General features: G+C 34.9%; 2 protein-coding genes and 1 pseudogene across 2 annotated transcripts; 2 read left to right on the top strand and 1 right to left on the bottom strand.

Moving 5' to 3' along the window:
- The first annotated feature begins 2,949 nt into the window (after nt 1-2,949).
- Nucleotides 2,950-4,371, top strand: LOC149571050 (F-box/kelch-repeat protein At1g22040-like). Its single transcript, XM_089812622.1, has one exon. The coding sequence runs from the start codon at nt 3,006-3,008 to the stop codon at nt 4,158-4,160; it is 1,155 nt and encodes a 384-aa protein (XP_089668748.1). The 5' UTR covers nt 2,950-3,005; the 3' UTR covers nt 4,161-4,371.
- A 6,502-nt stretch (nt 4,372-10,873) lies between these two features.
- On the bottom strand, nt 10,874-11,869 carry LOC149571049 (uncharacterized). The gene is made up of 3 exons (XM_089815674.1): nt 11,866-11,869; nt 11,130-11,593; nt 10,874-10,999 (listed from the first exon to the last, which is right to left on the bottom strand). Exons 1-3 carry the CDS (start codon nt 11,867-11,869, stop codon nt 10,874-10,876), a joined length of 594 nt encoding a protein of 197 aa, XP_089671800.1.
- Nucleotides 11,870-15,031: 3,162 nt separating this feature from the next.
- Nucleotides 15,032-53,015, top strand: LOC149571048 (uncharacterized; annotated as a pseudogene).
- Nucleotides 53,016-72,089: the final 19,074 nt, after the last annotated feature.

The following is a 72,089-nucleotide window of genomic DNA, read 5'->3' as shown; positions in this document are numbered from 1 at the left end:
CATCTACTAATTGTAGCTAGACTACTTTTATTAGATTTGGTTAGTGCAACTAAGAAAATTGTAGACCATTGCATGCTTTCAATATTGATCCCTATTAGAAAGGAAGTTGGATCGATTTGAGGAAATTGAAGGAGTTTTCCCCGTGACTTTCTTGGAGTGCTTCCCTACAACTTCTTCATTCATCTTACTAAATTGGACCTCTTCATGGCTGTCTTTCCACTAGTATTGATCTCTTTCTTATGGTTTGATTCTATTTTTTTGCAGAGTTGTGTTTATTTTTCTTATTGTTTGTGCTCCAATTATTTGTCTTTTTTTAAAATAAATTGTTTCCCTTCGCCTCACATTTACTAGGCCAAGAGCTCAACCTTTAATGCCTTTTAGTTTAAGGAGTTTTCTTTGCCCTAAGTGATAGGTGGTCAATATTAATGAAGACCCTAGTAGACAATGTTATTTTATCTAAGATAATATTTTTCCAAAGTGATTTTGATTTCCATAATGTTAAGACCTAGAGGATACTCTATAGAGTCGTCTTTGTTGTAAATGATTCTTCTACTCTCTTATCACTATCTATAACCTTCAATAGAAGATTCATGAAAACTAAGGCAATTGGATCCAAAGAATTATTGGGGGCTACAAGTGACAGAAGTGAAGATGGAATCATCCTCCAAAATAGAGACCATTGATACAAATCATAGGGTAAGATTCTAGGAGAGTGTGAAATTGGACTCATTAATCAAAGGGGTGCAATTTACTATACTACATTTTATACTTCATTAGAACACATGGGTTTTATTCAAAACTTGCAAGTGAAATCCAAATTAGGATTGACTATAAAATCACCATGAGGCATGATAGTAAAGTATAAACAAGACTCCTTTTGTCATACCAAATTAGACATTCTTCTTTTGATTATGAATATCAACAAAGGCACAATAGAAGCATCCATAGCCAAACTACAATAAACACCAAACAATGTTGAATTCATCCTTAACATGAACAAATCATGTCTAGAGAAAGTGATCTAATAGAAAATTATCTATATTTTAAAACTTATTTATTTATTATATGATGATCCTTCTACTAAAAATGTCAACATTTCTTATTTATATAGCTATCAATCATCAATGTTTTTAATACCCTTTTTTATATTTAAATCTCGTAACTAGTAATAAATAAAATGTTGTATTTCATATTAAGATATTATTAAAAATAAACTTATTAATATATTTGATTATAGAATATCATTTCAGATATATTGATATTATCTTTTATATAAACTAATGATTTTTTATAATACTTTGAAATTTAAAAAATACTATGAATTTTTTAAAATTATATATGTAAATAAATAAATATATTTATATTTTAAAATTAGATAATTTAAATTCATAATAATTTATGCCTTTATTCTAAATCTATGTCTAATAAAAACAGATTTAATTATACTAACTTCACTAAAATTTAATTCCTTATATATTAACCTTGATCGTAACTTGAGTTTTAGATCCTAAATTACTTTCAAAAACAGTTTTTCTTCAACTTAAATAACCAACTCTTATCACATTATATAATAATGTATTCCATGGATATATATTTACAGATTAATAAGGCCATTAGAAAGAACATTATGCTGATTACTGTGATACCATACTGTACAGTTGAAAATAAACATTATTTTAACATGTGAATACGTTGCCATCTGAGAATCTAATGAGACAGATTTCTTGGAGGCATTTTGTCAAATAACTGGCCGGCCTTTCTCTCTGTCCACATTTGTATCTGCAACATCTAGCAAATGAGTTTATCTTTAACAGGCATGGAGAATGATCTAATAACCTCTATTTTTAACAGGCATGGAGAATGTTTATCTTTGCAGTTTGAGGTGGTTTATCTTTACTCCCGCATATTGCATTTTGCCGAAAATTCTAAAGCCTTTTCAAAAATATCGGTTTTGCTCAAACAAAATGAATAAATAACGTAGGCTCTTACATTTTACCAGGCAGGGCCTAGGCAGTTTGGAACTCTCTTCTCTCTGTGCAACCATCTCACAAGAATACCCGCGTCTTCTACATTACATATGTTTATTTTAAGTTTTATACCGATGGGCGGTAATGAAAATTCAAATTTCAAATTTGGCACGCACGGACAGTTAAGGGCAAACGGAAGAGGGATGTATTACGGAGTTCTATTGGGAGATGTGGGCCCGAGAACCCAACCTGTCAGCTTTGAGTGTGCCGGTTAAGCCCGGCGCCGTTGGCTTTGACTTATGTTAAATTATAAGTAAATCATGTTTGCTTGTTATCTTCTTTTTTCACTTGATCTCCCAGTCCAATTGGATAAACCACCATCCAACGTGTTGGTTATGTATTCCGTAGATAAAAAATATTAGTTCGTATGTTGCTTTCTAAATCACGAGGAGTCCAACTGTACATCTTATACAATGAATATTTTGTACAGCTAAAAAGAATATAGAATCAATACAAGATGCGGACGGGTACGAATCCTACCTTCTCTGTCTTATCTTAACGCCCAATTATGACAATCACTTTTCTGACCCCATCTTCAATTATATGTTGCGCAACAAGGTTTCTGAATTTGAAGATTTCAAACAATCTTTTTTATTATTTTAATAATAACCTTTATTTGCGAATAATGGCAAAACAATCAAAACTATTAACACCACGATCAGTCTTCCTCTCAAAGCCTCCCCTCATCTTCAGGCTTGGGAATTTGTCGAAAGGCCGTATATGAACAAAAAGAGATAATTGTGACCTATTTTTCAAACAAAGACGGTGATATTCCCATATTGAAATCCTCGTCCTATGACCCACTTGCAATATCGAACTGTCTAAACTACCATTCCGGAACATGATAAAGTTATTATTATTTTTTATAATAAAACGAGGATAGCATGCTATAAGCCTGTACCTAGCTACCTATACTTTATTTGTTCTTCTCCTCACAAATATAAATGTGGAGGCTGAGGCGGCCTTCCCAAGAACACAATGATGGATGAATCTGCAAGCTGTTTCCTCCTCCCGTCTCTGGCAGAGGATGTCGCATGGCAGTGTCTTGTCAGACTGCCTCGTCGAAACAGAGCAATCGCCTCCTGCGCTTCCCGAGCGTGGGCGAATGCTTGCAAAAACGCATCTTTCATCACATCTCTCCGCCGCTCTCTCAATCTCCCAACGGAATTCTGTGTCTTCATTGGAGTCTTTGACAGCAGATTCGACGGAGATGAGTACGTGCGTGCAAATGAGCGCATCACGAAATGGCTGCTTATTGACCCTCTCAGCCTCAAGCCCACTATTTTACCCAATCCCCTCTCTTCTCCTTCAATTTCCATGGAAATTATGAATCTGTGCAGCGCAGCCGCCAATGATGAGCTCTTTCTACCACAAGTGATCAATCGGACAGAAGAAGAAGGAGGGTTTTGTTCATACGATATCCGAACGGGCCGCTGGCAATCGGTAAAATTGCCCCCGGGAAAACGCTGCAGGAAATTTTGCTGTGCCGGAATGGATGGATTCGTTTACCTTTGCGGCGGGGTGATAAATTTCAGCGGAGAAGCTTCTAGAAGCGCTTTTCGGTACGACAGCCGAAACAATGAATGGGAGAAGCTGCCAGACATGATCATGCCGAGAATTAATTGTGCAGGTGTGTGTCTGGATGACAAATTCTACGCCATTGGAGGATATTGTCATTCACCTGGAGGTTTTCCCGAGATTCATGTTTCCGCGGAGAGATTCGATCCCGAGACCGGTCAGTGGACGCTGCTTCCCAATTTCTGCGCAAACGGGTTAAGATATGCGGAGGATTCGGCCCTCACTACAGGATTTGATTTTGCTACTGTGGATAAAAAAAGGCTTTTTGCAATTAAATCGGAGTCGAATGAGGTGATGGAGTTTGACGGTGAGGAGGAGGAATGGAGGCATTTGGGATTCATTGGAGGCGTTTGCGAGATGCGTGGTTGTGGGACTGATTACAAAATCCTGGGCGTTGGAAGTGAGCTGTGGGCGATCCATCTTACGGCGGGGAAATCAATGAGGATTTACTCGTGCAAGCCGGGAGAATCGGATGGCTTAGAATGGAGGCAGATTGAAGTTTCAGGATTGGAGAGATTCGATCATGTTTTAACCGGCACCATATTGGAAGTATAGGTAATAACGATCGAGTTGCAGGTTTTAATGCAATTGAGAGTTGTAATATAACTCTCTTCTACCTGCTTAGTTTGTCCAATGTTGCTTGGATATGATTATTATAGTCGTAGGGAAACTTCCGTTTGGGAGGATTTTATATTTCCAAAGATGTAAAATAATATCACTTTGTAATATGTACTTGTCGATCAATCCAATTAGACGTTTGGTGTTATTTGAAGTAGAAACTCAACCAATAATTATGTTATACATTGGGCCGCGCCTGAAATGAATGAATCAATCTACGTATTTAGTACCTCGTGGAAAAGGCGCTTCGGGAGTGTGATGATCTCGGAGAGTTGCGTGAAAGTATAAAAGGGAGGCCACCATGCTCAATGGATAATGTTTAATGATTGAGTCATGGATATATTAAATTGCTGGGGGACATTCGATTTCGTGTCAAGTGAGGCCACCATGCTCATTGTTGGTTTTGTATTTTCTTTCTATCTTCCTTTCTTTCGCGTCGCAACAGACCTCGTCCTTCCGTTGCATTCTTATTCCAATCACAACTAAATGACGGATTGACGGGTTGACGGGAGGGCTAATTATAAAAAAATGGCTTTCCAAAAAAAACAATACGAAACATACATAATTATAGTATGGGCGTTGGCTTATCTCTAATAAAATGCACCAAAAATAAGAAAAGTCAAACATGATTCTTTTGCAGATTCATAAAAATATAGCAAAATTTTCTCAAAAAATTTGTTGTTTTCGATCACAAAATATACATATCATGAAGATCAAATGTTGAAAATTTCATTGTGTTTTCATTTAAAAAAAATTTAGTCAATGGTGCAATTTGTAAGGAGTATAGCCACGCTCATTTAAAAATTTTAATTTTGATATTATTTGTAAATATAATAATGGGCATGCCTCTATGTTAATTTATGAGATGAAGATGGCTTCGAGCTAGCTAGTATTGCTGATGATCAAATGACTTTTGATGATGCGCTTGGAAAACTTATGCATGATATCAAAGATGAAAATGGTCTAAGCGCTGAGAACCTACATATCTACTCTCAGATTTTGGACTTGAAAAAAGTAGTTTGGATGGAAGGCCCACTTGGATGGACTACATGGATAGATAAAGTTGATGATATTCTGCCCTAGTGGGCTTTTGCTCTTCCATACTTGTTTTTACCTTATTTTCACGTTTTAACCCCATGCGGTTTGTTACTTGATACTCTCCAATTGGTAGGTCAAGGCTAAGCCTCCCTTCTTTTTGGTGCTCTCTTTTAGAACTCTCAATTATTAATACAAAAAAATATAATAATAGTACTAATTTTTTAAATAAAAAATATTAAAAAAACTAATAGTACTAATTTTTTTAAATATATATTTTACTATATATGTTTAATATTATTTTTGATTAGAAGAGGCAGTTAAAGGCTCTAAATCTGAGTAACAAAAAAGTAAACAACATTCAAGTCTATCTTGGGCCACTATAGCCAAGCAATAGAGAAGACATGACCAACCCAAACAACCAATGCCCTACTATTCAACAAAAATAATAAAAAACTAGCATAAGTCCAAAGTAAACAATAACATTTATTTTAATGCTTTTGGTTTTCGATTGTCTCAACGTTTTGGATCACACTTTATGATCCATCCTAGTGTGATCCAAAACATTGACATGATTGAAAACTAGAAGCATTAAAATAAATCAAGTTGGATTGTGGAAAACTGATATTCTTAAACAGTAACATCCCAAACAACTAAACTACTACTACTTAAAACACATTAAAGTTTTCTAGCCAAATCTGAGCTAAAACCCCAAGTTCTAAAAAGAGATACCATAATTTTTTCTCAAGATAAACATAGAAGAGAAAATGGAAACTAAGTAAAACCAAAAAACATTAAAAGTTCTAAACATAGTATCCAAAATCAAGACATACACAAAATAGATATAGCCCAAACAACTAGGCTTTCTTGATATTTTCTCAGTCATTAACGAGGATTTTGAGATCCTTTGGCTAGTTCACAACATCATCAAGGCCTTTCTCTTCTTCCTTCTTGTCCTCAATTAGTAGACAAGACTTGCTTAGCTTCCTTCTTTTTGTGATAGGTCCAAAGACCACCCTCTTCATTGATAGGGAGGTTGGATGAGTCACTTACTGACTCATGCTCTTAGCCTTCTCACAAGACTTCTAGGGTGATTCTTCCTCACCACTTTCCACCTATAGGACGTTGACTTGCCTAAGGATCCCTTGGTCTCACTAGCCAACCCAACTATAAAGAAAGATCATTCTATCAAGCCAAAACATGATGCATTCATACTCCTTCACCCTAGCCCTTAAAGCAAACAATAGGGCTCACAACCCCAAAATCTTGAACTAGGCGTTGCATTGGAGGTATTCAAAAAACACTTTTACTCAACCAATTAGGTATACTAGACATTCCACCAAGTTCACTTTCCCATCTGATCTGTTACTTTCTTCACAAATAGGCCTAATAGACTAGGAGCCTCAATTAGGTCTTCTATAGTGAGAAAACATGATTTTTCTGCTATGCCTTCCAAAGTAACCCTGCAATATTTTTTAGGTTTCTTGGTCCATTTGGCATCCCCTTAAATATTTTTGGGGTTTTGATGTCGTACTCTTCTATCCATTACCCTAACCCAAATTAGGTGAAAATAGGGCTTTTTAGGTTTAACTGGCTAGTCCACCAAGAAAGTTTTTTTTGGGATTGTTATTAGATTGGTGTGGACCTCTCTCCTTCATGGAATGATGGCAAGACCTTCTCCTTTGATATCTAAAAGGAATTTGGACTCTAGCTTTACTCCTCTACAAGCAATGCACACTTCAATGTGGTCTTCCGTAGCCTAACTCACCCTAGGCCAAGACCTTAAAAATGTTTGCTCTACATTTAAGGGCCCTTGCTTCTATCTCCAAGAGGTTGTATAGATTAAAGAGTGGGGAAGTGAGTTAGAGATCCATCTTCAAGAACTGCCTAGACAAAACCAATGACAATGTGGAATCAAAGTAATTTAAAAGGTAATAAAACTATTCAAAACTCTTATCTACCAGCACACAGATTCAAGAAAACATGCAAACCAAAATATTTTCAAGTGATAGTATGTATCTTTCACACCTAATTACCTACTACCATACAAAACTCAAAAAATGCTCACAAAATGCTTTAGTATGATATTTGCAAAAACACACCATTCGTACAATGGACTTCCAACACTGCACATAGGTCTTCTCCAGCCTTATATAGGGTGGTTGGGTAGTTATAGACTCTTTAGGACTCCTTCCCAATAATTTGAAACTCTTTTGCAAAAAGTTTCTCAAGCAAATTTTGAAAGTTGCATAGTTACACAATGCAACTTTTACAACTTTATGCAATTTTTTACCAATTTGGTCAAATGACCTTTCCATCTCCTCAAACTTAACCACAAATCCCAAGTATGGTAAAAACCTCACCCTAGCTCTTCCTATGCCCTATTGGCCTCATGATGACATCATCATCATGCCTTGTGCCAATTAGAGGGCATTACAACTTCCTAGCCCCTAACTAGCACTTGCACCAGAAAGAGGTGCAAGGGGTACGCCGATAGGTTTTATTAAAAAATAAAATTGAAGATATGTCAAATTCAAGAAAAGAATTTAAATTGTTAGCATATAATTAATATTTTATATAGGATAGAAGCATATATACATTTTTTGAAATATTTTTTCAATTGTAAATACAAAAGGATTGAAAATCATAAATGAAGCTTCATATTGCATAAGGAAGTGTATACAAGGAAGATTTTGATTGTTGATATAGTTGGAAATTTATGTAAAAGAGAAGCATGTGACATATAATGAATTTTATATAATAAGTTTATTTATGCTCTTCCAACATGACCCAATTGGAAAATAGCTAAATAGCATCTTAAATAAGAAATTAATTACAAATTAGAATGTGGCACTTATTTTCTTAAATTGTACAAAATGATTGACTAAATATAAAATAAAATAAATTGTACTTAGTCAATGTGTAAATTTTTTTATCTCCACAAATCAATGAAAAATGTCAAAACTTGTGTGAATAAATTAAAATCTCAATATGTAACAGGATTGAGGATTGATATGATTGTCATAGGATAACTAGAAATATATAGTAGAATTGATTTATTTAAGAAAAACAATGATGCACAAGACCACAGTAGAGAATAATTGGGTTCTTGCCAACTTGGATTTGAATTTGATCAAAATTGAATAAGTGAAGAATAAGTGAATTGACAATAGTATACATTTCTATTCACTTACAAGTGACCTCTGTCCAAAAATGATGTCGCTTTTCCAGCTCTATCAAGCATATTAAATAAAATAAGGAAAATGTATCACTTAATAATGGCATTGCTATTATAGATGATATAGCTCAAAATAGTCTACAAGTCAAGGTTGCCAAAGAAATCTATTCTGTATGTTCAAGAGTTTGAAAATTAATATAATAAATAGTTTACAAGTCAAGCTTGTGATGTAAAATAGTTTGCATCTACCTACCAATGAAGTCTAGTTGATGAGATATAAAATAAGTTTAGCTTTATACCTACAACTGGTTAATTATCAACTTTTTTTTTTGTTGCCATCTACTTTTGAATGAACAGAGTGTCATTCTCATTTTTATGCATGATTGCTTCATAACATGTCAATGGAAGAGGAATAATAATTTTTTTTTCTTAGACTGCAATGGGAATGACCTAGGAAATTGAACATCAGATATAGAAGTTTAATAATTGTTTTATTTTTTAGAAAATAAAGTTTTTATAATTTATTTGTCAAAAATATTATTCTAAAAGATTTATATCTACCTCTTAAGCATTGAAAACATAAATTTCAGAGCATTGTCAACCACATCCTCTAGCACAAGCATCGTTTATTTTAATTTATGCTACAATGACTTTAGATAGAATGCGGCATGTCCATTAGCCAGTTCCCACTGATATTGTGCAATATCCTATGGCCATGTCTCTTATGGTGGCATATAACAGGAAAGGACAAATGGCAGGTGGCTCTCCAAGCGTTATCTACATGCAACACTTCAACAAGCCATGCGTTTAAGACTGATCAATGGTTTTATATTATTGTGATTTCCATTCATTTTTGCCTACAAATTTTAGAGTATTTTTTGTTGTTTCTCTGTGTTATGCTTTTTATGTTAGAAATGCCAATGCTGTAAGTTATAAGGAAATGAGTATGCGCTTGATTATGCTCATATAGCCTATGCATATATTGATTGGAGGATGAATGCATTTATGTTATGTTTAATTTGATTTTAGAAATTACTATTGTGATTTACAGAGTTAGTTGCACGGGTATATTTTAGCCTAGATCCCATCTACAAGCACTTTTTCACATGTAGGAAATTGGGACCATGTCATTACACAAATATTGAGTTTTTTTGCAGGTTGTTTCCCTCCCATCTCTGTATTTTGTATCTGCCCAATCTTCTTACTTCATAATTAAGTAGTATTTCATTGTTATAATATTATCATTTTGCCTTGGTACTACGGATGAACCCTTTGATTAGATTCCTCTTTGATTTCCTTCTCTTAGGTGCCTTTGATGACATTGAAGATTCCTTTTCCTCTACCTCTTCAAATGGACCTCTCTATGAAATGGATTCTCTCACAGTCCACCATCCATTCAAGTAAGTTTTGTCTTTCTATCTTTCTTTTGTGCTCTCTTATTTTGATGATAGATCAGGGATACAAAAATTACATACACAATCTAATACAAAAGAACTCAAATGTAAGTTCCATCTGCTTGCAAATATAAACAAATCAAGATGGTATACTGTTTATTTGGGGATTTTTTTTGGTACTAGTTTCTTGGTAAATATGCAATTAGTCATTGGGTATCCTGTTTTAACTTCAATTTTTTGTCCTATCATGAGAATGTGGTTTCAACTTTCTATCATTTTTTTTTCTCTTAACTGCAATTTTTGTTGGGTTTGATAAATCTACAATAGCATTTCTTTTGGTTTTAATTGTGCATATTTTCAATTTATGTCTTTTTCCCTAAACTAATTTCTTTCCTTACCTCATTTTTTAGATTAATTTTACAGTGCTATCTAGACTCTGTGGTTTTCCATGAGATTGTTGATGACTAAATATGATTGAAAAACATATCATAATCAAAACTAAAAATAATCATACAATTCTTCACTAGGCTTATCTGTTATGTTTGTTTTGGGGCTTTGTTCTTGTACTAGTTTCTTGTTTTATCTGCAACTATTCACTATGCTTCCAAGGTTTGTCAAGTCATGTTAATTTGGTTTTGTATAATTTATTATTTCATCTATCATTCCTTTTTTGGAAAGAACCTTTTTTTGTTGGGTTTTGCTGAATCTGCAATTCAATTGCTTCTTTTGCTTATAATTGTTAATATTTTTCCCCATATTTGTTTGTCTGCACCGAATAAATTTTCTTAGCCATTTAATAGTACAATCTAAGGATCTTTTCATGTTACATTTTTCTACAATCCAATCTTTATCTCCCTCATTTCCATCATAGATACAAAAATTAAACTTAGGTTGAAATCTCAAGATTAACTATACGTCTTTATTTTCAATCCCACAATAATTTAACAAATTACAATAATTTTACAACTTGATTTTAAAGAAAAATACCAAAAGAAAAATAAAGAAATAAAATTCCAGAACCAAAGTTTACAAGCTAAATATTGTCACACAAGCTTCAGTGACAACCTCTCTGTAATTAAGTTTACCTTGCCCGACATAGCAAGCTTAGCTCCAAAAACATCGTTCAACACAGTTGTGGAAAGCAAAGATGCTTCCAGAATCTCTAATGCCTGAAAATAAAATGTTCACATCTTACCATAATCAAATCGAAGGAAACAAAAATCTTAAAAATCTAGTAATAGTTAGTACACCCATTAATTTGCCCCATAAACAATTCAAATAAAACAAAGTAAACCTCACCGTGTTGCGATCAACAATTGCAATATGCTCTTCAAGTTCTGTCAAATCTTTAATATTGAGCTGATTGAGGAGTGCTATACTTGTGATAGTTGAGCTCCCCTTTATCTTCAAGTCATCGGTTATGATAAACATAAGCATCTCCTTCACATAACCGATAGTTTGGCCGCTGCTGCTTTCGCTAGCTTGATTGACAATACTAGTATTCTGGCGCAGCTGAATGAGGCAGTTGATTGGATTTCCACAGATACACATATATGTGATGCTGGTGCCTATATTGTGAGTTGTGCTATCACGTGAATTATAACGCCCCATATTAGAGCAAACGTAATAATTTGCGCCTCCAATCCTGAGAGAGGTATTAAAGTAGGAGGTTATAAAATTGGGGTCCAACAGTTGGGATTTATCAATGCCCATAAATTCAGAGGGAATTTTTTCCATGCTCTCATACAGTTTGGAGACTGACCCTTATTCTTGTCTACCATTTTTAAAGCAGAGGTGTGATTCTAGAATTTTATGGTAGATAGTAATGGAATGATGGCAGTTTCTAAAACAATAGATAGATTATTAGCTCTCAAGGATCGAGCGAGAACAAAGACAGCCAATTGAAATTGTAGTCAAGCAAAGGAGGGAGGTGATGCATAGTAGATAGATCAAGAAATGCTCTAGCGATTCGAACTCTAAGTTTCTCTAAGCAAAGACTGAAGCGGACATCCATTCGCAACTGCCTTTCACATACGCATTAGTAGAAAACCTTCCACTTCACATCTACACCATTTTCACCGCTTAGACACAAAAGGCATGAATAGACAAAGCTTTAGCATTAAATGAAACATTTAATCTGAACAAACATCAAATCTTCGTTCACAGTAAAAGCTTTCTTAAATAGACAATCCAGTGAATCTGCTGATCTATAAAATGCTTGCAAAATGTGAAGAAGCTCTGAAAAAACTCATTTACTTTAAAGCTTTAGACATTCAACAAACTTTAAAGTGCATCGAAAATGAGAAGCAGCCAAATTTACCTCGAAGCAATTTGCAGATGCATGAAGGTTCATTCAGCTTTAAGAACTCTGATAAAAAGGCACAGTAAAAAGTATTTCAGCTCTATTTGTTCTATCTATCAAGATACAGATATGGTTCTCAAGGATCGGGCGAGAACAAAGAAAACTTGTTAATGGTCACATCATACCATCATATCTGCATAAGATTTCTCTAAGATTTTCCCCATTATGAGGGTAGATGTAGAAGCTAGAAGTCATTTATCTCAGTTGTTCTTTACAGCTAATTTGATGTGTTTTGAATCAGGCTTACGTTGACGTGCCTTATCCACATCGAGCCTTTGTCATTTTATATGCATTGGAGTTAGAAAATTTTTGGCAAATTCCAACCGATGTGAGACAAGTTCCGGTTGGAGTGAACTCCAATGAGAAAGCCTATCGGCTAATTACACCTAGTAAAAAGGCTTAAGAACCTAAAAAACTCTCCAAAGTACTCAAAATATGGTCAAAATGACCTTATCCTTCACATCCAAAATTCCCTAAGGCTTACACTTACATAAAACATGATGAAACTTAGATTGCGCAGGAAACCCTTAGGTGCTCCTACACCACTCATCATCTAAACCCTATAGATAGTGGAAATCACAACCCTAAGCTCAATACCAGTAATGGCTTCAATTTATTTATTTATTGAAGATCTCGACCATGTCTTGAAGATCCTTAATCTAGCCTTAAAAATTATTGTCCATTTGATCCATCTAGCTCCATAATTTAACAGAAGGATCCTCTAGGTTTCTATTATCCTCCTCGACTTGCTATTTAGTGATTAGAATGTCCTCATCAAGTCCCAAGTCAAATTTAATTTTAGACTCTTACACGTCCTTCTCCTCTTCTTCCATCTCCTCCACTTCCTCAGCTTCGTAGTCTTCATCCTCACTAGCATTGTCTTCAACCTTTTTAAGGGTTTCCTCAATTTTAGTCTCATAAATTGTTTCCTCATTTTGAGTTTCTTGGGTACTGTCCTTGCCTTCTTCCTTGTAATTCTTTGCTTTCTTATCCTTGATTCTAGAAGACCTCTCCCCCGAGCTAGTATCAAGTCTATAGTTTGGAGCCATAGTTTTGGCATCGCCCTCATCACCTTCAGAATTACCCTCAAAGTTTTTCTTACTAACTTCTAAAATATCTTTTATGACCCTACCACACTTTAGAGTACCCACCTGATTGGATTTAACAAAAGCATTTTTGTTCTTAGAAGAGGTTTCATTTAATAATGATTCTTTTATAGACTAGTTTTGAATGATTATGCATAGTTTCTTTCTAGCATTTTTTTCCTCCAGAGGAGGGAGGGACATTTTCTAATAGAGGGATGGGTACTAGCTCTTTAGTTTTCATTAAGGACCTAGGGTTAGGTAGGAAATTATCATGATTAATAAGACAGTGACCTAACTGGGGTGTTGGGAACAAAAATAATGGTAGAAAACAAAGATTAATCCTTGGGGGAGCAACGAGTTATCACCATTATCTATACTAATAACCAAGGGAGAGTATAGAAAAAAGGGAACATTTATATCTTCACCATGCCTTGATATATTTAATAGGGGAAAGTGATAACCATGATAAGTAGTAAATCTCCCTTCCAATGTAAAGTATTTCATAACCCACATGCACCAAACAACAAAAGGACAATGGAGAGAGAGAGAGAGACACTCATACCCATAACTAGATTTCACCTTCACAGGCTCTTCAAAAAATTTATGCTTGAATTTGTTGTAGTCTCCAAAAACTTTTCTTTCCACCTTAACTCAGTCACAGAACAGATTAATAGCTTCTCCAATAAAATCTAGGGTTACCAAAAATTTGATGCTTCCTATAGAAACTTGGTTCTTATGCCAAGAGTTTGCATGTTTAGAAAACAAAAGACTATTGTAGGCACACACAACCTCACCCTTTTAAAATACTTTCAAAGTTCCTTGTTTTGAAGCAATTCTATGCAATTTTTTCTTTCAACACACTTCAGAGGGCTACATATTATGTAAGCTTTGTCAAAAGTCTATTTTTACGCCACTAAAGTCGTGTTAATCCTAACATCATTCAATTGTTCAACGACATTCTGCATCATAACTTCCATAAAACCTCCACTAGCAAAAATTCCTATTTGTCTTTAAAGGTTTACAGAGAATCAAAGAACGACTTGACAAGAATTTAATGAAAATTGTAAAATAAAAATGAAAACACTCATAAGAATGACATCCTGACATAAGCGAACTTCCTCTATTCTTGAGGTATACTCTACGTCCTTACTGATAACTTTTTAGCCCTTGTTGGTACTATTAAAATAAATAAAAAAGAAAAGATGATACTTCAAAATAATTATATAGTACTTCCACTTTTCTCCAAGATTTCATTAAATTTGTAATAATTGACCATAATAAATGCGTGAAAGTTGGGTTTCATAACAAACCACAAAAAATGTTGGGATAACTAAACATGAGGTAATCTTTCTAAATTTAGAAATCTTGACAATAGCCCAATTGAAGGAAAACTAGTCTTTGTTAGTAAGGAAATCATCACCAAAATCAATCAGGGATTTTAAAAGACTTTTACATAAAGACTGTTGCATTAAATAATAAACCATTTTGAAATACCAATATAAACTCTAAGGAAATATTTAGAATCTCTTAAAGATTTCCATGATCTTCTCTTACTATAACCCTTGATAGTATTTCCTATCATTTTCCACAATTTCCTTAAGATCCTAAGTACAGTCCATCACACTAACATGTTTCCAACCCTTGAAGGACAGATTCTACTTAGCTAGATAGTGAGGAGCATGGTTTGACTCTCCCAAAGTGTGAACAATTTTGAATTCATTGAAGGATAGGAGGTTTCTCCCACAATATTCCATATGGGGAATCAATCTCCACAGGTATTTAGCCTTGCTCTATAGAATGCCAATTATGAGTTAGAGTCTCCTTCCACTATTATGTTAGTGGCTCCATAGTCTTGCAACATTCCATACCACATTACCATCCCCTCAACAAAGTTATCGGTGTTAGTTCTATTGGCTTGGGTTTTCACCTTGCATTAATGTTGTTATATTCCATAGTGAAATAACCATTGGTTTTATGTTTAAAGGTAAGATATGGTAAAAATCTTAGATGAAATTATTAAATTTTCATGAGACCCTTGTTGTTGTACCTCAGTCTTCAAACATTCCAAAAAGTAAGAAAATAACGTGGGAAGCTTTTCACTTTAAGGTTTTATCTTTACCTTTTCCCATATTTATTTTAAAATTACTTTCCCTACAAACTATGTATTTTTCCATAAACCTTTGTTTTTAACCATGGTTTCAATCCCTATTAATTCCTTAATATTATTTGAAGTGTTTTAACCATTGTAGGGTTTAAATTTACTAACTATTGATCTTAGAAAGATCAATAATGAGCACTTTCCCGCATTACAAACTTGCTTGACCTTTAGCAAATGTGATGAAGCACCTACATGATAAGTAGCCCTTGGTGATGTTAACTTCCTAATGCGTTGCAAAAGGTGGATGTGTTAGAATGGGTTTATAAGTGTCAGGTGTTGTCAGTACATGTTGGAAAAGTAGGGCTATTTCATTTGTCATTTTTGCTGATTGGATTATGAAAAGGTGAGTTGTATGGGACCATTGATCATTTGAAGATTGATAGAGGGTGCTTTACTGCTTTATGAAAGTGTTTGATGTTAACGAAAGTGGGGAAGCATTTGAGTGCCATGTGGACAAGTGGGGCCAGTCACTCAAAGGGTTGCCTAGTCACATTGATTTGTTGGAATGGTTTACATGTTTTTGTGGTGGAGGGTGACTGTATTAGTGGGACCAAGATATCAAAAATGGATTTATAAAGTTCTAAAGGTTTTAATGATCGTCGATCTTGTAAAGATCAATGATCAATGTTTTCTCACAATATGAAAGTGGCCGAATTTTAGCAAATGTGGGGAAGCATCTTGTTGACACCTAGCCATTTCTAAAAATGGTTAATGCATTCTTTTTGGTTTCAAGCTAAGTCGTTCGATTCTTGAAGATTGATAGTGGAATTTCAAATTTCATGGCACAACATAGATATCACTATTGAAGCATTACTTTTGATCAATGCTATTTCGTGCAAGCTTAATATTGTAGTAAAATTTTCAATTTTCTATTATTAAATAGTAAGGTTGCAAAATATTCATAGCGCAAAGATTTTTAGAGCTAAGGGCAAAATTTTCCAAGGGTTTCGATTCACTGTGTATCGATTTTCAGAGGAGAGAAGCATGTAAAATCGGATGAGTCTTCCAAACCTCTAGAAAAATTGAGAAGTTATATTTGCCATAAGATAATATTCAAACATGCCTCCATGATAATTGTTTGAAGATTTCAAACAATTTAATTTTTTTTAATAATAACCTTTATTTGCCAATAATGACAAAACAATCCAAATTATTAACACCACGGTCAGTCTTCCTCTCAATCCTCCCCTCATCTTCAGGCTTGGGAATTTGTTAAAAGGCCGTATTTGAATAAATAGAGATAATTGTGAGCTATTTTTCAAATAAAGATAGTGATATTCCCACTACAAATAATTTTCTCCGAGACGAGGGAAGTGAACGTTAAACGTCATCATCAAGTGCCATTTCATCGCATTGATCGTTTCCTAGCCATTTTGAAATCCTCGTCCTATGACCCACTTGCAATATCGAACTGTGTAAACTACCATTCCAGAACATGAAAAAGTTATTATTATTTTTTATAATAAAATGAGTATAGCATGCTATAAGCCTGGTACCTAGCTACCTATACTTTATTTGTTCTTCTCCTCACAAATATATATGTGGAGGCTGAGGCAGCCTTCCCAAGAACACAATTATGGATGAATCTGCAAGCTACTGCCTCGTCAAAATAGAGCAATCACCTCCTGCACTTCCCGAGCGTGGGCGAATGCTTGCAAAAATGCATCTTTCATTACATCTCTTCACTGCTCTCTCAATCTCCCAACGAAATTCTGTGTCTTCATTGGAGTCTTTGACAGCAAATTCAACGGAGATGAGTATGTGCGTGCAAATGAGTGCAACACAAGATGGCTGCTTGTTGACCCTCCCAGCCTCAGGCCCATTATTTTGCCGAATCCCCTCTCTTCTCTTTCAATTTCCATGGAAATTATGAATCTGTGCAGCGCAACCATCAATTATGAGCTCTTTCTACCGTAAGTGATTGATCGGACAGAAGAAGAAGGAGAGTTTTGTTCATATGATATCCGAACGAGCCGTTGGAAATCAGTAAAATTGCCCATGGGAAAACGCTGTAGGAAATTTTGCTGCACCGGAATGGATGGATTCGTTTACCTTTGCGGCGGGCTGATAAATTTCAGCAGGGAAGCTTCTAAAAGTGCTTTTCAGTACAACAGCCGAAACAATGAATGGGATGAAGATTGATGCATGCACGATATTAACTTCAACTTTACTGTTTTCCTCCACTCCAGTTTCACCTTTTTTTTAGATTGCATATAGTTTTTCTATTAAGTTCAATGCATGATCGTTGGCATGAAAAAAACATTATAAATTTCCTATGATCATGCATTTCTTTATGTTAGATATAATCAAACGTTATGTTACAAACAATCCATCTCTGGCATAGGTTTTAAATAGATTTTTTGCATTCAGTAAAGTGCAGATTATGTGCCATCTAACTACAGTAGCAAGCAGTTATGCCTAGGATAGCCATTGTAGGTTTCACCAAAAGATATTCTCTTTGCATGTGTATTTTTTTTTTTTCGCTAATAAATACAGAATGCTGTAATACGTTTATGTAATAAGGAAAAAAGGTGCAATACAAATTTAGTTCTTTGCTGTGCTAAAAAAAGAGCATACCCTGTTTCTTCATACAAATTGTATTTGAGAAGGCTTGTTTTATTTGTTTTTTTTTTTTTTTTTTTGGTCTTCTTTGCTGTTATAAATCTGCTTGTCTAGGTTTTCATATTCTACGTTTGGTATTAGAGCTGAAGGTGTTTGGAAGATAGTAGCATGGCAAACAATTTGCAAATTCTAGAGTTTGATGGTGTTGATTACCAATAGTGGTCAATCAAGATGAAAACATTTTTGATTGGGAAAGATTTTTGAGAGATTGTTGAATCTGGATATGAAGAGCTTGCAGATTGGAATACTCTCCAACCTAATGATACGAGATTGAAGAAAGAAGCTAAAAAGAAGAATGCAATGGCATTGTTTCACATTCAGATGCCTCTTGATAAGAGCTTGTTTCTCTGAATTGTTGATGCACAAAAAAAAGAGGCCTGAAAGACTTAAAAGATGCTTACCATGGCAATGATCAAATCAAGGTTGTGAAGCTACAAACTTTGAAAAGAGAATATGAGAACTTGAAGATGAAAGGGACAGAGAATGTGAGAGATTTTTGTGTGAGAGTGAAAGATGTGACTCATAAAATGGCCACTTTGGGTGAACCTATGACTCAAGAGCATGTAATATAGAAGGTATTAAGATCTCTAACCCCAAGCTAGAATATTGTAGCAATTGTCATGGAAGAAAGCAACAAATTTAGCTACTATGGAGTATGATGAATTGGTTGGATCTCTCATATCACATGAGGATAGAATAAGGGACACATCTACTAGTGTTAATGATAAGGCTTTTGCTTCCCAATTGCAACTTTCAAAGAATGATGGTGCTAGCAGCATCAGTAACAACAACAAAGGCTTAGGAAGGGGTCAAAATTAGAATTTTTCAAAAGGATCTAGAGAAAGAGGAGGTGCTCAAGGAGGAAGAGGTAGAGGCAGATTTGATAAAAGGAACATCCAGGGTATGTGCAGGATCATGGTGTACTAAACTATGGCCTTAAGTGGCAGTGAAAAATCAGTAAATCAGGTTTATGTCAACTTGACACATAATTTTGAAGTGGTTATGGAATTTATATCAAAAAGTTGTAAAACAATAATTTGTAAGAAATTGAATGTAGTTTCTAAACTACTAGGCCTTATCAAGAGAAAAAAATAATTGATTGGTCAAAAGTTTGAACTTTAATGCAGTACTAAGAAAATTTCAGTGCAAAAATAAAAATGTGTATGTCTAACCACCTTAATCAAAATCAATTCATAATATTTTTTTAATATAATTATAGATATGAAAAGTAGACTCATGCTCGGATGTGACGCATATTTTTCAGTATTTTTATTCCAAATAAATAATTAAATATGAATTTTCTACCAAAATTTTTTCGAAAACAAAAAAGTCCCATGTCTGACCACCCTAACTAATAAATTTTTTTACCAAATTTAATTTAATTTTTTTTTCCTATACTAGGCAAAGTATAGAATGTGACACAACTTTTAGATTTAAAAAATGTTATTCCATTTGAAAGTTATAGCTATTTTTCAGTCAGTATGTCAATCAGCACTTTACAATAATCTTCATTGATAATTAACTAATAAATACTTATCGAACTCAGAATTTGATAGAAATTATATTGATGGAATCTAGAGAGCGATATTAAAAAACCCTTTTTGTTTCATTCAATTTTGATCAAAATAACATTGTCAGACGGCTACCCGAAGTCTGAGTATCACTAAAACCCTCTTTAAATACATATTTTGGGTTGACCGGGTAGGCTTGGTAAATACCAAGCCTAATCGGATACCCAATCCAGAATCAGTTGTCCGATCTCAAATCGGATATCTGATCCAGAATTGGTTATCTGATCTCAAATCGGATATCCGATTTATAATTAGATATCCGATATGCTCCGGGTGAGAAATTTCAAATCCCAACCCATTTTGGAGAAAAAATTAGGTTTAAACGTTATAACTTATGATTTATAAATTATTTCACTTATATTACTATGTAAAGACGTATTTCAATATATATATATATATAATGTAAAGATATAAGATATAATCTAGTAATATATAATAATATATTATGTTAATCTTATTACAATCTATAAATATAATTTATATTAGTATTATTTTTATTAAATATAATAACGTAATTTATATATATATAAAATACTTATTATATATTATTATATTAATATGTATGTTATTAATATATATATAATAACGTAATATTTTTATTAAATATAATATGTATTATATATTATTATATTAATATGTATAATAATATAATATATATATATAATAACGTAATATATTAAATATAAATATATAATATGTATTATTATATTAATATGTATGTTATTAATATATATATAATAACTTAATATTTTCATTAATATAATATGTATTATATATTATTATATTAATATGTATGTTATTAATATATATAATAACATAATATTTTCATTAAATATAATAACGTGATACATATATATATATGTTATTAATATATATAATAACGTAATATTTTTATTAAATATAATAACGTAATATATATATATATATATATATATATATATGTATGTTATTAATATATATGTATATTATTAATATATATGAGTCAAAGGGGGTCATAGGTCAACCATTGACCCCCTTTGATGCATTAAACGATGACATATGTTCCTAGGGGTCCGACCCCTAGGGACATATTACAATGGTTAATATGGGTCAAAGGGGGTCATAGGGTGACCTATGACCCCTTTTGACCCATTAAATGAAAACATATGTTCCTACCGGTCCTAGGACCCCAAGGGACATATTTGAATCGTTCATATGGGTCAAAGGGGGTCATAGGGTGACCTATGACCCCCTTTGACCCATTAAACGATGACATATGTCTCTAGGGGTCCTAGGACCCGTAAGGACATATTCGAATGGGTAATATGGGTCAAAGGGGGTCATAGGTCCCTTTGACCCATTAAATGACGACATATGTCCCTAGGGGTCCTACGACCCCTAGGTGTTAGATTGTGGTGACTAATCAGAAAAGTACTCTACATACTTCATAAATAGTGGGGTAATATTTTTTTTGGGCCGTGGCCGACATGGTAGCCAACATATTATGGCCAACATATGTATAACCCTAAAGTGGTTTAATACTTGTATAAAAAGAGCTTAGGGTTGGGTATTTTTCATTATGTTGTGATGCAAAATTGGTTCTTGCAGCGGTATTGAGCTATAAGGGATTACATATTGTAATCAGGTTGTAATCATTGGATTGTAATAAGATCAGACTTGTTGTTTGGTGGACGTAGCCGAGGGATTGGGTGAACGACGTTAAATCTTGGTGCTTTGTGTTCATTTCTGTGTGATCTATTATTTTTCTATTATTGGTTATATTTGCATGTAAATTTTTTATTTCTGTCCGTGGTTTATCCTAACAAGTAGTATCAGAGCGAGGTTGTTTTTCAGTTATCCTCTGCAGGAAAGTCTCACGGTTAAGTGGGAGTCTCACGGTTGAGTGGGTGTGATGGCAGATGAGGGTAAGCTGAGGGTTGATAGGTTTATTGGGCAGAACTTCTAGTTATGAAAGATGCAAATGGAAGACTATCTATATCAGAAGGATTTATGGAAGCCGTTGGAAGGCAAAGCCAAGAATTAGGGAACTATGTCAGAGGCTGAATGGGATCTTTTGGACAGAAAGGCACTTGGAAGCATTCGGTTATGCTTGGCACCATCGGTGGCATTTAATATTAAAAAAGCAAAGACAATAGAAGATTTGATGAAAACTCTAGCAACACTGTATGAAAAGCCCTCCACTTCAAACAAGGTATTTCTCATGAAGCGTTTATTTAATATGAAAATTGCAGAAGGTGGATCTGTTGTAGATCATTTAAATGAGTTTAATACTATTACTAATCAGTTATCTTCTGTGGGTATCAATTTTGATGAAGAAATTAGGGCTCTCTTGATTTTGTGTTCTTTGCCTGAAAGCTGGAATGGCTTGGTAAAGGCAGTGAGTAATTTTGTTCCTGGATCTAGTACCCTAAAATATGATGATGTGATCGGTGTTGTTTTGAGTGAGGAAACTCGTAGGAAATCCTCAGGTGGATCTGCATTAGGAAGTGCTTTGAATGCACAAAGTAGGGGCAGAACGACTGAAAGATGAAGTAACTCTGGAAATCGTGGGAAATCAAGAGGAAAGTCAAAGGGGAGGAGGTCTCAATCGAGAGGACCAAATGATTGCTGGTACTATGAGAAACTAGGGCACAAAAAGAAAGATTGTTGGAATCGAAAGAAAAATGAAGGAGATAAATTAGATGGAGACAAGGAGGCAAATGTGGTAACTAACAAATCCGAAGAGGATGCTTTGCTTCTGTCTTTAGAGAGTGTTGATGATTCATGGGTTTTAGATTCTGGCACTTCATTTCATGCTACACCTCATAGAGGTTATTTCATTGATTATGTCCAAGGAGATTTTGGGCTTGTTTATTTGGGGGATAATGAACCCTGTCAAATTGTTGGAAAGGAAAAAATTAAGATTAAGTTGCAGAATGGGAATCATTGGCTACTACATGAGGTAAGACATGTTCCAAAGCTGAGTAAGAATTTAATTTCAGCAAGGCAACTCGGTGATGAGGGTTGTGTAGTTACTTTTAATGATAAAAATTGGAAGGTTTCAAAAGGTTCCCTTGTAGTAGCAAAAGGTTTGAAAGTAGGCACCTTATATCTTTGTACAAGTCATATTGTTCCTTCTACTTTGATTGTTTCAGAGAAAAATGAATGTTCAGGAACAATTGCTGCAATTGAGCAGAGAGAACAAATAGCTGCTATAGATTCTGATACAGCACTGTGGCACAATAGACTTGGGCACATGAGTGAGAAAGGTATGAAAGTACTTCATTCAAAGAAATTTTTACCAGGTCTAAAATGTGTGAATATGGATTTCTGTGAAAGTTGTGTGTATGGAAGAAAAAAGAGAGTGAGTTTTGTAAAGACTGGAAAGGAAAACAAAAAGGAAAAATTAAAGCTTGTGCATACAGATGTATGGGGACCAGCTCAAGTATCTTCCCTTGGTGGCTCTCATTATTATGTTACATTTATTGATGACGCAACTAGAAAAGTATGGGTTTATTTCCTTAGACAGAAATATGATGTATTTATAACTTTTAAGAAATGGAAATGCTTGGTTGAAAATGAGACTAGTAAGAAATTAAAATGTCTCAGATCTGATAATGGTGGTGAGTATTGCAGTCATGAATTTGAAGATTATTGCTCCACTAATGGTATTCGTAGACAGAAAACTGTTCCAAGGACTCCATAGGAAAATGGAGTGGCTGAACGCATGAACAGGACTATAATGGAGCGCGCAAGGAGCATGAGGTTGCATGTTGGGTTGCCCTTACACATGTGGGTGGAGGCTGTCAATACTGCAATATATTTGATTAATAGAGGTCCCTCTACTCCTTTGGGCTATGGTATTCCAGAGGAAGCATGGACTGGTAAGAAGGTGAGTTATTCTTTTCTCAAGACCTTTGGTTGTGAAGCTTTTGTTCATATAGACTTTGAAAATAGAACCAAGCTAGAAGCTAAATCAAAGAAATGTGTCTTTGTTGGATATGGCATCAATGAATTTAGTTATAGGCTTTGGGATTTTGAAAATCTTAAAATTGTTAAAAGTTGGGATGTCATATTCAATGAGAAATTATTGTACAAAGATCTGTTGCAGCAACATGAAAAGAAAGAAGATGATTATGTAGTGCTGGATGATACTCTAAAAGCTAATGTTCCATCCATTCCTCATGATGTGCAACAACTGCAACAACAAATACCACACACACCAGTAAATGTTAGACAATCAACGAGGCAAATTAGACCTCCACAAAGGTTTTCTCCCTCTTTGTATTCTATTTTACTTACTGATGCTGGTGAACCTGAAAGTTATGATGAAGCTGTGCAGGTGGATACTAAGATTCAGTGCAAGTCTGCAATGAACGATGAAATGGACTCTTTGTTGGAAAATAAGACATGGGATTTGTGCAAGTTCCTGTAGGTAAAAAGGCTTTACAGAATAAGTGGGTTTACAGGTTGAAAGAAGAGGAAGGAGGTAAGAAAAGATTTAAGGCCAGGTTAGTTGTAAAAGGATTTGTAGAGAAAAAGGGAATTGATTTTGATGAGATATTTTCTCTTGTTGTTAAAATGACTTCTATTCGTACTATTTCAAGTCTTGTGGCTACTGAAGATTTGCATTTAGAGCAGATGGATGTTAAAACAACCTTTCTTCATGGTGATTTGGATGAAGAAATATATATGGCTTAGCCACAAGGTTTTGAGGTCAAAGGTAAGGAGAACTTAGTGTGCAAATTGAAGAAAAGTTTATATGGCTTGAAGCAAGCACCTCGGAAATGGTATCTAAAATTTGATAGTTTTATGCATGAGCATGGATATAACAGGTGTCATTCAGATTACTATGTTTATTTTAAGAGGTTGGATGATGATAGCTACATTATTTTATGTTTATATGTTGATGATATGCTTGTAGCTGGGTCTAACATGGATCATATTAAGGGGCTAAAACGCCAGTTAGCACATGCATTTTCCATGAAGGATTTGGGGGCAGCAAAACAAATCCTTGGTATGAAGATTTGCAGAGATAGGAAGAATAGAACATTGATGCTATCTCAAGCTGATTATGTTGAGAAGGTCTTGCAACGTTTCTCTATGGAGAATGCTAAAGTTGTCAGCACACCTTTACCCAATCATTTGAAATTGACTAAGGAAATGTGTCCCATGACACAGGAAGAGGAGGATAAGATGTCCAAGGTACCCTATGCTTTAGCTGTAGGAAGCTTGATGTATGCTATGGTATGCAGTAGGCTAGATATTGCACATGCAGTGGGAGTTGTTAGCAGGTATATGAGTCATCCAGGATTTAAGCATTGGAATGCTGTCAAGTGGATTCTCAGATATTTGAGAGGAACATCCAATAGGTGTTTACACTTTGGGGGCTCTACTACTGATTTACAAGGCTACGTTGACTCAAATTTGGCTAGGGATATTGATACTAGCAGAGTACTATAGGTTATGTCTTTACTGTTGGTGGGGCAGCCGTGAGCTGGGTTTCTAGGTTACAGAAGATTAATGCTCTATCCACTATAGAGGCAGAGTATGTTGCTACAACAGAGGTAGCCAAGGAGATGATATGGTTTCAGTTCTTCTTGGAAGGATTGGGACATCCTCAGAAGGATAGTTATTTGTTCATAGATAGTCAGAGTGCCATTCATCTTGCTAAGAATTCAACTCTGCATTCTAAGACCAAACACATACAGTTGCGGTACCATTTCATTCATTCAGTTTTGGAGGATGGACAGTTAAAGCTAGAGAAGATACATACCAATGAAAATCCAGCAGATATGTTGACAAAGGTTGTAACAAGGGAAAGCTAAACTCCTCTTTAGCTTTGGTTGGTCTTTTAGACTGAACATGAATAAAAGAACAGTAGAGTCCAGGGTGGTTTGATCCAGTGGGAGCCCCATGTGGTAGTGGTATTGCTATAGGATCAGTCTCCAAGTGGGAGATTGTTGTTTAGTGTGGAGCCTGATCAGTCCCCAAGTGGGAGAATGTTAGATTGTGGTGACTGATCAGGAAAGTACTGTACATACTTCATAAATAGTGGGGTTAGAATTTTTTTTTTGGGCCGTGGCCGATATGGTATCCGACATATTATGGCCGACATATGTATAACCCTAAAGTTGTTTAATACTTGTATAAAAAGAGCTTAGGGTTGGGTATTTTTCATTATGTTGTGCTGCAAAATTGGTTCTTGCAGCGGTATTGAGCTGTAAGGGATTACGGATTGTAATAAGGTTGTAATCACTAGATTGTAATAAGATTAGACTTGCTGTATGGTGGACGTAGCCCAGGGATTGGGTGAACTACGTTAAATCTTGGTGCCTTGTGTTCATTTCTGTGTGATCTATTATTTTTCTGTTATTGGTTATATTTGCATGTAGTTTTTTAATTTCTGTTCATGGTTTATCCTAACACTAGGGACATATTTGAATGTGTACTATGGGTCAAAGGGGGTCATAGGGTGACATATCACCCTCTTTGACCCATTAAACGACAACATATGTCTCTAGGGATCCTAGAACCCCTAAGGACATATTCGAATGGGTAATATGGGTCAAAAGGGGTCATATGGTGACCTATGACCCCCTTTGACCCATTAAATGATGACATATGTCCTTAGAAGTCCTAGGACCCCTAAGGACATATTCGAATCGTTCATATGGGTCAAAGGGGGCCATAGGGTGACCTATGACCCCTTTTGACCCATTAAAGGACAACATATGTCTCTAGGGGTCCTAAGACCCCTAGGGATATATTTGAATCGTTCATATGGGTCAAAAGAGGTCATAGGTCACCTTATGACCTCCTTTAACCCATTAAATGATGACATATGTCCCTAGGGGTCCTAGGACCCTTACAGACATATTCAAATCGGTAATATGGGTCAAAGGGGGTCATAGGGTGACCTATGATCGTCTTTGACCCATTAAATGACGACATATGTCCCTAGAGGTTCTAAGACCCCTAGGGACATATTCGAATGGGTCATATAGGTCAAAGGGGGTCATAGGTCACCCTATGACCCCCTTTGACTCATTAAATGACGACATATGTCACTAGGGATCCTAGGACCCCTAGGGACATATTCGAATCATTCATATGGGTCAAAGGGGGTCATAGGTGACCTATGACCCCCTTTGACCCATTAAACGACGACATATGTCTCTAGGGGTTCTAGAACCCCCAGGGACATAATCGAATCGTTCATATGTGTCAAAGGGGCCCATTAAATGATGACATATGTCTCTAGGGGTTATAGAACCCCTAAGGACATATTCGAATCATTCATATGGGTCAAAGGGGGTCATAAGGTGACCTATGACCCCCTTTGACCAATTAAATGATGACATATGTCTCTAGGGGTCCTAGGACCCCTAGGGACATATTCAAATCGTTCATATGTGTCAAAGGGGGTCATAGTGTAACCTATGACCCTCTTTGACCCATTAAACAATGACATATGTCTCTAGGGGTCCTCGGACCCCCAGGGACATATTCAAATAGGTAATATGGGTCAAAGGGGGTCATAGGTCCCTTTGACCCATTAAATGACGACATATGTCCCTAGGGGTCCTACGACCCCTAGGCACATATTCGAATGGGTACTATGGGTCAAAGGGAGTCATAGGGTGACCTATGACCCTCTTTGACCCATTAAATGATGACATATGTCTCTGAGGGTCTTAGAACCCTTATGGACATATTCGAATGGGTAATATGGGTCAAAGGCGGTCATAGGGTGACCTATGAACCCCTTTGACCCATTAAACAATGACATATGTCTCTAGGAGTCCTAGGACGCCTAAGAACATATTCGAATCATTCATATGGGTCAAAGGAGGCCATAGGGTGACCTATGACCCCCTTTGACCCATTAAAGGATGACATATGTCCCTAGGGGTACTAGGACCCCTAGGGACATATTCAAATCATTTATATAGGTCAAAGGCCCTTTCACCTATTAAATGACGACATATGTCCCTAGGGGTCCTAGAACCCCTACGAACATATTCAAATGGGTAATATGGGTCAAAGGGGGTCATAGGGTGACCTATGACCTGCTTTTACCCATTAAATGATGACTAGGGACATATTTGAATGTGTCATATGGGTCAAAGGGGGTCATAGGGTGACCTATGACCCCCTTTGACCCATTAAATGATGACATATGTCTCTAGGAGTTCTAGGACCCCTAGGGACATATTCAAATCGTTCATATGGGTCAAAGGGGGTCATAGGTGACCTATGACCCCATTTGACCCATTAAATAATGACATATGTCTCTAGGGGTCCTAGAACCCCTAGGGACATATTCGAATCGTTCATATGGGTCAAAGGAGGTCATAGGTGACGTATGACCCCCTTTGACCCATTAAATGACGACATATGTCGCTAGGGGTCTTAGAACCCCTAAGGACATATTCAAATAGTTCATATGGGTCAAAGGGGGTCATAGGGTGACTTATGATCCCCTTTGACCCATTAAATGATGACATATGTCTGTAGGGGTCCTAGGGCCCCTAGGGACATATTTGAATCATTCATATGGGTCAAAAGGTCTTTGACGCATTAAACAGTGACAAATGTCTCTAAGGGTCCTCACACCCCTAAGGACATATTTGAATGGGTAATATGGGTCAAAGGGGGTCATAGGGTGACCTATGACCTCCTTTGACCCATTAAACGATGACATATTCGAATGAGTAATATGGGTCAAAGGGGGTTACAGGGTGACCTATGACCCCCTTTGACCCACTAAATGATGACAGATGTCTCTAGGGGTCCTAAAACCCCTAGGGACATATTCAAATCGTTCATATGACCCTCTTTGACCCATAAAACGATGACATATGTCCCTAGGGGTCCTAGCACCCCTAGTGACATATTCGAATGGGTAATATGGGTCAAAGGAGGTGACAGGGTGATCTATGACCTCCTTTGACCCATTAAACGATGACATATGTCTCTAAGGGTCTTAGGACCCCTAAGGACATATTCAAATCATTCATATGGGTTAAAGGGGGTCATAGGGTGACCTATGACCCTTTTTGACCCATTAAATGATGACATATGTCTCTAGGGGTCCTCAAACCCCTAGGGACAAATTCAAATGGCTAATATGGGTGAAAGGGGGTCATAGGGTGACCAATGACCCCCTTTGACACATTAAATGATGACATATATCCCTAGGGGTCCTAGGACCCCTAGGGACATATTCAAATGAGTAATATGGTTCAAAGGGGGTCACAGAGTGACCTATGACCCCCTTTGACCCATTAAACGATGACATATGTCCCTAGGGGTCCTAGGACCCCTAGAGACATATTTGAATGGTTCATATTGGCCAAAGGGGGTCAGAGGTGACCCATTAAAGGACGACATATGTCCCTAGGGGTCCTAGGAGGACCCCTAGAGACATATTCAAATCATTCATATCAGTCAAAGGGGGTCATAGGTCACCCTATGATCCCCTTTAACCTATTAAAAGATGACATATGTCCCTTGGGGTCCTAGGACCCCTAGGGTCATATTCGAATCGTTCATATGGGTCAAAGGGCGTCATAGGGTGACCTATGACCCCCTTTGACCCATTAAATGATGACATATGTCCCTTGGGGTCCTAGGACCCCTAGGGATATATTCGAATCGTTCAAATGGTCAAAAGGGGTCATAGGGTGCCCTATGATTCCCTTTGATCCATTAAACGACGACATATGTCTCTAGGGGTCCGAGGACCCCTAGGGACATATTTGAATGGGTAATATGGGTCAAAGGTGGTCATAGGTCATCCTATGACTCTCTTTGACCCATTAAACGATGACATATGCCCCTAGGGGTCCTAGGACCCCTAGGGACATATTTGAATTGTTGATATGGCTCAAAGGGGGTCATAGGGTGACCTATGACACCCTTTGACCCATTAAATAATGACATATGTCTCTAGGGGTCCTAGGACCCCTAGGGACATATTTGAATAAGTAATATGGGTCAAAGCCGGTCATAGGTCACCCTATGATCCCCTTTGACTGATTAAATGATGACATATGTCCGTAGGGGTCCTAGGACACTTAGGAACATATTCGAATCGTTCATATAGGTCAAAGGTGGTCATAGGGTGACCTATGACCCCCTTTGACCCATTAAACAAGGACATATGTCCCTATGGGTCCTAAGACCCTTAGGGACATATTCGAATGGGTCATATGGGTCAAAGGGGGTCATAAGGTGACCTATGACCCCCTTTGACCCATTTAACGATGACATATGTCTCTAGGGGTCCTAGGACCCTTAGGGACATATTCAAATCATTCATATGGGTCAAAAGGGGTCATAGGGTGACCTATGACCCTCTTTGACCCATTAAACGATGACATATGTCGCTAGGGGTTCTCGTACCCCTAGGGACATATTTGAATGGTTCATATGGGTCAATAAATGATGACATATGTCCTTAGGAGTCCTAGGACCACTAGGGACATATTCTAATTGGTAATATGGATCAAAGGGGGTCACAAGCCTCTTTGACCCATTAAACGATGACATATTTCTTTTGGGGTCCTAAGACCCTTAGGGACATATTCGAATAGGTAATATGAGTCAAAGGGGGTCATAGGTCCCTTTGACCCATTAAACGACAACATATGTCCCTAGGAGTCCTAAGACGCCTAGTGACATATTAAAATCATTCATATGGGTCAAAGGGGGCCATAGGGTGACCTATGACCCCCTTTGATCTATTAAACGATAACATATGTCTCTAGGGGTCGTAGAACCCCTAGGGACATATTTGAATTGTTCATATGGGCCAAAGGGGGTGATAGGTGACCTATGACCCCCTTTGACCCATTAAACGAAGACATATGTCGCTAAGGGTCCTAGAACCCTTAGAGACATATTCAAATCGTTCATATGGGTGAAATGGGGTCATAGGGTGACCTATGACCCCCCTTTGACCCATTAAACGATGACATATGTCTCTACAGGTCCTAAGACCCCTAGGGACATATTCAAATCATTCATATGGGTCAAAAGAGGTCATAGGGGGACCTATGGCCCTTTTTGACCCATTAAACGATGACATATGTCGCTAGGGGTCTTCGGACCCCTAAGGACATATTCAAATGGGTAATATGGGTCAAAGGGGGTCATAGGTGTCTCTAAGGCTCCTAAGACCCCTAGGGACATATTTGAATAGATAATATGGGTCAAAGGCAGTCATAGGTCACCTTATGACCCCCTTTGACCCATTAAATGATGACATATGTCCCTAGGGGTCCTAGGACTCGTAGGGACATATTTGAATTGTTCACATGACTCAAAAGGAGTCATAAGGTGACCTATGATACCCTTTGACCCATTAAACGATGACATATGTCTCTAGGGGTCTTAGGATCCGTAGGGACATATTTGAATGGGTAATATGGGTCAAAGGCCCTTTGACCCATATGAACAATTCGAATATGTTCTTAAGAGTCCTAGGACCCCTAGGGACATATTCGAATGGGTCATATGGGTCACAGGGGGTCATAGGGTGACCTATGACCCCCTTTGACCCATTTAACGATGACATATGTCTCTAGGGGTCCTAGGAACTCTAGGGACATATTCAAATCATTCATATGGGTCAAACGGGGTCATAGGGTGACCTATGACCCTCTTTGAGCCATTAAACGATGACATATGTCTCTAGGGGTCTTTGGACCCCTAGCGACATATTCGAATGAGTAATATGGATCAAAAGGGGTTATATGTGTCTTTAGGGGTCCTAAGACCCTTAGTAACATATTTGAATTGGTAATATGGGTCAAAGGTGGTCATAGGTCACCCTATGACCCCCTTTGACCCATTAAACGATGACATATGTTCCTAGCGGTCCTAGGACTCCTAGGGACATATTTGAATCATTCATATGGCTCAAAGGGAGTCATAGGGTGACCTATGACACACTTTGACTCATTAAACGACGACATATGTCTCTAGGGGTCCTAGGATCCGTAGGGACATATTTGAATGGGTAATATGGGTCAAAGACCCTTTGACCCATATGAACGATTCAAATATGTTCCTAAGGGTCCTAAGACCCCTAGGGACATATTCGAATGGGTCATATGGGTCAAAGGGGGTCATAGGTCACCCTATGACCCCCTTTGACCCATTTAACGATGACATATGTCTCTAGGGGTCCTAGGACCCTTAGGGACATATTCAAATCGTTCATATGGGTCAAACAGGGTCATAGGGTGACCTATGGCCCTCTTTGACCCATTAAACGATGACAAATGTCTCTAGGGGTCCTCGGACCCCTAGGGACATATTCAAATGGGTAATATGGGTCAAAGGGGGTCATAAGTCACGACCCATTAAACAACTACATATGTCAAGACCCCTAGGGACATATTCAAATTGGTAATATGGGTCAAAGGGGGTCACAAGGTGACCTATGACCCTCTTTGACCCATTAAATGATGATATATGTCCATTGGGGTCCTAGGACCCCTAGAGACATATTCGAATGGGTAATATGTGTCAAAGGGGGTCATAGTATATATATATATAATATATTATGTATATATATAATAGTTACTATGTATATAAATCAATTATATACTATATAAATATAAGAATAAATATATTACCCACTTATATATATATATATATATATATATATATATATATATATGATGCACAAAAACATCCTATAATATACTACTATATACTAAAGCAAAAAGAGCATATAAAAATTATAAACAATGTCAAAAGTGTGCATATATATATATATACTCACAAATATATAAATATATAAAATAAATATATAAATATTTACTCATATTTTTTAATATAAATATATTTATATATAATTATATATCGATATATTTCTTAATATAAATATAAATTTAAAAATAAATACATATATGTATTTATATAAAGCAAATATAAATACATAAACATATGTATTTATATTAATAAATACATATATACAAATATTTAATTACTATCACAAACTCTTTTTCCCACCAAAATTTCATGGGGAACATATCAGATATCCGATTTAAAATTGGATATCTGATTTTATTGGCATCAAATTCCAACTTATTTTCTATCCCTGCAGACCCGACAACATCACTTTTTTACTTTTTTTTCATGAGTTTTATAAAAAGTTGTGTTTTGGGGCTCAACCAATCAAAAAAAATTCAAAAATACAACCTTAGGTGTCCGATATTGTCATCTGAATGGGGAGCAGTAGTCATCGAAAGGCTAAACACAAAAGGAAGTTATCCAATGAAGACATTGCGGCATATAGGGAAAGGGACAAAATGGGACACCAAAGAAAAATATAAGGTATGATAAATATTAGTCAAGTTGACGATGAATTAGTCGAAGGTGAAATCATAGAGTTAGATAATAAATATGTACAGTTGGAGAATGAAAATGTACCCATTGAAAATAATAATGCCGAAATTGACAATTTAGAGAATGAAAATTTCGAGGACGAAATGCTACCAAGTCATAATCCAACTTGAATAATTGATCATGTCGAACATGACAATGCACAAGAATCTAATGCACAAGAACCTTACATATCTCCTAATTATAATCGAAATGAAGGTTCTAGAACACCAAAATGGATAATTGAAATTGATGAAATGATTATTACCAATTTGGAAGGGAAAAAATCAGAAAGAACCATTCGGTTATGGGCTACAAGACTATATAACATGTTCTTCGGCAACAAGACAGTGGTGGAGCAATGTCAACTTTTCATGCACTTATTAAAGATGTAAAAGATGAGACCTATGCTTTCCAAATTGAAGATTCGTGTCAATAAAAAGTTGGGAAGAAATGCCATTATTGTGAAGAATCTTTTTAGTGCTCTCAATAGCATTGGAAAAAATAGCAGGGAGAAAGATAACAGAGCTGCTCGAAGGGTTATTACAACCTCTTTGGTAAGTCATCATTTGAGAAAAGGTAGATATATGAGACAAACTTGTATTGATTTTAATCTAAATCGTACTAGTTTGAGAAGAGCACTTAATCGACGAGAGAAAATTGATGATCCTCTTCAAAATGAAACATGGGCATTTGGTGGGAGACTTCCACGTATTGATAAGAAGTTATCTGATGATGTGAAGGAAGAAATTACATAGTTTTGGCACTCTAACTCAGGGTATCACCTAATGCTAAAGATGTGTTAAAGTTGAGAATTGGCATCAGAGACCGCACGCCACATCCTAAATAGTATTTGGAGGTAAGTCAAACTATGTTGTTCAAACAATTTAGAGAGAGTCATCCAAGTCTTCATATATCACAAAGGGATTTTGAATCTTTGAAGCCATTTTATTGTGTGCCACTCAAAATTTGAAATACATGTTGTTGCAAATATCATGTTGAGTTTTTTATGCACCATGAACTATTACGCTCCATCTGTTCTACTTTGCATACTAAACAAATGTTGGAGGATTGTGGGGCTAGTGGGCTTCCAAAATCATCAAGAGACTTGCTAGATCAACTTTTATGTCGTAGAGTTGATGGTTGTTTCTTTTATAGAAATACTTGCTTAAATGAGAAGTGTTCAGAATGTGGTGGTTTATCCAAGTTTGACACATGTTTCCATGAGGGGTGCGAACAAGATCTTGGAAAGACAATACTGAAAAAAAGGGTATATGAAACGGTGAAATACACATTGAAGAGTGGGGGTGAGAGCTCTAGATCTGAATTGGTTGGAAAAGATATCAGTGTGGCTAGTTTTATTTCAGATTTCAAAGAAAATATTTTCTACAAGTATGCAAGACATAGTCACAGGTCTCAATGGTTGGATCAACAATTTAGAATGTGCAAGGATAATTTTCCCATTGGCACTATTGTATCAGTTGTTGATTTTGCTGAGAACTACACATTGCAACCTCAAAATGAGACACAATCTCAGTATTACAACTCCATTCAGATTGTTATTTTTGTTCACATAACATATAGACATGCCTCTGATAGTGCAGAATATAATCGAAAGATTATTAGAGAGTATCATTTTTATATGAGTGATGATAGAGCTCACTCTCATGAGTTTGTGCAACATTGTTTCGAGAATTATTTTGATTTCTTACATAAGCATGCAATTGCTATGGATAGACATATCATTTGGTCAGACAACTGTACAGGTCAATTCAAGAATGCTCGCATGTTTTATTGGTTGTGTAGGATGCACATAGAGAGAGGGGTGCCTCATATTTGGAGTTTTTTTGAGTCTGACCATGGAAAAGGGGAACATGATGGAGCAGGGGCATGTGTGAAGAGAGCTCTAGCTAAGGAGCAACTGGAGGTTTCAGTAGCAGAGCTTCTTGATGCTCATAGCATTGTTGATTGGTGTAGTTTAGCATTATCACAGGGGGGGACTCTTGATTCAGTGGTACGCAGGTTCTTTTGGTTGGTTGAGGAAGGGTCCATAGCTAATAGATCAGATTGTGCTACAGTGAGAGACTAATAAAAAATGCATTCATTTTGGAGCTCTGATTCTAGTACATGGACCATTTGGACACGACATCTAGCTTGCTTTTGTCCTAGTTGTTTTCAGTGTGATTGGGATCACTATGAGTCAAGTGAGTGGGTGGACGCATGGGCTCCACATTATCTTACTGCATTGTCTATCATATCCTCTATCAAAAATGATGACATGGAAAGTTCACTTGAGCATAACCATCTATCAGATCTACTTCAGCCAGGACATGTCTTTGCATTGGTTGCACCATAGGGGAATGGTGAGAAATCCAATTATTGGTTAGCACATTGTGTAAGAGGTAAACAAAAACTTGCACAACCGATCACAGATGATGATGGATTCACATATCCTACTAGTTCAGTGGTTGTCGCTGGAACATGGCTACAAACATACATGCTTAGAAAGAACATAATTCCTACATTCGAAGACTATCAGAAGCACAAAATAATTCTCATATATTCGCATCTTATTATAGCAACAAATGTAAAGTTGTTGAAGCATCAAGGAAGACCAAAAGTAAAAGAACTTTTTACTATTGCTAATGCTGATCATGAAGCCCTGTTGGAGACCCTAAAACAGAAAGAGGACCCTACTGGAACACTCGACTAGGTATATTTACTTCTTATGTTATTTTCTTCATAATGATTTAATGAATTGATGATTATCTTATTTAATACAACAAGTTACTAATTTTTTTTATGATATTGGAATGTAGGTACATCATGAAGAGTTGGGGAGGGGGGGTGGTGGTGTTTGGGAGAATTCATATGATTTATGATGTAAAATGTGAACTTTTTTTGTATATGATTTTTGTAATAACGAAAAAGATAGGTTAAATTAGTTGCACATTGTAATTTGTATTTTGGTAGGTTCTTTTTAAGGGATTATAAGAGGAAGATATTGAACAAGTTCTTGCAAATCATATTTGCATGTGATACAAGTCTATAAGGACAATTTTAAGAGCATTTATAACTATATGAAAGATAATTGCTTGTGGATATCTTATTACAAGTTTGGTTTTTTTCTTATTTGACATAGAGGTGAAATTATGATTATTAAAACTATTTTTATCAAACTAATCAAATAAGAAAAATCTAGGAAACAGATGAACAATTATAATACTTGATTTCTTAAAAAATAATTTGGGGAATGTGTCAATAAGTTTGAATACTCATTCGCAATGAGGCATTGAAAGAAAAAGTGATTTGTATGATTACAAGTACATGTAAGCCTTTTACTACAAGTCTTATCAATGCATTTCATTATGGTGTGAGGTTTCCATTGTATATTTTACTTATTATTTTTACTTCTATAATGGATACAAGACCCCATGGTGCAACTATAAACTTGTTTTTTAGACGGTCTAGGTGTTTATAACAATAGTAGGGTCCTAGGCATTTGTGGAATCCATTTACAAACAAATTTGCAATAAAAATTGTAACTCCTAATAGCAAAATCCTCATTATGCCCATTTTGAGGGAGGTTGTCATATTTGCATTGAATTGGGTGCATGTGGTTTTGGGTCATACTTTTGGAAGGTAAGTCTAGAAACCTTTTGTAGTGTTTTGGGTCCTATGAGAATCCAATTTGAGCTTTGACTCTATCTTAAATTGGAAATTATGTTATGATGGGTGTTATATACTCATCTTATAGGTAAATTATGTGAAATTTATTTTGTGAAAATGAACTATGGGTCATGTGTTGATGAAACATGAAAGTTTGTGAAGGTATTTAATCCAATTGTTTATGCTAAAATGTTATTAGACATTGATACTCAATAGTCACTTACATGTACATGTAAGTTTAGGTGGGAGTTCCTTAGAAAGGTGTTAATTTATTCTATTGGGTGAGTTATGAATTGATAAAATAGAGGTGATGAGAAAATGCTAAGATCTGCTAGTTGATGTTTACCATCATATATATACATGCTATATGCATATGGTTTCTAGGACATGAAAGAAGCATTAATAAAATAGTAGATGCAAACTGTATTAGGTCAAGAAGTGGTTCCATGGTTGAAATTATGTATGATTTTTAATTTTTCAAGTGAACCATTATGTTAGCCATGATATGATAAAATTAGTTGTTGATTGTTAAATTAAATGTTTTACTATTTTATGAATTCGACTATCTTGAAAGAGATGCATAGCAAAGGATATGAGGATTTTACTAGATAATTGACTTTTACAAGTTTATGTTCACCTTACTTTGTATCCAACCTAAATAGTTATTAGATACTAAAATCCATTGGGCTCATGATTAGCACCAAAAAAGAGGCATATCATATTCTATACTAAAATTCAAAGGAATAAACAATCTTGAAATCATAAAGTAGGGTATTTAGATGGAGAAAAAGAAAAGGAGAGAAAACCCAGATGAAAGAGTGACCAGAATTTTCACTCCTACTAGAAAAAACTTATCAAAATTCTCACCCAAAAACCATATTCATGTCCTTCATAAATAGGGAAACCTTGAAATTGTTTACATGCTACACAAACTCCCTAAATCCTCTCCTTGAGTTCTTAAAATTGTCATCTATTTATTCACATGACTCTCCCATTTTGGTATGAGCAAGGTAAGGGTCAATTTTAACAACAGGACAACCCTTAGTTGACTTGAGCAGCCTCCCTAAAGTTGGTTTTCCAAGATGGACAAAAATCAACTTTTGGAAGCATGACCTTGGTTAGACAACCTTTCATTTTTGTGCAAAGACTTTTTTCCTTTATAAAGCCATTTTTATAGTTTCTAAACTTAGAAGTTGTAAGGGTTTGGGAAGAGTGACCAATGAGATCTCACACTTTCACCAAGAGAATTATAGGAAATGTGTGGATCTATTTTAGGGGTTTTCTCCATGGTTGGAAAAATCATTGCCCACTCTCCAACTTTGGGAGACAAGCTTAGGAGTTAAAGAATTTTGGAGAATTGGAAGGGAGCTCTTCATCGACCATCTTTCCATAACTTGGACCAAGGTTGGTTCTCTTCTCATGTTGTGTAACTGATGTTCTTACTACAAAATTGGTATTGTAAATGCTGTTGCTTTCCTATAATGGGTAGTTTGGATGACATTTGTTTGTCATTATTTTTCCTTATGTGTTGTTGTGGTTTTTTTTTCTTGTCGATTGTTATGGGTGTTGTTTTCTTCTTTGTGTGTTTTTATGGGTGTTCAAGGCATCACTCACCCTTGGTAGGGAAGTAGTGGCCTTATGAGTGAAGGGGCTAGTTGGTCCATCCCATAAGTGTAGAGTCTCTTCCCTTGGAGGAAAGAGGGAAAAAGAACAAAGTATGGTCTCCATGTGCCACAACTTATTTTACACTTGGGGTGATAAGGGGAGAATTTGTGAAAAGAATTATATGTGCATCTTGAAGCCTTGTGAAGGCATGGCATTTTTTTTTTTTGGAATTTGAAGCCTTGTGAAGGCATGATACTTGGTGATTTTTTGGCTTCTCCACTTGGGTTAGGCACACCTTCACTCTATTTATTGGGCCCTTAGAGTGGTCTATTGTGTAAGCTTGATAAAATGGTGTTTATTGTTGTTTTGTTGAAGCAGTCCATTATTGATAATTGTAGGTCATTGTGAGGCTTGGGAATGAAAATGGTGTTTCTTGGTTTGTGTATATTCTTGTGTGTATCTTATTTTGTTTTGTGTGTGGTGTGTGTGTACCCTAGTTTGGTATCTAGTTCTCCTATCTCCTTGAAGGTTGTGTAGGAGTTGGCTTGATCCTTTTTTCCATTGTGCTATCTTTGCATCATCCATGGTCAAGGAGTTTGATGTAGAGCCAAGGAGGTAACAACAATAACTTCACAAAGTTGAATGATTTCACAAGGTTTTATAGGCTTCTTCAAGGCACCTAATGGCTTCACATGCACACTTTTGGAATATACCTCCAGACGTGTTGAAACTTGAAGATGATGTTTGGAACATGTTAGATAGGCTAGAACAAACCTATTAAAGCCTAAAAACATCCTACAGTTGATTTTTTGTGGGATTTGCCTATCAGAACTTAAAAGGGTCATTAGGAACACAACCACAATCTTGCTCATTTTGGGTGGTTACTTGGGTCCATCACCCTATCCTCTACTCTAGAAAGCTTGTTAATTGATCACATACCAACCACATCTCATCAAAAATAAATAAATCAAGTAACGCATACATGAGGTATGCACAATCACTAACCATTCTATGCACTTTTTTATCACATCAATACGTGGAACACTAGTTCTAGCCACAGAGACCATCCATCGTTCGTGGACACCCCATACCGAGGAGTCTCCAAGGTGCTCTAAGTGCATTTCGAGGTCAATCTTCTGAGGGTCATAACTCGGAGCTTGTGAGGGCTATCGATGAACTGTCAAATGCTATAGGAAGGTGATGCTGAGGCCTAAAATAACCTATCTCATTTTCAAGAGATCGCATTCCATTTGGATTCAACACAACAATCTCGCTCGATGCCAAAACTCACAGTGTGCCTCAGTTCATAGGTTCACCACAATGTAACTTTGAAACCACTGATCTTGGCATCTAATCATCAACACCATTAGCTCCGAGTGGGCAGGTGAACCCTATTGACACCCTTGTTCTGGCCACAGAGACCATCCATCGTCTGCGGGCACCCCTTACCGAGAAGTCTCCAAGGTGCTCTAAGTGCGTTTTGAGGTCGATCTTCTAAGGGTCATAACTCGAAGCTCATGAGGGCTATTATGAACCGTTGAATGCTACATGATGGTGATGTTGAGGCCTAAAATAACTCAGAGCTCGTGAGGGCTATCAATGAACCATCCAGTCAAGTCTCTTAAGTTGATATATTTTGAGGTTTTGTTGAAATTGAAAAGTTGTAGTATGAGGATAGTAACAAAGTGAAGTGCTAGTTATCAAAGATTATGAATCTATGAATGACTTGGTGTTTGAGAATAGAATCCATGGTTGAGGAGTGGAGTCGTTAATTGTTTTGAGATTAGATTTGAAGCCAAGAGTTAGTTTCAAGGTTGAAGGTGGAGTTTAAAATCAGATTTGGGGTTATCTGAACCTTGTGTAGGATGTTAACAAGTGTGTTTATGTTATGATAGCACTTCAAATTATACATTGCATCCAAATTTGATAATAAAGTTTGTTAAAATGCTATTCAAAAATTATTGCATTTGAATCAAATATAACAAACATAATCAAAATTAATGATATTCCATAAACATGAACAATACACATGATCCACGATAAATTGAACATTACTAGATACTAAATTAATATGTATATCATTGTGCACATAAATGACAAAAATATATATATCAAGATACATGTATCCATAGACAAAATTTTACACAAATATATATCAAAGATCATGTATCCATAGACAAAGTAATCAAATATATATATCAAAATACATAAATCCATATACAAAATGTGGCTGATCATGTCATCAGAATGTGTATAATATCAATGTTTTTGTATACAATGTGGCATATGTCATCTCAAAATGTCTCATGATGCATCCTACGACAACTATACTATCCTAGGGTGCTGGTGGATGATCAAAATGTAGCCTCTTTGCTGCACTAGGTGGATCAGATGCCTCCTACATAAACAAAAAAGGAAAACCAAAAGTTAGACTACTAAATTTATATGATTCTTTATATCTAACATTGAATTACTCAAATTTATAATGATATTTTTTGTAATGAAGATTTATACTATCAAAATTTTATAGTAAATACCTCTCTCGTCAACCTCTTGCACCGATTAGGAGTCCTCTCGTATGCCATCGGCAATGATGGTACCTCGTTGATTGTGGGCTGTATATGTTCAAATACGTTTGTTAGATCAATCTACAATTTAAAATATAATATTATAACTCATCAATGCTAAATTTATAACATATTTAATCATGAATTCAAACTACAACTTACTATTATAAGCTCCACCTGAGGAGAGAGTGGCTGCATCATCAAATCTACATAACTCTCCCGTCGGACCTCATGTGCACTAGGAGTCTCCTATGAGATACAAAATAGTAGTTGTTAATATCACGGAAATTAGTTTTGAATTTATTTATGAAGATAAGTGATGCACGAGCATCCTATACTCATCAAGGGAACATTGAATATCCAAGGCATTATAGAGGTCATGGAGCATCTCTTGAAGTCAATTGGGCAATCCTTGCACCAATTATGGCTCATGGAAGCATAAAAAGTTATAATGTTGGACTCATATGTGGAAAAAAGTTGTAATTGGGCATGAGATAGGATTTTAGGATTTCATATGGTAGATGAGTCATTTTATAGGTTCATGTAGGTTTTCATGATCATATCTTGTCATTAGACAAGTCAAAACATTCAATAAGCCCATTAAAAGCATAGTTTAATAGTTAGAAATTTGAATAGTAATGGTTATGTGTTTTCTGGAGGGAAACTCCATAATTTAAATTTTATGAAGAGTTAACAAATGAAACTGATTGGAGGTGGTTGAGGGGGTTACTAACCATCCCTTCAAACTTATAAATTGTGATTGTACGGCCTGGAGGGTCAGATTTGTACGGACTATCTTAGAAAATTGAATGAAAGTGCTTGGTTTTCAAGAGCAACTTGAAGAATCCTTTGTTTTGTATGTGCTTTTTGATATTGGAATGAGTGGTAATATCATATTAGCTATGTAAATTCATGGTGAATTCTGAAGGAGAATTTCTAGGATTGAGTTTTGGGGTTTAAACAAGCAGGCCCTGGTTTTTAAGCCATTTTAAGGAGGGTTTTGAAGTTTGGGTGTTTAGGAGTGTGATCAAGACCTATAATCTTGAAAATCCTTTGATTTATATAATTAATAGAGACTATGAAAAAGGATTAAGTCAGATTAAAAGTTTGAAGGGTACTTGCTTTGTTAAAGTGGTCTAATTAGGCCTAATTCTGAGACAAACTGCCATGTTTTGTACAATCTTTCCAAAGGAGTGATATCTGAGTTTTGGATATGTTATAAAAATCAAAAAAGGGTATCTGAAAAGCTAGTTTAATTTCTTGGTGTTTTGGAAAGTTTTGGAGAAAAATCAAGAAAATAGGGTCTGCTGATCCAAAGAAGGGAATAGCCTAGTAAAGGGAAAAACTGGTCTCTTTTGTATCTACTAAAGATTTGTGGGTTTGGAAACCTTAGAAACATGTTTTTTGAAATTTTTAAAGGTGTGTAGAGGTGGAGGGAACACTTGGTGAATGTAAATCCAAGTTTGGAGTCTTTGGTGGCATTGTGTGCATTTGGGAACAACATTGAAACATAGGGTTGGGTCCATATTGTGCTTGAATTTGCAAGTTTGTGGTTAGATCCTCCATCCTCTGCATCAAATGGTATCATAGCATCAACAAGGTCTTTTGGGAGTAGATAAGTTGTAGGTTTCGTCATCATTGGAGTCTTTGTCATCCTTAGTGTGCTGGTCCCTTTGTTGAAGCCTTGGAGTGTCTAATTCCTCCTTGTGTGTCCCAGAGTTGAAAGGTACATAAGTGGTGTCTAGAGATTTCTTGGTGAGGAAAGAAAGAGAATCAGTGAGTTGGCCCTTGGGAAGGAAGAAAACTTGTTGGGAAAATGCCTCCTAAAAATCAAATGGCTAGAGAACTTGAAGAATTGAGAGAAGAGTTGGCAAGAGAGAAAAGAGAGAGGAGAGAACTTGAAGCATCTAGAATGAGGGAAGAAAGAAAAATGAGAAGAGAGAGGCTGCAGCTTATTGCAAGGATAGAATCCTTAGAAAAGGAAAGGCAAGAGCCTAGAGGAGAAGAGATTAGAGGAAGAAATCATGGAGAGAACCATGAAGAAGAAGAGGTTGGTAATGCAAGGAAAAAGCATGAGACAATAGATGATCCTGAAGAAAGGAGATTTATGAGAATCATTAAGGCAGTACAAGGTAATGGTGGGAAGAACCATATTGATTTGCCAATATGCCAGGGTAAAATGGATAGTGAAGAAGTGCTAGGGTGGATAGAGGCCCTTGAGAACTACTTTGATCTTGAAGACATAGAGGCAGATAAGAAGGTAAAAGTAGCAAAAGCAAGACTGAGAGGAACAACACTCACTTGGTGGACTAGTGTTCAGAATGAAAGAGAGGAAAGGTGGTGCAGGGAACCTAACCTATGTGGCAGGGGGGAACAAGTATCTATGTTGCCGGACACCTTGCCACTCCATGAAAGCAAGGATTCAAGTAGATTAGGAAGTTGGAATAAAGGTTTGGTCCATATTTTACAAGTCGGTCTATGTTTTGTAATAAAGGCACATGTAAGGCCTACGAGAATTTTGGTGTGGTTATAAACCAAGTGACTCCATGGGACCAAAAGTCCTTAGAATAGGGTATTTAGAGTCTAAACAGTATTAGCAAAAAGTGGTTGTTTGTTTGTTTTATGGTTGGGAACGCCTATATGGTTGTTCCAACGGTCATGTAGACCTTTATATATGTCATATGTGATCTCAGTTGAAAGGGGGAGATCAAAGTGTATGGTGGTTTGGAGAAAAATAATAAAAACTTTAATTTTTTGAAAATTTACTGGTAATCACTCGGTTGTTATGTTGGTATAGATCCGTACGGAACTTTTATGATTGCTAAGTGTATGAAATAGTTGCAAGGGTGAGTTAGGAAACTTTTGGCTTTGGTTTGACTCAAAAAGGAGTTGGGTTTTAAAAGTTATTTTCATTTTAGTAGAAGGTGGTCTGAAAAACCTTTTTTCCTAGACCCTTGCACAAATGCATCCCTAACTTGCATTCCCACCAGTGGCACCCTCTGAAACTAAGGGATATGCAATTTAGGAGACTAAGTAACATAATGCCAGAGGTTGGAGGCTTGGAGAGAAGGGCAACTATTTTTTAAGTCGGCCCTAGGTCAAGCAAACCCATGTGCTTGACCGATTTTTGCAAGGTAATCGGTGACAGTAATGGTTGCAGGCCCTTCTAATCAGTTTGAGTGCTGGAGTTGGATGCATTGAGTGTGTTGGAGATTGCCTTAAATTTTTTGGGTCTTGGGAACCCACCTTGCCCATTCTTCCTTGAAGCCCTAGCCTAACTTGATCAACTAGGCCTAGGTACCAAGAAGCAGTTTGGAGGGTGCTGGAGCAAGATCAGCCCAAAAGCTTTTGGATTCTTAGTAGATGCCAAGAAGGGTGTTTGGACCTATGGAGAAGTCTCTATGCTGTTAAGGGATACTGGGAGAAAAGTGAAAAGAAGCTAATTAGAAGGCTACAAGGTTTGTAGGCCTAGAAGTGCAAAGGTGTGTTGAGAGTTTGGTGGAACCAAACAAATTGATGATTTTGGGTTGGAATAGTATGTCCATGATTGTCTCCATTTCTGGTGATAGTTGGTAAGGATTTTTAGTTGGGATTGCCTTGTTTGGCTTGGAGGTTGAGTATACTCAGAGTGGGTAAGAGGACTTGTGAGAAGTCCTAGAATCCTAAGTTGGATTGTGACAACCATTTATTGGCTTGTGGAAGGTAGTTGCTGCAAACTCTGCATCAAAAGGGGATTGAATAAGATTTCAGATTGGGAGAGAATGAAGAAAATGGTGAGAAATCAATTCTTGCCATATGATTTAGCAATCCAAATAAAGATAAGAAGGAACAATTTGAAACAGAGGGATATGGATGTCATGTCCTATACTGAGAAATTCCATACCCTGAGTATTAGGGGAGGATTGGAAGATGAAGATGAGAAGGTGGCTAGATACATTAATGGCCTCAAGTAAAATGTTCAAGATAAAATAGGATTGAATGTTCCAAGGACACTTGGAGAATGTTTTCAGTTGGCAATCCGGGCAGAGGAGAAGTTGAAAAGAAAGAATGAGAGGCAAGCAAATTAGTGAGGAGGTGGAACAATGAGAGGAAGAGGTGTAAGAAGTCAGTTTGACACTTCAAAAAATCAATACAAAGATAAAGGAAAAGAGATTACATCTGAGAAAAGAGGAAGTTTCAGGGGAGTAATATTTGGAAGTGGAAGAGGTAATAGTGTTTTCATAGGTAAATGCTTCACATGTGGAGGAGTAGGCAATCAATCCTACAAGTGCCCTGAGAAAGGTGTGGATTTCAAAAAGGAGGAGAGGAGAGTCACCTTGACCCAAGGAGAAGAGGAAGAAAACATGTACGATAATACAAACCTTGAACTTGAAGGAGAATCTTTGATGGTGAGAAGAGGACCACAAATGCAATAGCAAAACGAGACTAGACCATCCATTTTCAGGACAAATTGCATGAGCCATGGTAAGATTTTTAAGATGATAATAGACTCTGGTTCCTTTGATAATTTAGTGTCTTATGAAATGGTAAATAAACTAGGATTGAAGAAGTATCCTATTGATAGACCATATAGGGCATCTTGGGTCAGTGATGCACAAAATATTGTTGTAAGGGAGCAAGCAATAGTGGATTTCTCTATAGGAGAATATAAAGATCAAGTTATATGTGATGTCATTCTAATGACATGCTGCCATGTAATCCTTGGAAGGCCTTGGCAAGCCTCAAGGAACACTATTCATTTTGGCTCATCAAATGTTTATATAGTACACAAAGATGGTGTGAAGTTTAAGCTAAATCCTTTGACTGGTCATGATGAGGAAAGAGTTATTTTTTTTGGCAAGAAAGAGTTTGTGGACTTGCAGGAGCAAAGGGAGAGTAAACATGATATGACAGATCTGCCACTGAAGCCATCTCTTTCGGTTATGAAGGATGAGATTGTTCAAGACAAAACTTAGAATTATGCTTACAAGCAGATAGTGATAGCAAAAGGAGTGATGATAGGAATAGTATGGTGTCCTTTGGTGACGAGAGTGAACAAAGAAGTGAACATATCCATGGAGGATAAGAGACAGGGTCAGCATGACCTCAGAAAACAAGTTATTCAGCCTTTGTCAAGGATAAAACATGACTGTTCACAATCAACAGGCAGTAAGGTTACCATGACTGGTAACAAGGATCCAATGCTTTTTGTTTCTAATGATTTGTATGCAGGTGTGTAGGGTAATACATTGCAGGTGCAAAGTTGCAAACATCCCTCTAGATGGATGGGAGGAAAGAAGATAGTACCCCTTAACTCTTGGGACAAGAGTTGCTTTGAAGGTGTGGTGTTTGGTGCAGGGGCACCTATTAAATCATCTAAGAGAGCCTTGGTACTAGATGAAGATAGAGGATCAAAGACATCATTGATTGTTAATTGGGATATATTAAAACCAATAATGGAATTATGTAATAAACAATGTACTTTGAAAGACAACAGTCATAAAAGTCCTAGTAAGGACCTAAGGGCAACATGATGTAAAATGGCTAAAAGAGCCATATGGGGTAGTCTTTGGATAGTTTCATACTTAGTTGCATTTAATAAATCCAGATGACCAATTTTGAGTCAATGGAATAGTTTAGAAAGTTAGGGAATGCATAAAAACTATAGTTTGAAATTTGAATTTCAAATTCAAACGGTCATATTAGTTTTGGAGGGAAAGTAGTAGTTTGGTATTTGTTTGATTAAATAAACCTTTGTAACCAACTTGGTCGGTTGGACAGGTGCATGTAAGCCTATTTAAGTTGTAATGAACATATGTAAGACATGAATCATTATTGGTATGGAAAAAATCACATAGATTATACAGAACAAAAATCATACTTTCCTCTGCATCAATAAGAAAAATAAAAAATAAATGATACTTATACATACAATGGGGCTCTCTGTGTGAATGGAAATCCTTAATGATCTAGGATGCCAAATCTATACAGGCTCATCACCAGTAGCCACACCCTATATACAATAAAGAATGTAATTAAATGGGATTACTACAAACATTTTACAAGAATGCATCGATATTTAATCAAATAGAAAACATCTAATTACCTTTCCTTTGTCAGTGCATGCTGGCTCACCCCCCGCACTTTGTCCCCCCAGGGCAGGTGGTATCTAAAAGATAAAAGAAAGATTAGCAACCATATATGCTACAATATGAAATAGAAAAAAAAAATGTGAACACAACATAATGTACCGTAGATGTCTCAAGGCTAAATGAAATGGCCGAGAGTGTAGCCATAATATCTAGATGCTGCACTCGAGGAGGGGGGGAGATATCAGTGGGGGGGACAAAAATGCCAAGTTTCTTCCACTGGGAAGAGGGTCTATCCTGAGGAGCTCCTAGTCCTAAGCCCATGTTGGGCTTCATGCTCCAATAGTTCACTTTAAGTTTCAACACAAATTCTGCATATAATTTTCTAAGAAAATAAAATGGTATGTCTAAATTGCCATGTGGAGGGATATCAAAGACCATCCACCAATGATCCCAAAAATTTTTACGTATGGCATCATTTGTGCACCATTTAATCGATAGTTTGGTTTTTTCTGGGTCAACTGGTATACCCGTTTTTGGGTTAGCAAAAGGGCTAACCAAATCATCTTTGGTTATGTTGAGGGCTGTGACCTCATCATAATCCAAACCATCATCAAACATCTAGTGCATTTCATCATGCCAATGAAGAGCGACATTTTGTTGGTTCGTAAGGGTTTCAATGTTATCCACTATGGTGTTTAACGTGGATAACATAGGAGCCAGTGCAGGTACATTATTATATGTTCTATGCAAACCTCTCAACTCGGTGAGATTTTCATTTATCAAATCCTCGATTCGAGGAGGGTTTTGAGGAGATAGAGGATCATTTGGTGGACGGTTTTGTGGGGATACTGGATCGTTTGGTGGTGGGTTACGAGGAATATTATTCCCTGGCTCAGTGTCATCATTCTGATCAACCATTCCTATTGAATTGCAAAATGTAATATATATTAAAAAAAATCTAAATTTTAACCATTTTTGTCAAAAAACCCTAGATTCAACTAAAACAAACAAAATCATCCTAAAATCTATTAAATTTAGGTTAAAAATGAGTTGGAGAAAAAAAAAACCTAAATATCTGATATTTGATCGCTAATGGTAATACTGGCCCCAAATTCGCGTATTCGATAATATTGTGATTTTATTTTATCCAATGCCCAGGTATCGGATATCCGATGTTATATCGGATATCCGATATGGCCGGAATAACATATAATGAATATAATATATATAATATAACATATAACATATAATATATATTACATTATATTACATTTTATATATTTTTATATTATATTTTATATGTATTATATTAATTTACTATATATTATAATATAAAATATTATATTATATAATAATAATATTATTATATTATATTATTATAATTTATAATATATTATACTTTTTTATTATATATTATATTATAAGATATTACTTTTTATTATTATATTATATCTTATATATATATATTATATTACATTACTATATATTATAATATATTAAATATTATATTATATTATTATAATATAATACATTATAATATTATTATTATAGTATAATATTATATGATTATAATATAATAATAATATTAAATAATAATAATATTATTATTTAATATTATTATTATAATATAATAGTATGATATATTATTTAATATTATTATTATTATTTAATATAATAATAATATAATAACAATAATAATAATAATATTATTATTAATATTATTTAATATAATAATAATATAATAATAATATTATTTAATATAATAATAATAATAATAATAATATTATATTAAATAATATATCATATTAAATAATAATAATAATAATATATCATAATAATAATAATATTAAATAATAATAATAGCGATATAATATTATTACTCTAATTATCAGATATCTAGTCACATGTTGGATATCTGATATCATATCAGATATCCGATGTCAAATCAGATATCTGATAAGGCTCAGCCTTACCTTCCAGGTTTGGTTCCTGGATAGGTGAAAAAAAGTCAGAGCAGATTTTAAAGCGCTTTTAGGCATCTTCAAACTCTTTTTTTTTCATATCACCACTTTTTGGCACACCATGATCCTGCACATACCCTCTAATGCTATCATTGCAATAAGTATAGACATTTTGAGAGAGAGTGTAGATTGAAATCAGGCAACAATAATGCCAATTATGCTCAATAAGATGAGAATTCTTGCCCAAGTAATTTATGAGAAAGGTAGGAGTAATGTGAATGATGTTTGGTATTTGGATTCTGGATGCTCTAACCATATGTCTGGTAACAAGGAAATATTTTCAAAGCTTGATGATAGTTACAGATCCAATATTACCCTTGGTAATAACAATACAGTGGATGTTGTGGCCAAAGGAACCATGGATGTTCAAACAAAGAAAGGTATGAAAAGTGTTCAAGATATTTATTATACTCCCAAATTGAAGCATAATTTATTGAGTGTTGAGCATCTATGTGAGAAGAATTATAGAGTGGTATTTGAGAACATGCAATGTACTATCTATGATAAGAATAAGAAAAATAAAGTGATTACAGTTGTTCCTATGACAAAGAATAGGATGTTTCCTTTGAAGTTTGGTCAAAATGACAATAATCTTGTCAATATGGCTTATGAGGATAAAAGTTGGTTGTGGCATCTCAGGTATGGCCATTTGAATTTCAATAGTTTGAAGAATCTAACATCAAATGCATTGGTTCTTGGATTTTCTAAGGTTGACGAGCATAAAAAGATTTGTGAAGGGTGTGAAAAAGGGAAACATGTAAGGGAATCATTTGCAAAAGGCAATGTATGGAGGGTCCAATACCCACTTTAACTTATTCATTTAGATATTTGTGGTCCAATGCAAACACAAAGCTTGGGTAAGTCATCATATTTCATTACTTTTATTGATGATTACTCACGCATGTGTTGGGTATATTTTTTGAAGACTAATGATGAAGCCTTAGATACATTCAAGAGGTTTAAAGCTCATGTAGAGAATGAGAAAATGAACACTATTAGATGTTTGAGAATAGATCGTGGAGGAGAATTTTGTTCAAACAATTTTTAGAATTTTTGTGAGATGAATGGGATCAAAAGACAACTCACAATTGCATACACACCCCAATAGAATGGAGTGGCTGAAAGGAAGAAACGTACTATGGTAGAAATGGCAAGGAGCATGTTACAAACCAAGGGTTTAAACAATTCTTATTGGGATGATTCAGTTGCTATAGTCGTATATATTCTCAACAGGAGTCCTACAACTACCCTACACAAGATGACTCCATATGAAGCATGGTATGAGAAAAGGTCTAATGTAAATCATTTTGAAGTTTTTGGTTGTTTAGCTTATGTTCACATCCCTAATCAGAATAGGCTAAAGCTAGATGCTAAAAGTGAACCATGTATTTTTGTGGGTTATAGTGAGGAAAGCAAGGCTTATAGATTATTCAATCCTATTAAAAATAAGATTGTTGTTTCAAGAGATGTGATTTTTGATGAAGGGGGAGTTTATGGCAATAAAAAAAGCCATGTTGAAAAGCCAAAATCAGTTTTGGATGATGATGTTATTGCTGATAATGATAATGAGCAGCCAGCTAATGGTTCTATTTCAAGATCACCAAGCCCACCAAGAAACCCCTCACCAATCCCAAGAGAAAGTCCATCCTCAAGTCCTCCAAGAAAGGTAAGAAGATTGAGTGATATCTATGAGAGGTTTCAAAATCAAGCACATGAAGAAGATCCAATAGGTGAGACAATAAATTTTGCATTACTTGCTAAAGCTGATTTTGAGCCATCATGTTTTGAAGATGCATGTGCTAATAAAGTTTAGATGCAAGAAATGAATGAAGAGATGTATTCCATTCATATGAATGAGACATGGGAGCTTGTAGATCTTCCACATGAGAAGAAGAAGATTGGCACAAAAATGGGTCTATAAGACCAAGTATAATAGTGATGGGAGTGTTGAAAGACACAAGGTAAGATTGGTTGCTAAAGGTTTCACTCAAAGGTATGGCATTGATTATGAAGAAACTTTTGCACTAGTAGCGAGATAAGAAACTATTATGATGCTAATCTCTCTTGCAGCTCAAAAGAAATGGAGTATCCATCACATGGATGTGAAAAGTACCTTCTTGAATGAGTACTTAGAAGAAGAGATATATGTGGTACAACCACAAGGTTTTGAGATTCAAGGCAAAGAAGATCATGTCTACAAGTTGAAGAAAGCTTTGTATGGCCTCAAGCAAGCACCGCATGCATGGTATGCAAGAATTGATAGATATTTTCAGTAGAATGGCTTTCAAAGAAGTAAGAGTGAACCTACCCTTTACTATAAACAAGAAGGTAATGATATTCTCATTGTTAGTTTGCACATTGATGATTTTCTATATATGGGTAGTTGTTCAAAGATGAAAAATGAATTCAAAGTTGCTATGATGAATGAGTTTGAGATGAAAGATTTAGGTCTTATGAGGTATTTTCTTGACATGGAGGTTTATCAAGGTAAAGATGAAATTTTTATTTGTCAAGAAAAGTATGCAAAAGATATGTTGAAGAAATTTGATATGGCTGATTGTAAATTTCTTTTCGCTCCAATTGCTCATGGAGTTACATTATGTAGAGATGATGGTTTTGAAATTGTTGATGAGACATTATACAAGAGCATTGTGGGGAGTTTGATGTTTTTAACTCACATAAGGCTTGATATTTCTTATTCATTTTCATTGGTTTCAAGGTATATGACAAATCCATCAGAAGAACATATGAAGGAAACCAAGAGAATTTTGAGGTATGTGAAAAGCATAGTAGATTTTGGCATTCACTATTCTTCTAATAAGTTTGAGCTTGTTGGCTTCAGTGATTCAGATTGGGGAGGTAGTTTGGATGACCAAAAATTTACATTTGGTAATTATTTTTCTTTGGGTTCTAGTTTAATCACATAGAGTTCAAAGAAGCAAAGTATGGTTTCTCTTTCATATATAGAAGTGGAGTATGTTGCCATTACTTTAGCTGGCACACAAACTTTATGGCTTAGAAAGCTTCTTGAAGAAATTGGAGAGATACAGATTCAACCCACTATGATTTTTTGTGACAACATAAGTGCCATTAAATTGGCTAAGAATCCAATTCATCACAGTAGGACCAAACACTTAGATCTGAAACAACATTTCATTAGAGATTTGGTACAAAATAAAGCGGTTGAGTTGAAGTACATCAACACAAAGGAGAAAATCATAGACATCTTCACAAAGGCAGTTGCAAAGGATCTGTTTCTCATACTCAAAGATCAGATTGTGAGTCCTCGTAGCATCAAGGGGGAGTATGAAGATTGATGCATGCATGATATTAACTTCAACTTCACCATTTTCCTCCACTCCAATTTCACCTTTTTTTTAGATTGCATATAGTTTTTCTATTAAGTTCAATGCATGATCCTTGGCATGAAAAAAACATTATAAATTTCTTATGATCATGTGTTTCTTTAAGTTAGATATAATCAAATGTTCTGTTACAAACAGTCCATCTCTAGCATAGTTTTTAAATAGATTTTTTGCATTCAATAAAGTGCAGATTATGTGCCATCTAACTACACTAATAAGCAATTATACCTAGGATAGCCATCGTAGGTTTCACCAAGAGATATTCTCTATGCATGTGTATTTTTTTTTTTGCTAATAAATACAGAATGCTGTAATAAGTTTATGTAATAAGGAAAAAAGGTGCAATACAAATTTAGTTCTTTGTTATGCTAAAAACAGAGCATACTCTGTTTCTTCATACATATTGTATTTGAGAAGGCTTATTTTATTTGTTTGTTTTTTTTCTTCTTTGTTGTTATAAATCTGCTTGTCGAGGTTTTCATATTCTACATGGAAGAAGCTTCCAGACATGATCATGCCAAGGATTAATTGTGCAGGTGTTAGCATGAATGACAAATTCTATGCCATTGGAGGATATTGTCATTCACCTGGAGGTTTTCCTGAGATTCATGTTTTTGGGGAGATATTCGATCCCCAGACCAGTCAGTGGACACTGCTTCCCAATTTTTGCGCTAACATTAGATCAAGTTTTAATAGGCACTTTATTTGAAGTATAGATAATACTAATGAGTTGCAGGTTTCAATACAGTTAAGAGTTGTAATATAACTCTCTTCTACCTAATTAGTTTGTCCAATGTTGGTTGGATATGATTATTACAATCCCACGGTAACTTTCGTTAAGAGATTTTCATATTTCCAAACATGTTATAAAATAATATCAAAATATCACTTTGTAATATGTACTTCTCAATCAATCCAATTGACGGTTTGGTGTTATTTGAAGTTCACTGCTCTATTCCTACATCACATCTCTTCCTCATTCTCTCTTATTTTAGAAACTCTTAACCAATAATTATATTATACATTCAGCCGCACCTGAAATGAATGAATTAATCTACGTATTTAGTAACTCGCAGAAATATGAGAGTTGCGTGAAAGTGTAAAAGGGAGGCAAGTTGGATTTGATCATGTTTAATCATGGAGAGTTGTGGATCTATTAAAAATTGCTAGGTGACATTCGATTTCGTGTTAAGTGAGGCCACCATGCTCCTTGTTGGTTTCATATTTATTTTCTATCCTCCTTTCTTTCCCATTGCAATAGACCTCATCATTCCCTTGCTTTCTTAATTCCAATCACAACTAAATTTTACATCATATATGATTGATAGATTGACAGGTTGGTGCAGAGGCATCTAAATTTCAAGAAGACAAAGATATAAAAGCTAGAGAAGCCATTTGTAATATGATAAGTAATGTAAAAATAATTATTTAATTGGTGAATGGATCTATTAGCATCCATCTAAAGTCATTTGAGTCATAATTTTGGTCTAGGTTGGGTTTGTATGAAAGTTGTAATGTAAAAAAATGCATAAAATGCATAAAACGTTGTCAAGAATGCAAAAGGGTCAAAAGAATGTGAAGGGTTAGTTTAAAGGGTGGTTTGGAAGTTATAACCAACTAAAAAATCTATAAAAATGAATGTAAGGTCGAACCAAAGCATTAATAAAAGGAAGAGATACCTTTTGAAAGAAATTTGGTAATATTCTGAGTTGTTATTTTGATTGGTTTTCAGTTTTAGTGTTGGTTCTAGGTCTTGTACAGACATGTACAGGATGGAAACCATGTAAAATTTGTATATTTGGATAGAGAAGTGAATAAAATTTCTTTTTTCTTTGGTTTGGATTTATTTTATGAAGAAATGAATAAGTTATGGGCATTTTGGTGAAAATGGGTATTTGCAGATTTAAGATTTCCTGAATATAGTCATGTTGCAGCATGTGTTAAAGAAATTTTTTGGAGACTTAGGACCTCTAATAATATTCATTGAAAAAATATGTTAACTAAATTTCATTTCCAATTGGTTTGGATCATTTTAATTTAGATTTGTGAAAGTTATGAGCATTTTAGTGGAAACTGGTTTTTAAAGATATCCATTCAAGATGAAGGCAGGGATTTGCACTTGAAAAATTATATATGAATGGAAAAAAAAAATGGCTTACAGATTTGGAAACTAGACTCATAGATGAATAATGTGGATTTGGTTTGAGATTATTTGAATTTTTTTGTGAAAGATATTTGATGCCCTAGGTAGGGTTACTAGTTTTGTTTCTGGTTTATGATAGAGAAATGGGTCTTGATACAAAGACCATAACTTGTAATTGTTTTATTGGATGGGTACCATATTTGAATATGTTATAATATACCTACTTTGGAACAATTAATCCAAAGGGTTTGGAAATAAATGTTATAGATTGAAAGTTATGAAAAATGAAATCTGATATAGAAATCAGGATATGTGAATGGAGTAAGGTTGATATTTTTGTGTTGGAAAATGTTTTGTTCTACCTTGTAAGATGCCTCTAATTATGGAGTTTATTTAATGGATTTTGAAGGGATCAGCATGGATCCTATTATTTGTTTGATTTGAAAGATGCTCTACATCACGGGTTGACTAATAATTTTTTTTAAAAAATGGCTTTCAAAAAAACAAAACAAAATATACATTTATAGACAGCTGCCATATAGTATGGTGCTGGCTAATCTCTCACAAAATGTACTAAAAACAAAAAAAAGTCAAACATGATTCTTTTGTAGATTCAGAATTTTTCTCAATTTTTTTTTTTGTTTTCGATCACAAAATATACACATCATGAAAATCAAATGTTGAAAATTTCATTGTTTTCATTTTGAAATTTAGTCGATGATGCAATTTGTAAGGAGGACGTCTAATTAAAAACTCTAATTTTGATATTATTTGTAAATATAATAATAGTACTATTTTAAAAAAAATAAAAAATATATAAAAGAAAACTAATAGTACTAATTTTATTTTTTTAATATATATTTTACTATATATGTTTAATATTACTTTTTATTAGAAGAGGTAGTTAAAGGGCCCTGAGTTTGAGTAACAACAAAGTAAACAACATTCAACTCTATCTTGGGCCATTATAGCCAAGCAACAAAGAAGACATGACCAACCCAAACAACCAATGCTGTACTATTCAACAAAAATAATAATAAACTGGCATTAGTCCAAAGTAAACAGTAACATTTATTTTAATGCTTTTGGTTTTCAATTGTCTCAATGTTTTGCATCACACTCTGTGATCCATCCTAGTGTGATCCAAAACATTGACACAATTGAAAACTACAAGCATTAAAATGAATCAAAATGGATTGTGAAAAATTGATATTCTTAAACAGTAACATCCCAAACAACTAAGCTGCTACTACTTAAACACATTAAAGTTCTCTAGCCAAACTAGATATGAAACCCCAAATTCTAAAAAGAGATACCATAGTTGTTTCTCAAGATAAACATAGAAGAGAAAATAGAAACTAAGCAAAACCAAAAAACATTGAAAGTTCTAAATATAGTATCAAAAACCAAGACATAAACAAAACTAATAGAGCCCAAACAACCAGGCTTTTTTAATATTTTCCCAATCATTAATGAGGATTTTGAGATCCTTCAGCTAGTTTGTGACATCCTTAGGGCCCTTCTCCTTTTCCTTCTTGTCCTCCATTAGTAGACAAGACTTTTTTAGCTTCCTTCTTTCTGTGATAGGACCAAAGACCACCCTCCTCATTGATAGGGAGGTTGGATGAGTCACTTATTGACTCATGCTCTTAGTCTTCTTACAAGACTTCTAGGGTGATTCTTCCTCACCACTTTCCACTTATAGGACCTTGATTTGGGTAAGGATCCCTTGGTCTCACTAGCCAACCCAACTATAAAGAAAAAACACTCTATTAAGCCAAAACTTGATGCATTCACACTCCTTCACCCTAGCCCTTAAAGCAAACAATAGGGCTCACAAACCCAAAATCTTGTACTAGGCATTCCATTGGAGTTATTGAAAAAACACTTTTAATCAACCAATTAGGAATGTACTAGACATCCCACCAAGTTCACTTCCCCATCCAATCTCTTACATTCTTCAAAAATAGGCCTAATAGGCTAAGAACCCCAAGTAGGTCTTCTATAGTGAGAGAATAGGATTTTTCTCCTATGCCTTCCAAAGTAACCCTACAATATTTTTTAGGTTTCTTAGTCCATTTGGCATCTCCTTAAATATTTTTGGGGTTTTGGTGTCATACTCTTCTATCCATCACCCTTACCCAAATTAGGTGAAAATAGGGCTTTTTAGACTTCAGTGGCTAGTCTAGAAGGAAAGTTTTTCTTGGGATTGTTATTTGATTGGTATGAACTTCTCTCCTTCTTCTTCAATATCCAAAAGGAATTTGGACTCTAGCTTTAGTACTCTGCAAGAATTGCACACTTCAATGTGGTCTTCCCTAACCTAACTCACCCTAGGCCAAGACCTTAAAAATGTTTTCTGTACATTTGAGGGCCCTTGCTTCTATCCCCAAGAGGTTGTATAGATTGAACAATGGGGAAGTGAGTTAGAGCTCCATCTTCAAGAACTACCTAGACAAAACTAGTGACAATGTGGAATCAAAGTGATTTCACAAAAGGTAATAAAACTATTCAAAACTCGTATCTACTAGCACATAGATTCAAGGAAACATGCAAACCAAACTATTTTCAAGTGATAGTAATTATTTTTCACACCTAACTACTTATTCTCATACAAATCTCAAAAAATACTCACAAAATGCTTTAGTATGCTATTTGCAAAAACACACCATCCATACAATAGACATCCAACATTGCTCATAGGTCTTCTATAGCCTTATATAGGGTGGTTGGGTAGTTATAGACTCCTTAGAACTCCTTCCCAATGATTTACAACTCTTTTGCAAAAATTTACTCAAGCAACTTTTGAAAGTTGTTACAATTTTTTGCAATTTTTTACCAATTTGGTCAAATGACCTTTCTATCGCCTCAAACTTAACCACAAACCCCAATTATGGTAAAAACCTCACCCTAGCTCATCCTAGATCCTATTGACCTCATTATGACATCATCATCATGCCTTGTGCCAATCAGAGGACTTTGTAACCTCCTAGCCCCTAATTGCACATAGTTAAAAGGCTTAAGAACCTATGAACACAACTCTCCAAAGTATTCAAATGATGGTCAACATGACCTTATCCTTCACATCCAAAATTCCCTAAGGCTTACACTTACATAAAAAAGATGAAACTTAGATTGCCTAGGCAACCCTTAGGTGCTCTTGCACCACTCATCATCTGAACCCTATGGATAGTGGAAATTGCAACCTTGAGCTCAATACCAATGATGGCTTCAATTTTTTTTATTTAATGAAGATCTCAACCATGTCTTGAAGATCCTTAATCTAGCCTTAAAAAAGTTTAACCAAAGGATCCTCCAGTTGTTTCTATTGTCCTCCTCGACTTTCTATTTAGTGATTAGAATGTCCCCTTCAAGTCCCAAGTCAACTTTAATTTGGGCCTCTTGCATATCCTTCTCCTCTTCTTCCATCTACTCCACTTCATTAGCTTCACAGTCTTCATCCTCACTAGCATTGTCTTCAACCTTTTTAAGGGTTTCCTCAATTTTAGTCTCATAGACCGTTTCCTCATTTTGAGTTTCTTAAGTATTGTCCTTACCTTCTTCCTTGTGATTCTTTGCTTTCTTATCCTTGATTCTCAAAGACCTTCCCTCCCCCTTGCTAGTATCAAGTCTATAGTTAGGAGCCATAGTTTTTGCATTTCCCTCATCACCTTTAGAATTACCCTCAAATTCCTTTTTATCAACTTCTATAATATCTTTTATGATCCTACTACACTTTAGAGTACCCACCTGATTAGACTTAGATAAAGCATTTTTATGATTAGAAGTAGTTTCAATTAATAATGATTCTTTCAGAGTGTGGTTTAGAATGATTATGCATAGTTTCTATCTAGTATTTTTTTTCCTTCAAAGGAGGAAGGGGCATTTTCTAATAGAGGGATAGATACTATCTCTTTAGTTTTCACTAAGGACCTAGGATTAGGAAGGGAATTATCATGATTAATAAGATAGAAACCTAACTAGGGTGTTGGAAATAAACATGATGGTAGAGGAAAAAGATTAATCCTTGGGGGGCGATAGGTTATCACCATTAGCTATACTATTAACTAGGGGAGAGTATAGAGAAAAAAGGAACATTTATTTCTTACCATTACTTGATATATTTTGTAGGGGAAAGTGATAACCGTGATAAGTAGTAAATCTCCCTTCTAGCATAAGGTATTTTGTAACCCACATTCACCAAACAATAAAAGGATAGCGGAGAGAGAGACACTCATACCCATAACTAGATTTCACCCTCATAGGCTTTTCAAAAAATTTATGATTGAATTTATTATAGTCTCCAAAAACTTTTCTTTCCACCTTCACTCATTCAAAAAATAGATTAGTAGCTTCCCCAATAATATCTAGGCTTACCAAAAATTTGATGCTTCCTATATAGCAACTTGGTCCTTGTGCCAAGAGTTTGCATGTTTAGAAGACAAAAGACTATTGCAGCCACAAACAACCTCACTCTTTTAAAATACTTTCAAAGTTCCTTGTTTTGAAGTAGTTCTATGAAATTTCTTGGTTCAACACACTTCAGAGGGCCACCTATTATGTAAGCGTTGTCAAAAATCTATTTTTACACCACTAAGTTCATTTTAATCCTAAAAACGACTCCTCTATTCAACCCCACTCTGCATGACAACTTTGATAAAACCTCCATTAGTAGAAATTCCTATTTGTCTTTAAAGGTTTATAGAGAGTCAAAGAATGACTTGAAAATAATTTAATGTTGTACAATAAAAATGACAACACTCATAAGAATGACATCACCACACAAGAAAACTTCCTCTATTCTTGAGGTCTACTTTGCATCCTTATTGAGAACTTTTTAGCCCTTGTTGGTACTATGGAAAAAAGATAAAAAGAAAAGGACGTACTTCAAAATAATTATATAGCACTTCCACTTTTCTCCTAGATTTCATTGAATTTGTAATAATTGACCATAATAAATGCATGAAAATTGGGTTTCATACTCTAAACCACTAAAAAAGTTGGGATAACTAAATATGAGGTAACCTTTCCAAATTTAGAAATCCTGACAATAACCCAATTGAAGGAAAGATAGTCTTCAATTTCAATAAGGAAATTCTCACCCAAATTAATCACGGATTTCAAAAGACTTTTACTTAAAGACTGTTGCATTAAACAATAAATCATTTGGAAGTACCAATATAAACTCTAAGGTAATACATAGAATCTCTTCAAGATTTCCATGATCTTCTCTTACCATAACCCCTGATAGTATTTCCTATCATTTTTCACAATTTCCTTAAGATCCTAAGTACAATCCATCACACTAACATGTTTCCAACCCTTGAAGGAAAGATCCTAGTTAGCTAGATAGTGAGGAGCATGGTTCCATGTTGACATTTAAAAAATGTTCAAATAAAAATATTTAGTATTTTTAAAAAACATGCTTAATTCAATTGTTTAAATAGTTTTTACAATAAAAAATATGAATATTTAAGATATTAAATATTGAATATAATTATTCAATTATAATAAAAGAAGTTTAATTTTAAAATCATAATATCTACTTTAATATATAACTTGGAACATTAAATTAATTTAAAGATTATTTCTTTATACTTTAGCATTTTTAAAAACAAAAACATTGAATAAAATATTTATCTATATCACTTTAACTAGAAAAACTAAAATCCCTTATTTTCACAAATACATTTACCTATTATCACTTTAACTATTAAAATAAAAATCTTATATATTGATTTATTTTATATTGTCAAATATAAAATAAATATTTGTATGTGTGTGTGTGTGTGTCTATATATATATAGTATAATATTTTATGATCAACTATTTTTAATATTTAATATTTACTATTTAATTATGTTAAATTTACATCTTTATAAAGTGCTGCAAATATATCTCGGTATATAATAGATTATAATATATTTTACTTTAATATTATTATTCTTGATTATTATTATAATATAATATATTATTTGTTGAGATAATGGGTGTTGCACACATTGTATAATATTGTTATTTTATTATTTTATTTTATTATGTAATGTTGTACCTAGATGGACGTGCAACATGTAAAGATTCCCACAGAATATTCTTGATTAGTTGTATTGTAACATTGTGAAAATATTTCATATAATTATTTAATATCGGGGATAAGAATTAAATGCCCAATATTAAATGTGGGGTCAGCGGGTTAGGTAGCACATGGTTTTAGCACATGGTTTATGTAATACCACTTAGTGGTTTTGTGGGACTTGCTACTATATAAGCAGCCACAAGGGTAGTTGTTGTAGAGAGAGAGAGAGAGTGACAAGAAGACAAAAGGCAAGAGTCGAGCGGGACAAGGCTTGACAGGTTAGCCAAGAGAGCATTTGTGAAGGTTGAAAGCATGGCATGGGATTTGTGGATTCATGCTTGTTCACATAGTTTGCTCGGTTGTGGCTATGGCCATGAAGGCTTCCATGGTTGTATGGCAATGGTATTTTTGCTGAATAATATATGGTGATGGATGCTTTTGGAGGCTGGGTTTTTCCCTCAATGAGGGTTTCCCAGGGTATATCTTGTGTCACATTTTGTGGGTATGTTGTCTATTCTCTTACATGTGGATTTTAATTTTGTGTTTATTTTAGATTTATTATGGGTTATGTGGAAACGGTTATATTCTTTGTTGCCAAGTTTCCTTACAAGTGGTATCAGAGCTATGGTTTTATTATTGTAACCCTAGATTGAATCCATGGGAATGCATGAGAGGATAAAAGAAAGGGCAAGATATATGAATGATTTATTGCAGATTTGAAAATTTTGGGTTTGTTGTTATGATGGGATGTTAAAAGATTTGGGCATGTGAAATTGTTGGACAAAAATATTTTTTCGGATGTTTCATTTAAATGAGGGCTTTTTGGGGGGTAGCTTGCATAAATGATCTCCTGGGTAAAAACAGAACTCACCATTAGATCCGGGTAGACATTTCGATAAAATTTGATATATAATATGCCCTAGTTTGGCCATGTTTAGAGGAAATGAAAGAGTTTTTTAGTTTTAGCCCATGATGGCCGTCAAATTTAATCCCGTCGGAATTTTTGTCACTGAAAAAATTTAAAAATGAAAAATCGTACTGAAAATGGTAAAAGGACTGTCTTAGTAAAATGGCCATAACTTTCTCGCAGAATATCGGATTTCAGAGTTCTTATAGGCGTTGGAAAGCTAATTCAGAGCACTACAAGATGGTGTAAGTTTGGTTCTATGATTTTGATATTTTGTCAAGTTTTCAGAGCCCTAAAGGCAAATGTTGTTTATTTTGAGCACGAATTAGGGCATAACTTGGGCATACGGAGTCAGATTTTGGACTTTGAGTAGTCAATGGAAAGCTCTTGAAGAGCTCTAAACATTGGGTCAGATTTGGTGTAGGTTTGACATGATTTATTTGTTGATATATTTATTTGAATAGTTTATGGTATATATTTTGACTATGGTAACTTGTGAGTTTATGGCATTGGAGATTTAAGATTTGATATCATTGTATACTTAGTTCATATTGGACTCATGATGATATGGTTATCAGTGTTTGGTTTGGATATGTATGATGACTTGTTGGATGTACAAGTTGTGCAGTGTTGTAAGCGGTCTATACTTATAGGTTGCATTTATAGCTTGGTTATGGGTTGTCTTTTCCCATTGATCTTTCATTATTGATGCATATTCAGATTGGTGGCTTGGATTTGGGTTGTCTATGCCCTAAGTCACATGATTTTATCTTCATATAGAATGGATGAGATGTTGTTACCAGGTACAGTCATGGTAGAGGATTGTGGTTGACTATGCTGACAGGTTGGACATATTGAGAGCCAGATGCTCGGTTCATGGATGTGATCATGGTGTCATGGATTTTGGCATGACATGATTGGCTATATAGGTACATCCTTGATGTTTGTTAGCTTGGATTTTTTGATTCAGTTATGGTGGTATATCTTCTAGGTTGAGGATCATGGTTATTTGGTTTCTTTTAAGGAGCTCATGATGTGCACTTTGAGTTCTTTGATGGTTTGATGCCTTGGTTGATTCTCATGGTTAGAGGATGGGTTTTCATCATGATGTCATCGATAGCTTGGATACACGATTTAGTGGGAGCTTGTGATAGTGATGGGGTAACAGTGCAGGATTAGTTCCTGGTTTGGTTTATATCTTCTTGGTTTGGAGAGGATGGATTTTATGATGCCACAGGTGACTTGGTACCACGGTTGAGTGGGAGTTTTGTTGGCATTGATATAGTTATTGAGTGTTTGTAGATGTTGGAGGTTTGTCTTAGATCCTGCTGCTGCAGAAGCATCTTTGACATTTGCATGGTGCACTTGTTATCTTCATGGTGTGTGAAGATGGATAGATCTTAAGGACTCATGGGGTTCTTGGTTATCTTCATGGTATGTGGAGATGGTTTTCTTCATGGTGTGTGAAGATGGTTTTCTTCATGGTGTGTGGAGATGGTTGCATCTTGAGGACTCACAGGGTTCTTAGCAAAGGTGTGGTTTATGCTTTTATTTGGCATGTTATCCTTGGTATGAGGATGGTTTCATTATTATGTCATGGTATACTCTTGATACGCGTTTAGAGTTGTGACATGTTATGGTGTGTTCATATGGAGCATGTTATCTCTTTAGTTGAGATGGTAAGATCATGTTGTCATGTTTATGTTCCTGAGGCCATGGTTGGAACTTTGACATTGATCTTGGTTTAGTTTCTTGGTATTGAGTACACTGATCATAAGCTGGATACTTCATGATATTTCTATGTTGCATTTGGAGTTGGCATGGATTGATTGGTTACAGGTGCTCATGGATACTTAGAGATGGTGGTGATGCTGATTTTTCTTGGATTAGAGAAGTATTTGTTGGGACGGTTGATGGTTTCAGCAGGAAGTTTGAGGGGCAGTCACTTGATATGGACTTGAGAGGAGATTTTTCTTAGATAAGTCTTGGCTGGAGACTTGGGTATCTTGATGAGCATTCTCATTCCCCACTCTTGGTCTACTCGGCGATTTTCTACTTGAGAGGTATAGCCCATTGTTTCTCTTAGTTGCATTATATTTATGCTTGTCTTTCATGGAAATGGATCTTGAGCTATGGTACATGAGTTAGTTCTGGAGGGTTCATTTGAGAGATGGTTTTAGCATTGGTTATCTCCATGTGCATATGTTGTTATGCTGGTTGAGTTTGGGAGATGGTTTTATATTTGGGCATATTCCTTGGATTAGGAATGGTTATTCCTTGAGTTAGGAATGGTTTATTGAGTTTGATCTTCTTGTGAGAGGCTTACATCCATGATTAGTTATATGGTATGGTTTGGGTGTTGTTGAGGCTTCTTGTTGGGGGTTTTATGGAGGAGATCATACTTGCACAGTTTACATCTAGAGGTGTGTGTGGAAGGACATGATACAGGTTATGATTTGCATGGTTTCTCTGGTCTTGGTTATCTTCCTGGATGTTCAGTTTTGCTTACATTAGATTTGAGATTGGTTAGAGATTGTGATCACTGGTTTGTGTTCATGTGAGAGATGACGTGGCTATTCCTTTATCTCTTTCCTCTGTTGGTTGTGGTGAACTTGGGAGAGCATTGGAGACTTGTTATGAGAGTTATTCTTGCAGGATATTGGATTATGTATTGTGGATGTCCTTGATACTACATGGATTCACTTCTTTGAGATGTGTTGAGTGGATTGGTTATAGATTTGACATTATCTTTTGCAGTGGGAGCTTCTTGGTATATATGTGGTAGGTATTGCTCTTGAGGCTTGTGATTGCAAGTTGCAGATTGGATATGTCGGTGATATGAGATTCACTTGTTATACCTTTGAGGTATGGATAGTTGGATGGGTTTGGCACTTGCTGTGGGTGCTATTTCAGCTATGGATATTTTGACAACTACGGATACATGTGATTACCTTTGGATCAGGTTTTTGTGCTTGGAATTTTAGTTGGTACAAGATTTTATGATCTTCTAATGCAACAGGTTGGGTGGCTTTCTCTTTGGATGGCTTCTATGTATGTCTGGTGGTAGTGGCATAATAGGAGGTGAGATCATTCATGTTTGAGATGCTGGATACTTTGATTTTGTTGCGGGTACCAGGATGGAGAACTTGGTGTATTTTGATCCATGATGGTGGATGTGCTGGGAGGGATTGTTCTCTTGTTCATTTATGTGGCTACGGATTGACCTTATGCAATGTATACAACAAGTGGGAGATTGTTGAGATAATGGGTGTTGCACACATTGCATAATATTGTTATTTTATTATGTAATGTTGTACCTAGATGGACGTGCAACATGTAAAGATTCTCACGGAATATTCTTGATTAGTTGTATTGTAACATTGTGAAAATATTTCATGTAATTATTTAATATTGGGGAAAAGGATTAAATTCCCAATATTAAATGTGGGGTCAGCGGGTTAGGTAGCACATGGTTTATGTAATACCACTTAGTGGTTTTGTGGGACTTGCTACTATATAAGCAGCCACAAAGGTAGTTGTTGTAGAGAGAGAGAGAGAGTGAAAAGAAGACAAAAGGCAAGAGTCGAGCGGGAAAAGGCTTGATAGGTTAGCCAAGGGAGCATTTGTGAAGGTTGAAAGCATGGCATGGGATGTGCGGATTCATGCTTGTTCACATAGTTTGCTCGGTTGTGGCTATGGCCATGAAGGCTTCCATGGTTGTATGGCAATGGTATTTTTGTTGAATAATACATGGTGATGGATGCTTTTGGAGGTTGGGTTTTTCCCTCAATGAGGGTTTCCCAAGGTATATCTTGTGTCACATTTTGTGGGTATGTTGTCTATTCTCTTGCATGTGGATTTTAATTCCGTGTTTATTTCAGATCTATTATGGGTTATGTGGAAACGGTTATATTCTTTGTTGCCAAGTTTCCTTACATTATTTCAATATTCATATATCCTATTAATTTGGGCTCATGACATAGTAGTTTGTATTAATGGTTGGAAAACATAGATGAATTGGATTAGATTGAATTAAGAAGAAAAATTACATAGAAGAAACCATATACCTTGCATGTACTATGTTACCAACAAAAATAGTTACTATTTTGAACATAAAAGTAATGTTTAGGAAATAGGAATTGGTGTGTAATGTGGAAGACAGAGAAGGGTAAAAGATTTGTGAGGCCTCGCCCCGACCCTTCGTAGCCTTAGTTATTACTTTATCATTTTGATACTGATGACTCGAGATCTTGAGACATTATCTGATACTTAGAACATACTATATGATTTCTTGTTATGTGATGTTACTTTCAGATATATTGATGTTTGTCATTTAAGGCTTTATGTTTATGTATGATGATGAATTAAGTAAAATGAAGGATTAACACATTGATTTTTGGAATCTTTATGATTAAGAATTAAGTAGGATGAAGAAACCCTTATTGATGTACGTTTTAATTTATGTGATTCCTGATACACACACACACACACACACACACACACATATATATATACATATGTACATGTGATTTTACGGGACTACTGATGTGTGCAATGAGTGTGCAAATATTTTAGCCGAGGAAACTGATGGAGGAACAGAACTGATCTCTATGTGTTAATTTTAGAAACCTATTGTTCCTAATTCAAGTATTGTATTGTGAGATGTATGTATGTATCTTTTCGTGATCAGTAAATGTTAATGTTCGTAAACTGTGTTCTTTTAGTGTCACTTGACACTCATGAATTGTGTATGCTCTTCAGTGTGCTGATTTGGGGTTAGTTGTGTACCCTTTGGACCTTAGTTGGTTTAAGTTAGTATCAGTTTGCTAATTGGGTTCTTAATCGAGTTTAGTCATCCTTAATTTGGATTATTGCTTTATCTGTATTGTTAGAGTTGTTAGATGGTCCTATTTTATTCCTAAATTTTGGTTGGCTCTAAAACTTTTTCCTAAGGCTTAAAACATGAAATTATTATACCCAAAGGGTATGGGTATGGGTTAGGGGTCTTTTCCAACCCCTAAGCCCCTTTTTTTGACTTTTGAGGCCACTCAAAAAGTCTCATTTTGCCTTTGTGTGAAAATTGAATATGACCATCATGAGTTACCTCACCTCCATTTAGTGTTTAACCATGGTGTGGGTTGAGTTAGGAGTTTCTAGACTTGAAGGTGGGTGCATGTAGTTATTGATCCCTTTGGTGGTTGAGTTTGAGGCTTATTTAGAGGCCTTTATTGGACTAGTGGAGGTTGTTACCCAATCTCTACATTTAGAGAAGAGTTTTGAAGATTGAAGGAAGGAAGGGGAAACTCTACTCAAACTTGTTCATTGCCATTACCTCTTTGTGAAGGTTGGAATTCTCATCTCCCTTGTTCAGATTTCATTCTTGTTTCATGCTTATGCTATATTGTTGTTGTTTCAATGTTTGTATGTTTGTGGGTATGTTGGGAAGATTTGAAAACCATGCTATTTTGGATGATTTCTTTTCATGTTTATGTTTGAAATTTTGAGATTTTTCTTGCATGGGTGTTTTGGTATTACTCACCCTTGGAGAGGGCAGAAGTGACCAATTTTGGGAAAGGTCTATTTAGTCGGACTCACTCCAGTGTAGAGTCTCTTCTTAGGATGAGAAGAGGGAGAAAGGGTAGGGTGTTATGGGCCCCTACCCATCAGCACAAACCTTGTATGATTATGGTATGTTGAAATGGAAGAACGGAAGTTCTTGGTTTATAGCCCCGATTGGGCATTTGTTGGTGTTGTGCTTGACTTCTCCTGGTTCAAAGAATCCACCTTTCCCTAGTGTTGATTCATTGTGAATCTTATTGTGATAACCTTGTGTGAATATGCATGGTTCAATTGTCCTTGGTCATGCTTGTTGTCACCTGATCAGAATTTTTTTCACTCCATGGTTCTAGAAATATGATGCAGAAATTGTTATGAATCCCTTGATGAGGGTCATGAAGAAAATTCGTTTATATTGTTGAAATTTGGGATTGATATCCTATGTAAATTGGTATTTCAAAATTTGTTGGATTGGCAACGAAGCCAGGTTTTCTTCCTGATTCTTTCCCAGCTGAGCCCTTGAATCAAGTTTGCCAATAAAATTGGTGTTTGAGTATATTTGCTTGTTATGTGATTTAATCGTAATCTTAATTTGGATGGAAATAATGATGATGTTTAATTTGGCAAAAATTTCAAGTTTTCATATATGTTGAAAACGAAAATTATGATCATGGATGTAGATTCAGTTTGCATGAATATTTGAATCAAACAATTCTTGCATTATTGATTAAAACAGATAATTCAAATTCTTGGTATATTAAGTTGTAACAAGTCCTTATAGATTTGCTTTGAAAAGAAAAATTTAATCCCCTCTTGGTAACATATCACTTTAAAATTTTATACTTAGAAAAATTGTAGACAAAAAAAAATACATGCATGGCTTTGAAATCTTTATTTAGAAAATTTTCAAAAAAATAAATGTTGCAAGAGAGTAAAACTCTCTGCCTTTTGTATGGGAGAAGCAATTAAATGATTTTGGACAACAGAGAATCTTTTAAAGATTCCTCTTATATTCTGTTTAAATAAATAAATAAATAAATAAATATATATATATATATAATTCAATCAATTTTATAAATGGGTGTAAATTTCCAAAATAGCCTTTTTACATTTGAACAATATCCTAAAATATCTATTTCTACCTATAAAACTTTATGCAATCAATGTTACTTATCTTCCTTGGACGTCAGATTTTGAAATGCTTATAAAAAAGTTTTATTTAAAAAGTGTGGCAAGTCAACAATGTACATGGGGTGGTGAGGTCACCCTGTCCCCATGTCACATCCCCTTTTTCCTCTCTAAGTGGGCGCTCATCTCTTCCTTGGATGGGAAGTTTGAGTTGTGTTTTTTTAAAAAAAAAAAACAAATAAAATTTATAACCAAGCCCTCACATCAACTTGGGTTTCTTTATGTCTAGGAGGGTGGGAGGGGAATGAGACAAGACTGATGCAGGACAGTTAGTCACGTGGAATAGCATGCAGGGGGTTTGGGAGGTTGATTTGATAGGCGGGGGGGTAGGTGTTTTAGGGTAGTTAGTAGGTGGTTAGTTTAGGTTTAGTTTATGTTTTTTTTTATTGTTAGTTAGTATTACTTTTAGTTTAGGATTAGTTAAATTAGTTGGGTTTTAGTTTAATTATGTTTTAGTTAATTTTATTGCTTTGTAATAATTATGTTTTGTTAGTTTAGTTTTCATTTGTTTATTGTTTTATATAGTTTAGTTTAGTTTGTTATTAATATTAATATTAAAGTTAGTTTTAGATTTAAGTTAGTAGTTAGAATGCTAATACTTGTTTAGTTGTAATTAGAGTGTAAAAATTAGTTTAATTATTTAATTATTTTTTATGCTAAAAATAAGTTTGTGTTAGATGTTACTTTAGATTTAGTTAAGTTAGTTTATTTTAAGTTACTTATTTTAATTCATGTCATGTAAATTAATTTAAGAGAAGTCACTTTTAATTTATTTAAAGTATAGATATTAGATTTAGATAGTTTAGGTTTTTAGATTTGTTTTAGTTGTTTAATTATTTTAGGAAGCTTTAATTTCATAATTGGTTAGAATTTATTTAGTTGTTAGTGGATTAAATTTAAATTAGTAAGTTTATGATAGTTGATTTATATGTTAAAATAGTCGGAATGTTTAAGTTAATAAATTTTAGATATAATGTTAATTGAGTAATGGTTATAATAAGAAATCAATTAGTCTTAATTTAAAATTATAGATGTAATTTAGTTTTGATTTCGATTCATTCAATTGTTAGATATTATGGATATAATCGTTAAATTTAGATTTGATTTCTTTTAATTAATTTTTAAATGTATTTAGTTTTGGTATTGAAGTAAGTCTAAATTTTTGAGTACTAATTAGTTTTAGACTTCAGGTCATTGTCTATTTAAAATAAGTTTTAATGTCGATGTTATTTGCTTAGTTGTTCCATTAAACTAATTTTGTAGTCATCTACATCTTTTTTTTAAATAACTTTTACTATAATGTTGTATAAGAAATGTAAGAACATAAGTTTATCGATATCAATTTTAACAATGTAATCGTCCTCATGTTTATAATCTTAAGACGTAATGTAGAGAACCTGTACTTAAAATGTTATCTCAATCATTTCATCTTAGAGAACTTTAATTAATAATTATAATTTATATAAAAAAAAGTGTGTGTGTTTTTGCCCCCATAGTTTGGGCATGACAAGATTACCTACCAGTAGTAACTGGTTTTCTTTGTTTAAAAGATGCTTTGACCAAAGCTTTGTTTCTCATATATTTCATTAATATACATGAATAGTTATTTCAATTTCTTTCTACCACCCTGTGTCTCAGATTTCTACTTACAATAGAATGTTAAGTAGTTATATTCATAGTTGCACCCTTTTTGTCTGATCCATCAATGTTGAGTTACTAATCTTATCGAGCAAGGGATGAAGTACTTTTTATTTCATGATAAGTTTCAGGGGAGCTAACTAGTCCATGGTTAGGAGAAAAAAGCACTTGCGCCACACTCTTGTTTCATGATTGTTAAGAGGACATGAAGTCTAGAGACTTAGGAAACAGGGTTGCAGTTCCATTGTGGTGCTTTGATGACTAAATTTATGTAATCTAAAATGAATGGAATTGAGCAAACATCAGATATATTGTGTTTTTCCATATTATTCATTGATGTATTAATATTAAGATAGACAATCATCATCTTTATTATTTGTGTAATGATGATTAGTGTATCATGGTTTTGTGGGAATTCCTTATTATAGATCTTGTAAGATAATAAGTGACAAGTTAAATTTGTTTTAAATCTTGTATAAATGTTATATTTGAAAGTTTATAAAATGGAAATTGTACCTTTGACTAGTCATTGTCCTAAGACTATGTCTGTGTGTGTTAACTTGTGATTAAGGCTTTATTTTAATACCTCAACAAGTATCTAGGATTCTAAGACCTTACATATCACTTCATTCAAATCCATAGACACTAAAAACTCCAAACAAATTGCAACATAACTCCAAATCCACACAAATAAAATATGCCAAATGAACCTCCAAACATGAAGTGTAGGGGAAAATGCCAATGTAGGAAATATCTATCGTCCAGTGCTTGAAGTCTCCATTTTGGAAATCATGGTGGGTTTATCAACTAAAATAGTAGACACCCAATCCTGTCCATGTATATTGCATAATTGTTCCACCTTGTTCTACATGTTTGTAGAGGTTTCCTATTCTACCAAAGTGCACACTTTTTGTACTCTAGGGATATTTCAAGCAATAATGGAACTCATATACTTTGCTCAAATACCATAATGAAGTTGCAAAATAGAAATAGATAATATTATATTGTAGTGATTTGAAACACACAAGGCCAATACATAAATAGGATAAGAAAAACCTTGTGTTGGTGGTGTAATTGGTAATCAATCTACCAAATAAAATAACTACCGTATAAATTAATGCTAGAAAATGTATTAAAGCTAACATATGCTATCAAGAGGGTTGTTACATAGGAGAAGTTCAAGTTTTATCGAGCTTCTCTCAACATTTCCAACATGTGATAACAATGATTAGAGTAGGGGAATGACTTTGTTACAAAAATAAGTGGTCTTTAGTGGGAGATTGTTGGGATTTGAAGTCCAATATTCATATTATTTTCCCTCCAATTGTATTTTCATTTTCAACTTTTGTGATGGACATAAAAACCCAATTGGAGTTGTATTGATCTGCAATTGTTGTCCATTCAAATGTATCTTGTATTATGTGATTAGTAAAGAATTCATTTGCCTAAGTTTAATGTAAGCAAGTTTCCTGAACCGCAATAAAATATGTGTGCACCTTGTATTTGTATCTATTGTTTCATATCTTCATTTCATTTTCTTTTTATTTACAACCTAGTCTATATTCTACAAACTAGAGATCATTTTTTTGACGCGTCAATTTTTTAAGTATTCTACTTGTCAACGTCATGAAATGTGAGAAATAATAATTGTTCTATAATGCATATAGGATTATCAAATATTTTGCATTGTTGAGGGCCCCACCAGCCTATGTCAACATATTAAAATACTGCATTTCTGACAAAAAATTCAATGCCCTTCACATGGGTATCATGGCTATTAACATTTATTTAATAAGATTACATTATTTACATCAAACTCTTCCTCTCCCACTTGTTCACACATTTCATGCACTTTTTCTATCCAAACTGGAGCACTATTGTTTGCTCTATATTTAAAAAAAAAAAAATTTTAATATCACTACACATTTTAGTAATAATAAACCATTAATAGAAAAAAACAACAGAATAACCACTATTCCAATTTTACAAATTTTATAGCATGGTAGGTATTCATGGTATGCATTTTAGCAGCTGAAGCTACAAAAATCATTGAATAGTTTTTCCATGGCATTGTTGGACATATCCTCTGCACATTCTCACCCATACCAAACTCATATTTGAAAACACTACCTTTCTAGCAATTGCTCTATTTTTAATTTAATCTTATTATATTATTTATTAATATAAAAAAAGTGTTCATTTGAAAACACTACCTTTCTAGTAACTGCTCTGTTTTTAATTTAATCTTAGTATATTATTTATTAATCTTATAATT

This window comes from Cupressus sempervirens, chromosome 2 (genome assembly GCF_028749045.1).
Source record: "Cupressus sempervirens isolate cs-2001-9-10 chromosome 2, ASM2874904v1, whole genome shotgun sequence".
NCBI classification, from domain to species: domain Eukaryota; kingdom Viridiplantae; phylum Streptophyta; class Pinopsida; order Cupressales; family Cupressaceae; genus Cupressus; species Cupressus sempervirens.
The sequence above is the reverse complement of the archived record's forward strand: the minus strand, read 5'-3'. Positions and strand labels throughout refer to the sequence as shown.

What these genes read in the sequence shown, in the direction of transcription:
- LOC149571050 (XM_089812622.1), top strand. Translation starts at nt 3,006, where the DNA reads ATGATGGATGAATCTGCAAGCTGTTTCCTCCTCCCGTCTCTGGCAGAG.
- LOC149571049 (XM_089815674.1), bottom strand. An exon ending in CAATTGTTGATCGCAACACG is followed by an intron (nt 11,000 to 11,129) that starts GTGAGGTTTACT and finishes TTTTATTTTCAG; the next exon opens with GCATTAGAGATTCTGGAAGC.